Source organism: Trachurus japonicus, chromosome 24, assembly GCF_045865225.1.
Source record: "Trachurus japonicus isolate A0001 chromosome 24, Traja_1.0".
In the NCBI taxonomy this organism is placed as follows: Eukaryota; Metazoa; Chordata; class Actinopteri; order Carangiformes; family Carangidae; genus Trachurus; species Trachurus japonicus.
Window position 1 is genome coordinate 18,633,199 of NC_140930.1, and position 70,039 is coordinate 18,703,237.

The window sequence follows — 70,039 nt, forward strand, 5'->3', positions numbered from 1 at the left end:
TAAGAACCAATTTGCATGATACCTTATTTGATTAAAGGTATGTTTGTTTGTTTTTTGAAAGTCATCATCTTTATTAACAACTCCTTTATATTGCATCAGCTCCACTTTGAATATTAAGTGACTCCCAGTGAATAGACCTCCAAATATACTCACCTGAAAGGTCAGCTGTCTGCTTCCATTCAAACCAAGTCTTTAATTAAGGCTCAATAAATCTAGGCCAAGCAGCCACCCAGGGCCATGGACCTCACACTGAATAGATCCAACCAGATTTGAAATTCAGAGATAAAAGATACTGAATATAGAGAGACTGAAAGCGAGTCAATGTTCCTTTATATTTGGCTGACATGTTTGAAGTAACATAGACAGTACCCACAAAGGGTATTTTGTCTATGACGCATAAGAATTCAAAGGGCTTTGAGAAGTCATTTGGTCCACCTCCTCCATCCTCTACACATGTATGACATTCATGAACAGTTACAAAAGCAGCAAAAAGCACACAATCATACCACAGAGAAAAGGTTACTGACAATATAAAAATGCAGGGTGTAAGAACACCAAGGTTCGGCATTACATAAAGACATTAATCATCATGTCAAACATTCATATGAGCAATCTAGGGCAGGCAGATCGTCCCACACTGAGCACACACAGTCACATATTTCCACTCCAAATGAGTGATTACCTGCATGACGCCCTATATATAAGTGACAACATGTTCAGTATTTTGTTCCCTGGTGTCAGTTGAGAGCTGTTAGGTAACTAAAGGAGAGGCAGCATCGGGTACGTTGGCCTACAACACTCATGACCTCTCACTCTGCTGCCTACTTATACCACTGTCCTTCAGCTGGAGAGCTGCGTACATGAATAAACACTAAGCAAACATGTTGATGTAGATATGACAACCTGAGCAATTCTGACAAAGCCCTCTGGATTTTTTTTCTTTTCTTTTTTTGCTTCAAAATGTCACGTTAATTTGGTCCCTGTGGAGAAATCAACGGGGCATTTAAAGGACAACTGGTTGGGAATCAGCTTCCTGCTTAAGGACACTAAAGCTTCACTGTACGGTAGATTCTGATATGAAGGATTTCTCTCAACCCAGTTACATGCTGCAAATATTCAATAACAATTTCTCACTCAATGCAAATCCATGACCTTGCTCACACTAATTGGCAACACAACAGCAAATCAACGTATTATAGTCAGTGAAAGACTTTCAAAATGGTCTAAGCATTTCATGAACCTTTTTGTTATCCCTCTTCTATTTCCGTGAGCTCTGTATCAACAAACGCCCTCATGCAAACATCTAATACTTCCATGCTGACCTGGTTTCTCTATATTGTTTACTCTGTGCTGGTTTGACCCATTCTTTTGTGTCCTCTCAGAAACCTGTCTGCATTAGTTACATGATGCTCTGCAAACTTCTCTTATGGCAACAGCTTAGTGTGGACACATCCTCTGCACTGGAAATTAGCAAACAGGGCTGCAGACGAACAGCCTGTGCTCAGTGCAGAGACGAACAGAAGGTCATTCTTCCTCAGTAGTTCATTAGCGTTGATGACAAAGGTGGATGCGATAGCATGCCCGAGCTGCACCACAACTCAGTTTAATCTCTTCAGAGCTTCCTGCACTTGTTCCTGTATTATGGTACGGAGAGAATGAGCTACTAACTAGCTCTTCCTAAATGGGTGTGGAGGATTCCCGACGGCAAAATACTTGAAAGATAATGAGCGGGGAACCACTTCAAGATAGAGGAACTATTTATTCAAGCATGAATCATTGCTGCCTTAGGACTCGAAATGCAATTCCTAAAAATGTGTTTGGATTCTGTGGCCATAGTTAGACAATAGGCAACACATTTTCCTCTCTGGGATGCCTGGATCACTAACATCCTTTTGATCTTCTGCTAATTTTTCTAAATTATTTTGTGAAGCCCAAATCTGCCATAACTATTCCCCTAATGAGGATTTTCAGGTACAACCCTGCAGCTTCCACCTAGTTTTCTCCTCAGCTGTAGGCTAGTCTTGTCTATAATAAAACATTTTCTCATCAAAATGTCACTTTGCCATCCAGAGTGCGAGAGTGGTTTGGCATCATTTCAAAAGCAATAACACACCTGCAATAGTAGCTACTGCAAACTATTTTTGCACCGTGCCCCATTTTACATCAAATAATATCATCAAAACTTTGCTCCTTACTGTTTGTCCACACATTTGGCACAGGATATATATACACAGGACTGACTGCCTTTTTTGTTTTTAATTAAAGAGCCAAAGTCCTGCCCTCCTATTTTTTTTTAGCTGTTAGGGGCTAGGGGCTTCCCATTAGTCTTTGGCACACACGCACCGTCAAACCTGCCAGTGTAGTTATTGAATGCTGAAAAATAATCCTGGTAATACCTAAGCTAAAAATAACAATTTCATTGGGTTGGGAGGAGGGGGGAGTCCACTGTGTACTGTGATGTATTTTCATAATAAGGGTGACTTCACTGTGATTGTCTGCCAAGAGGTAAAAAAAAAAAAGAGTTTGGTTCTCTATTACAGAATTAGTGGACAAATATACGGCCCAGATGGCGTGAGACATGACACTGTGACTGATATATAATCAGGATAAACGCATCATTCACTCAGTTTGTCAGGGAAAATAGATCTAGGACATCGTGTTCTGGCAAATTACAGAGGCGATGTTGTTCGCTACCAAGTCAGCCTTCTAGTCAAAATGTTAAATTACCATGACAAAACTTCTCACCAACAAAAGTGAGTCACGATTCCGGAGCAAAGCAAAAAGATATAATAAATGTGTAAGTAGAAGTTTGCTTTATTATTAGAATTGAACAAATAAAGTATAAAGTTTTCAAGTTTCAGTTTTGTGATGGCTGATATTCACCCGGTGCCAAATGTAGGTAGATTTCCAGTTTGGCAACAAGGTATCTGAAGACCTTTTCCACACTGCCAGGTAAATGTACCAAAATAAAACACCATCCTGAGAGTCTACTGCATAGACACGCCCTGTCTGTCCCTCTGTGTCAGTTTGACATACATACACACTCACACACATTCTGTTTGTCCCTAACCCTGCCACGGATTTTCACTTGAGTTGGGGCAGGACATCTTCACAGTCTGTTGTATGTTACCTTCATGATCTAGTCACAAATCTCTCTATGTGAGTAAATTAAGAATAATGTACAGAATCCCGAGGTTACAGATACAGTAAGTAGGTTTCAGTTGCTGATGATTTAGAAGCAAAAGAGTAAGTATGCAATTCAATAAAAATGTTTAAATCTAATGCTTTTTGTGAACGCAGGTTTCCATTTCCAGCATATAACTTCTGTCATAAGACCCGTTGTTCTCTGCATAATCAAACACATAGGATTTTTAAAAACAGCAGCGGCAACCTGTGCAAACAAAATGTTAAACATTTGTTCCTGACTCATGCTCTCACCCATGCGTGTTATGTCTACATTTCACTCTGCTGTGTGTGTGGCTCCAGCTTTAGTTGTCATTTTTATCTTCTCACATTGGTAAAAATATACTGTAAATATACTGCACATGGCAGAGACTGACGTGGCCCTCTGTATCCAAGTAACTCTCTCTCTCACCCTCCAAACACTCTCAGTATACATGGGGTTTTCTTGGCTGAGTTTGCTTAACCTGCTTGAACTGCAGCATTTTCTCAGGACTCAGCTTCATCTCAGGGCTTATCTACCACAAAACCCCGGCTGCACACTGTGGAAAATTCCCTGAACCCAAATGTGTCAGAAGGCCCTGAGAGACAGGGGAGAGAAGGAAAAAAAAAAGGTGTAGTAGTGAGAGAGGGAAACGGCTAGTGGTGAGAAAGGACAAGCTTACTGTGTGTGACACATGACATTCAAAGAGAGAGGCAGAGAGAGAGTTTGGGTGGGGGTGGGGGGCAGAGGCAGTTTAAAAAGACAAATACCATAGGACAAAGGAATGAGATAAGATTGGAAACCACTGATTGCTGGTTTTGTATTTAATGTTTTATAGAATAAGTGACTCAGTGAACAAAATCACAGCCCTGTGATATGAACTGACTTCAGATGTCACGGTGATTCAAGCAATAATTGTCACGCGGAGAATGTAAACAAAGCTATCAATGTGGAGAATCTGGGACACAAGGAAACACCGATTCCCCATCAGGGCTGGACCTTGCTCGTGATCTCTGTCTGTTTTTCTTTCTTCCTCTTATCTGTGTCTATATTGCTCTCATACCTTACAGACCACTTAAAAAAACAAGCTTTCAAATGTTCCTGTGTTTATATTTATATTTAAAACACATAAGATCATTTTTCACAGAGCTACTGCACTGGGTTTTAGCCAAACAGAACAGAGAGAACGGCTGTTGGCTATGACTGTTCTCTCCAAATACATATCAATGAGAACACCCTCTGCAGCGGGCCTATCACATCAGTGCAGGCAGCATGAAAACAGATTTTTATATACTCCAGTTTCCTAATGGATACAAAATGGAAGGATGCTCTATTTTAATTCCTCCCTGTGCCCGATAAGTGAGGTGAAAGTTAAATGCTTGGTTTGGCTGAAGCCGCCGGCAGTGTCCTCAGAGTCACGTACAACGGGGTGAGACCTGCTTCAATGAGCCTTTTCCTTCTCAATGAAACATCCACAAGAGGGGGAGATGAAAGATAAGTCAAGAAAAAGGGCGGAAACGGAGGAAAATGAAATAATTGCTGACTTACTTTGTTCCCACTTTGTTTCTAAGATTATGACTTGGTAGGTGTGTGTGTGTGTGTGTGTGTGTGAGGGGGGGGTACAACCAACACGTCTCTTCAGACCTCCTAACCTGACTTCTGGGTGGTATCCATTTCATCACACGCTATGTTCGAGTGCACGTGTGTGTATGCAATCATGCAGCTTGACACAGCACAATACCCATTCCCTAGCCAAAACATAGAGGGTGGGACCCACACACACTGGCTTCTGTGGTAAACGCAGCATAAAGCACAGCTCACCAGGGGACGTGATTTTACACACTCACTTGACGGATGGGGCACTTCCCCCCGGGTACCCTCCTTTCCTAAACTGGCACGGCGGCACCGACGAGGCGGAGGGGCAACATGCACACGTGCTCATCTGAACGGACGATCCACCTCACGTCAGTCTCAGTTCACACTGCATTAAGTTATGATCAGACGTTTAGCAAGGAGGGGAGACACGTTTCATAGGGGAAAGAGGAGGGGAGGGGTACTGTGCGGAAACATGCATGAAAAATAGGGCCAGGAGAAGAAGCAGCAAACTACTAGGGTAACTTTGGTGGAATCATTTCAATGTGAAAAGATTTAAATTGATTCACTATTCAACAAGATATCAAGTCAATGAAATCTTATTCTAACAAGTTTACTTTAGATTCTTCCATCAGTCTCCACTTTGGTCCAAGCTAAAATATACCAACAAATGATTTGTTATGAAGCACAGACATTCATGGGCACCAAAGGATGGAGGACCCAATGACTTTCTCTTTAGCACCACCAGTGGCTGTTAAATCTCATGATTTTACTCAAGACTTTGTGGAGACAAACATGGTTTGATTTTGATTAACTAATATATATATATACACACACTACAGTATATACTTTTCACATGTGTAATAAAACATTGTTTTTTCATGCACTGATCAACTTTGAGATTTAGGGCTATTTTGCTTCATTAACATGTCTTCATTCAGACTAGAGGAAAGAAATTGTAGAAAATACACATTAAAGTTGTTATTTTACTTCATTTTTGTCTCTTTCGTCTGTAGATTTCTCCTTAGCATGCTGCTGTGATATACTGTGCTGTGCCTGTTGTCTCACCCATGTAATGGCAGGTATTGCTCTCTCTCTTGTGCACAATGACGTAGGCTCTAAAAATTGTAATTTCCTTTGTACTAGCAACAAATCATAAAAGTACAACTGACAATAACAATTTATGGAATTTTACAATACAAATCTTTAAAGGCTGATTTCTCAAAATGAGTTTTTCCATATACTCTGAGCTACAAATCTCCACTTCAGCAGCACCTATACACAAAAGCATCCAGTTCTATTCCTTTCTATATCCTTAAAGTTTTTACAGAAGGATTTGTTGATACATTATTCACAGCTTGATTTATACAACATTTTATTCCTAAAACCACGGCAAAATTAGATTTTTGGGGGCTGGTGACAGTACTTTCTGATTTGTGGTTAAAAAAAAAGAGAAAAGAACTTCTGACTCTAAAATGTCAACAAAATAAAACAAGAATTTTGAGAGTAGCTTTATCCAGTGTTCAGACTTCTGTTCTGGAAATGTATGCAAATAAGAGCATATTTAATTAGATACTGCCTCATTTACATATTTAAACATAAAATTTGACAAAACTTGTAACACAAATAAATATTGTCTTAATGTGCGTACCTTGGTTTATGGTGATACCTGTTTATATTTGGGTTAAAATGTCGAACACTTTGTTTTACCACCAAATGCATTCAAAAAGGCTTAGTGGTAATGCAGCTACTCTAGAAAATGAGTATGCTTGAACTGGTTGAACAGTAATGTGTTAGTTTTGTCATTGTTTGTGTTCATTCCCTCACTTGAAAGCTAGACAGTTAAAGACTCAGGTATTTTCACAGCAGATGTTTTCAGACAGTCATCCAGTTCACTCAGCTTTCTCACATTCTCACGTCTCTCGGGACGTTTTGACATTTACTTGGCTTTCTTGCGTCAATGGGTCAAACATTAAAAAAAAAACAAACAGCCAGAAACTCAATTTAAACCTTTTATGTTTGACCACACGCTGTAAAGTTTGTGTGTGACGTCAAAATGAAAAACATAACAGAGCAGACTTTGACCTGTTGTACAACGGCAATGGGCCATGAGACACGACAAGCACAATGTGTTTTGAGGAACACGTCAATCTTCACTTTCAAAGTGAAAACTAATCCATCAGCAGGCCTATTTTCTTGTTACATCTATCTTTCACTGACACTGTGTCAGGACAACATCAGGAGTCTTTGCATTCCACAGCTGTCAGTCAGTGACATAACCCAGACTTAACCCAGTAAACAAAAAACACATGTGTGATTTATATAAAGTGTTTTAATTTAGCTCAACACACGTATGTGTTACAAAACACTTGGTATGAAAAGCAGCTGCAATTATTTTGTTCTCGGGTTGGGTTCTGGAATCGCATCATAGCTTTCTTTGTGTTAACCTGCTTCATGACTAATTTGTCCTTCCTATTAATATCATTACTTTTTCTTCTTTGTCAGAATTGCCATGTCACGCCTTGACCTAGACATGAACCTGCTGCATAAACTTTGAAAGGACTGTTGGATTAAGTTTTTGTTTCTTTAAATTCATGAATTGTGGTTTTGACATATTTTCTTGAAATTGGCTGAAAATAAGGTTTCACTTCAAATGAAAAATGTTTTTTGGTATAATTTTCTAATGTTTAACATATCAACAAACCTTTTGGATCTCTGCTAGGTCACTGATCTGTATTGTTGCAATGTGATTTTCTCTGACATTTGTATTTTACAAATGTTACTTAATTACAGGCTTCACTAATCCAAGAGAGCGTGGGAAGAGTTTGGGTTGCTGACGTAGGCCGATGAATGGCATGATAAACTGCAAAACTTTCCCCAGATCCCTGTACCGGCCTCTTATGGGAAAGTGTTCCTCCGATCAAGACTTGCAACTCTCTTTCCTTAGTGTTTGATCGTGATACTCTTCACCTCTGTGAAGAAGTGGTAGGAATCTTTGCCCCCTTCCCTCCCCACGCCAGATTTCTTCATCCCTCCGAAGGGCAGGTTCAGATCTCTCACCAGCCAGCAGTTGGTCCAGACTAAACCTGCCTGTAACCGCTTGGCCACCCTGTGAATCTTCCCCACATCTCTGGACCACACGGTCGCCGCAAGGCCGTACCGCACGCCGTTACCTTTGGAAACAGCTTCATCCTCCGTGTCAAAGGGGCTGACGCAGGTGACGGGGCCGAAGATCTCCTCCTGCATGACACGGGAGCTGTCAGATATGCCTGAGATAATGGTGGCTGGCATGAAGTAGCCGGAGGCGTTTTGCGCAGGCAGGTCCAGCTGGTCAACCCCCTCACCACAGTGGATAATGCCACCTTCAGATTTGGCGAGTGCTACAAAGCTTCGAACCTGGGAATCAAAACAAAGAGGGATTTCAATTCAAAGCATATGAGTATTTAAAACGAGCCTTTTTCAAATGAGAAACGGTTTCCGTAACCACCTTTTCCAAATGCTCTTTGCTGATGAGAGCGCCATTGTTGTTGCTGGGGTCAGAGGGTACACCAGTCTTCCACTTCCTAGCTGCAGCCACAAACTTGTCCAGGAACTCAGAGTAGATACTTCTCTCTACATAAATCCTGCTGGTGCACAAACAGATTTCTCCCTGGAAGCAGAAAACATGAAATGAAGATGATGCTGCTGAGAGATGCCCCTCATGAAAAGATGGGCTTTGAGCTCCCCCGTGTGGACACAAGATGTCACTGCGTGTGAACAGTTAAAGATATTAGCCTACATTTTTACTGACAAGAGTAATCTGAATAAAAACAATATTTGTTTATGTAGCACTTTCAAAAATAAGTTTAGAAAGTGTCTGATAATGTTATTATGTAACAGACAGATCAAATAGCTACCATGTTTCTGTGTTTCCTGTGTGTGAGAAATATGGAACACACAACACATAAGGACCCTAACCCTAAAGCACAAAACAAAACAGTAGCTTTATGTTCACCACGGAGGCAGTATAAATCGTCTCATTTATCAAGGTGAGAAAATGCATTGCATTCTAGTGTATAATGTGAAAATCATTAAAAATATTTGAATAATAATAATCATGGTGAGAAAATATGGAAACCAAAAACTTATAATCAAAGTACAACATACCAGTTTTTTAATACTAGCAACAGGATTATTATATAGGTCGGACTCGGAGAAATAAGTCTTGATTATCGGAATGTAATACTCTTTTCTCACCTGATTGGAGAAGCTGGAGCGAACCGTGGTCTCAATGCACTGATCCAGGTCTGCATCAGCAAAGATAACGGCAGGGTTTTTACCCCCCAGCTCCAGTGAGAGCTTCTTACAGTAGGGGGCGCTCCGTTCTGTGATGCGCTGGGCAGTTGCTGTGGAGCCAGTGAAGGAGATCAATGGGATGTCAGGATGGCCAACAAGGGCGTCGCCTGCCTTTGGACCAGTACCAAATATAATGTTGACTACTCCTGGTGGAACACCTGCAGAGACAAAGGCAGATAGGTATGTATTATTAATTTCATATAACATGTTAACAGAGGTAATAGTATAGAAATAAAAGTATTTAAAACTCTAAAATGAGTTTTGATAGTATGCGAAGACTGAATTATGATTTTTTTATGATTATATGAAGAAATGAACCATATAATCTCAGTAACTTCTGTATATGTGAATCCATTGCTGTTGCATTGTGGGTGTTGTAGTCCTACCAGCCTGCTGCATCAACTTGCACATCATCCAGGCTGTCACAGAGGTCATCTCACTGGGTTTGGCCACCACCGTGTTCCCTGTAGCGATTGCAGGTGCAATCTTCCACGTCAGCAGGTACAGGGGGAGATTCCAGGGGCTGATCAGACCGGCTGCACACAAACCACAACAACACAATTCAAAAACACACAAAACACAAATATGACATTTGCAGGTTGTAAACAATGTGAATGCCCTGAGCTCTCACCCACTCCCACTGGACAGCGGATGGTGTAGTTGATGCAGCCCATGTGGTCCATCTGGCTGCAGTCAGTGGTGTGGTGGAGAATCGATGACGCAAAGAAGCGGAAGTTGTACGCCGATCGGGGAATGTCCACAGTCCGTGCAAATGTCACCGTTTTACCTGCAACACACGCCAAGAATGTCAAAGTGATGTACAGCAAAGAAAAATCAAGAACTTGCTTACATATTAGTGGAAAGAAAAACAACATATCAGAAACAAAAACAGTGAGCAAAAACTGTTTGTTATTCTACAACCAGCATCAGTTCAAAATGTTCTTTTTACCCAGACTTGTCATGATGAAAATATCTACAAAATTGAATGTATTACAGAATGATTCCCTAATGTTGCTCAGAAACTCTTAACCCTCATCTTGTGTCAGCAAAAGGCCATGAATACCAACAGTCCAAAACACCATGAAATTGAATGAGCAGTCATGTTCCCCAGGGTATGATCCCTTTATATTTTGGATGATGACTCTGCTTCCCTCAGGTCAAAGGTCAGTTTAGCAGACAAGACTGAGCATAAATCTGATACACAGACAACTGTGAACTTTGCTTAGCCCTTTCACCCAATGTCATGACCCCATTCCCTCCAGCTCCAGCCCCAGAGCAACACTTTCTCCTCAGTATTAGTTCAGCAAGGGCCTAGAAATATAAAAATTAAGAGTATATTGTGTTCTTGCTTCTGTGTTGTGGCCTGTCATTGGTGAATACTGCACTCCAAAAGAAACTACATCCACTGTTTTCTAGATGCTAGGCCTACTTGATATCAGCTTGCTGAAACTGAAAACATGCCAGTTATGACCCACTTTCTTAATTCCACCTGATTGATTATCTGACTGACTCCATAACGCACCTTGGTCTCTGGACTCGGCTTGGGCGAACTCGTCCAGGTTGGCTTCGATCAGGTCGGCCAGCTTGTTGAGGACCTGCGCTCGCTCCTGCGGGCTGCGGGCCGACCAGTCAGGGAAGGCCTCAGTAGCTGCTGCCACCGCTGCATCCACCTGCAGGGAGTCATGCACAGGTAGATTAGTATTACTGGATGGTGTGTGTGTTGCATTACACTACACAACTAGTTCCCAATATTGGGGGGTTATATACTCCAAGGGCCCAAACCTGGGATTAAGGAAAAAGCTTTCTAATGATAAAAGCTGACAGGACACCTCGACTTTATGGATCTTTGAAACACCTGATGAAACAATACACAAACAAACTATTTGCGCAAACTCACATCTAACCTGTGCTCAAGACTTACAGAGACATTAAATATACTGCAGGAATAGGTATGTAAATCACATTGGCTGAAACCTTTGACAAAGTACAGCAATAACACTGCTTATTACATATTTACTCTATAATCTTAACACAGTAAAGTAAACGTGAAGGTAGAGTGTGTGTTTAATGATTACTAGACTGTTGACTCTGTAAAGAGCAAAGGTGCTTCTGTCTGAAATTGTTTCAAAAGTTGCACCTATATTCAGCAAGGATATTGTGCAAGTTAATTTCCTTTAGAACGTTTCAACAACTTCTTCATTCAAAGGCTGATTTAAATAAGAGCTTGCTGAATGTGCATGTGCACACAATAGGATTGAAACCCTACACTTTTAATGGTTATTTGAAAGAGTTAACAAAATCAAAGGAACACAAGTTGCAACTTTAAAAAGCTGCACATGTGAGTTATACTTGATTTAAAAATTGTAGAATAAATAACCACTAATATTGCACAATATTTCAGTGTCAGTTTAACTGCTATCAGTGAAGGACAGTAACATGGCTGGAAGTTCAATGCACTCCTGAAAAAACACAAATGCATGGTGCAGGACACTAGAAACAATATAATATCTGTGTGAGGATGTCTCACCTCCTGTTTGCCACTGTCAGGCACTTTGCAGTAGACCTCTCCAGTGGACGGGTTGTGGGAGTCAATGTGATTCCGACAGGGGATGAATTTTCCTCCAATGTAGTTCTCCAGAACCAGGTAGGAACGCTGCCCCGAGACTTTGGCCATGTCTGTCTGCTAACACGCTCCCAAACACTAACAACTGACCGAGAGGTGCGAGGTGAAAGCGGGCCGGTGCAGGCTGTGTCTCACACACGCAGGAATCCAAGCGCAAAGAGAGGTGAGCCTGGCCTTGCACTGATCCTCCCACTGTGGGCTACGTTTCACAATAAAAGACACTGCTGCGTTGTGTAGCAGTTACAGCAATCAGTGCAGTAAACGTGAGAATCAGGTCTGATGTCTTGTTTTGATGGCATTAATCTATAAAAATTAAGTTGCTACATGTATCCTGGTTATGGTCTGCACATGTTATGTGTATTTATTTCCACAAATTTGGATAAAGACCTAATAACAGTTTTATGAAAACTGCATACACTGTAAACACCTTGTCTGGTTTCTGAACTATCACATGATGACATAATGAGAAATCTAGATACATTTTAAATGTGTACACATCACATCTCCACTAATCAATAAGAGAATGAAGGTCCAAAGCAAAATAATAATGGAGGTCTCTAGAAACAGATGAGGGCTCCTTTACAACTACTTTCCTGATGAAGATCGTATGTCATAATCAAAAGTTACTAAATGGACCTTGAGATGACATTTTTAACAGGAAACACTGAGGCCTTTCAAGCGTTAATGAGCAACGCACCCTCTGCCTAGCAAAAGGTCTCTGGGCTTAAAGGCTTTTTAAATGTTTACTCTTTAACATTTCAATATTTCCTATTGAAATGTTAAAGATTAAACATTTTAGTGGTCTATAAGGAAGCTGGACCCTGTGTGCAGCCAATGGACTTCACAAGTACTCCCCCTCATGTTTTATGTTACGCAATCCTGTTAGAGCAAAAAGACAGACGCACAAGGCCACAGTGGAGGAGCAGGGCAAGCGCTCACCTCTCAGTATCATGGGAACATGAAGTTCTCAACAGTAAGTCACACACAGCTCTCCATGAGACATACTGAAAGGTTCACGATCCTCAAGTGTGTGTGTTTTTTTTTTCTTTTTGGGTTTGTGTACACAAGGGTGACAACCGTGTGTCAGTTTTAGCGAGTACTGATTCAGAAAGTGCAGTTTCTGACTACGAAGCCACAGCATTACTCATCCGTTTACAGAGAAAGCGATTCATCATTATGCTACACGCTGCCAGACTCGCAGTACTAACAGTTCTTATTGCCATCCCGCTCCTGGCTCTGCTGGATCCGTTTCAAGGACTCTCAGGGAGTCTGTATAGGCCCATAGACTTTCACACTTTGCGGTTCTAACGTATCCCAAAGTGACAGACACAGACTCAGAGCTGTACATATTGTCTGTGTGAAGGGTGTGTGTGTGGTGTCATTTTCACATCTGCTGAACACTGCCATCCTGTGGCAGCTGCATCCGCCTGTCTGTGTGATGGAAATTCTACATCATGAGACCTTCGCCTTTTGCAGCATCACACACAGCTCTGTGGTGTTTGTGACGGATGGTTTAAGCAGCATGTTGCACAAGTGAGTCATATTAAGATGAATATTTATCTGTGGTATTGTGTCAGTGATAAGTGAACATCACGAGGGAACAGATAGCCCGTGGTTGGATTGTGGTGCATCGAGTCACGAACCATGTCACATCAGGTAACACAGGAAAGATTATTTCAATCGACGTGAGACAGTTTCAAAAAAACAAAAACAAAAAACAGACTAAAATATAAACAGACTAACCAGATCTGTGCATATTGTAAGGTGTTACCATACTGTATATTTCTGTCCATTCTCTCCCAAACAAACCTGTGGCCAGCTTTCATGCACACACACACAGAAACTTTTCCGTGTTTGCACACAAACTTCTAAAGAGGTTGCTCATTCTTAATCAGAGACATCATCTCAAAGCACCTTCGTCAAACATTGTTTCTAGCTGACAGCCACAGAAATGTTATCTGAGAAAAGAGGAAACTAATTTGTCTGTTAATCTATTGATTCACTCATTTTTACCACTTTGTTCTTTTCTCTTTTGTCTGTGTTGTCAAATAAAGGCTAAATGTGTGTACGCTGGGATTCATTAGTTTCATTTTTCATTAAACTTCAAACTTTGATGTTTCCCGTCTTTCTCACACAACTTTTCATTGAGAAAAATTTCCTTGGCTACCATGGTGCTTTCCGCTCCAGCGGGAGTGACCCCAGCACTGTCGCTCTTAAACTTGACGGTAAAGCGATCAGGTCTAGATTCTCGCTTCCTACGTACTTTCACATGCGTATTTCCACATTGAAAACCCCAGTGTAACCCTGTCATAGAGCCTTTGGGGCGGATTTTCACAGAGTGGACACTTCAAACTATTGAAATCAAAACTCAAACCACAGATTGCTGATGTCATGTTCATTTCGCATCATCTAACTTCACACCTTCTTTGAACACATGGAGAAACAGAAATACAGCTCCATCAACCTCCCACCTCCATTCAGCTGAGTCTTTCATTGTCAGAAATTTAAAAAAAAAAAAAAAAAAAAAAAGCCCTTCAAAAAGCATTTTGCTGCTTTACTAAACATCTCCTTTGTAGAAGTATTTCAAGTATTTCTCTATGAATGAGAATTCTGCCTTTTCTCCAAATGGAAGTGGAAATTAACTTTCCCTTTTTTGTTCAAGAGCTACTCTACCTTGATTAGAGTAAACATTTAAATGTCCTCATAGCTACATAATTTGAGATGCAGACATATTAATGGTTTAAAAAAAAAAACATTTTGCCCTCAACTCCCACATGACATAACATCATCTTTCTCTTGTAAATTTACAATTAGTCATTTTAATTCAGCAGTTTTGATAAGGAGAGCCTTATTATGGATAAAAGATGTGCTGTAACCTGGATCCAGAATCGTCTGTCCTTATATTAGCGTTAACATTAACTAAAGATGAAATGTGAGCTTGTTCTTTCACTCCTTAAATACAGTAGAAGTCAAATGCTGTGCCAATACCACGGTTGATCTGCACCCGGTTGCATTATCTTTAAGACTGAATTCATGACCAGCCTGGGCTCCTTCAAGGAGAGACCGGTGAAATCAATCACCGTTGAAATCTCGGCGTGGTAGCGTCGTCTTCCAGAGTCTGATTATATTATTGATTTGGCTTGATCAAACAGGAGATGTGAGAGCAAGAAGGCTTTACTGACAGGCGATCGGTCACAAAGGGAGGAAATGAGAAGTGGGGGGTAAGCATCACTGTGTCAGGATATCAGTTGGTATCTGTGCAGGTAGTGTTGCCGGGAGCAGTCAGGTGAAGCAGCTACCGCGCTGGTCGGAGTGATGGATGGAGGGTTGTGATGCTCTGGGTCCATGGGTGACATCTCTTTGAAGAATTGCACTTTTTGTCTCTGGCTGCATGCAGTCTCCAGAGCGAGGCCTGACCGGCTCTGCTTTGATGGAAATATGTCTTTCATTCTTTGATCTGTGGTGAGGAAAAACAAAACTACAGTTGATGTCATCGAGTCTCACTTCTTCCACTGGGTTTAACACGCCTAAATGCTTTTGCTCAATTTTTTTTTAAAGTACAGTACGTCAAAACAAAGACACATCTTTGTGCAGTAACACAGTCTTTACGTTGTTTTGACTCTTATTTGTACTTTACCTCAGTGACGACCCCAGCAGCAATGGTGGAGCCCACGTATCGCAGCATGAAGCGGCCCAGCTCCTTGTAGTCCTTGTACAGCTCTAATGACACCGGCCTCTGGGTCTGGATCTCCACGATGGCGTTCATACCCTTAGTCAAACACCTGCACAGGAACAACAGATTGGATTCTTCTTATGTATGAAATTCAAATGATGTGAAAGACTTCTTAGAAAAAGTGCTTTCAGCTGTTCTATGTGGTTTGATGACAGCGATTATTAGGCAGAGAAAACTACAGCACCGCACACATGGTGACTTATTGCACTGTGAAGCAGCATTTCAGCAATTTTAAGTTGTTCGGTAACTTAATTCTTTTACTTTATTCCTCACAGCTCCTACAGCGCTTTTTCATTAGCTGGGAAAGAAAACCTTAACCTCAGCTCCAACAAGGGGGATTCCGATGTGTGAATTTATATGCAAACTCACTTTGGTTTCTTCTTGAGGACTTCACCGCTGCTTTTGTGTAGGACGCTAACCAGTTTCTTAATGGTGGCGGGCTCACTGACTGTCTGGTAATGCAACAATACCTGCACAGAAAAGGCAAACAGAGAAACAATATCACAGTGAATAAACATATAAATACAACAAACCAGACAGCCTGAAGCTATAATGAAAAGCTCTTAGCGGTAGCAAGTGTCCAGAGTGTGTGTGCTTGTACTTACTGGGAAGCCTTGTGTGATTGGGACCTCGATGTTGAAGAGGAGAATTCGTGCTCTGAATCGAGTACAGACTCGAATGGGCTCCTTAGGATCACAGAACACACAGCCCACACTGGAAGGAAACAGGTGTCACAAAGTATATACCCAGATATACAGTATATAATAACACATCACCAGAAAAGGGTATTGGGAGCAAAGCAGGCCTTACTGCTTTCTATAAAAGGTTTATAAATGTGCATTATATAGTGATCTAATGGTGGTAGGTTTGAGAGAGACATTAACTGCTGTTGTTTTCAATTAATATCCAGACAAGCAGCCATGTAAACCGTAGCACATCAAAGAGAATCATCATGATTTAATACTTATGTCGTGTTTCGCTTATTTACTTGATCTTGATGATGTCCATGCCGGTGACTGTCAGGCTCACATGGTCTCCTGCTGCCGCCCAGTCCAGAGCCTCGTCGTGAAGAGTAATTCCTGCAGTGCAGACAGAGTGTAAGTTTTCTGCTCACCACTGGATGGCAGTGTTTACCTCTCACTTGGTAGTTTCACTGTACTCGGATGCAGGTGTTTCTTAACCTGACAAGATGTGACTTTTACTTCAGCATGGCTTGGTCTTAGTTTAGTGTCTGTGTTTATGATTTTGGGGCATTTTGTATTTGTTTCGTCTTTCTTTCTGCACAAGTTGAACTTCTTTGAAGAGATGCCGAGGAGTCTGCTTTTGGTTATAAAAGAGTCTCATATTAATGTGGATGAATCTACGTTACCCACTTGTTAATGGGTCCATTTTCGATAAATATATTGTTTTGTCTTTAAAGTTATTTTGATATTATTATTTAGTGGTCGACTCGCCCAGCATTTCCTAGTTTCGGTTTCGGTTTCCCGGACGCTGCCCGGCGGGTCATGGGAATAACGCCACCGGATCGCTAGTTGCCGTCGTTTATGGTCGGAACTACGGCGGTATCTGATCATCTTCGAACCTCCGACTTTCATTCTTGTTTAATGAAAACATTTTTGGCAAATGCTTTTGCTTTCGTCCGTCTTGCGCTGGTCCAAGAATCTCAACGTACGCGTGAAGGCTCATGGGAAATGTAGTGTTAAAACACTTCGCTTTCCGAAACTCCTCGTAGTCCCTTTAAAGCCAAGTGGCATTCTTGTCAGCTTTTTAATTAATATACGTATGACGTTCAGAGGAACAAACTTCGTGCTCTGTTGTTGCGGAGTGACTGTCCTTGTGATTAAAAATGAAAAATTGTAGCTTATGAACCTTTACTGCCATGAATGAAGAAAATTCACCGCAGGCCGAATTAAAATTGAAACGGAGGTACCAAAGTCAGACAGAATACCAGAGTGGCAGCAGAGACGCACCAGTGCATACCTTTGACAGTGCAGGTTTCATTGGGAGGCATAGCAAGTATCCTGTCCCCAGTCTGAATGTAACCTGCCTCGATCTTCCCTGTAACACAGAATCCTGAACCCTGGTCTGAGAGGAGAAAACACAATCTCTTTAACACGAAAACGAGAAATTAAACTGGCCATAATAATTAAAATCTTCCACTGAATTTAAGTCTACGTCGTTGACTTTACCTTTGAACACATCTGAGACGCACAGTCTGAAAGGTTTGTCTACAGACCTCTGAGGAGACTTGAAGGCATCTTTAGAGAGGAAGACACAAAAGAGGAAGAAAAAAAGGAAAGGTTAGTAAATATCACAAGGAGCCTGGTGAATCATTTTCACTGTTACTGGATGAATAACACTATTTTGTCGCCTTACTGGATGCAAGTCTAGCATCTAGCAAGTCAGCAGTTTACTAGCAGTGACGGGCATTATGAACTATAAATGAACTGTAAATAAAATGTAATTCACTTTTTTCCACTCAAAATCTGTGTTTTGAGTATCAAAATGTATTTTGAAAATTAAGTTACTAATGCTCAACAGATCTGATTCAGCTAGAATAATCGTTGGCAGATTTTAACCTCAACCTCTTTTTAAACAAGTGGTTAGCCAAGCTATATGCTATAGGTTCCTGAAAGACAGTCAAGCTTTTTACGGGTATGATTTCATTCTATTTTTCAAATCAAACAAGCACTGTAATATTAAACTCCAGTCCAGACGTCTAAAGATAAACATCGACAAAAACCTACGTTCACAAATTTGTTCACACATTTGTAAGAGACCATCGATGAAAAATGGCAGAAATGCAGCTTGAACTTTATATATTATTTTTTCCACAAGTGTTAAAAGGGAGTAAACGCTTCGGGCAGGTCGATGCATGCCAGTGTGCATTACCAATCTGCTCCAGCAGGCTGAGGCCAGAGTACCAGGAGGTGAGCTCTGTAACCAAACTCCTGGTGGCGAGGTTTTCTCCTGACAGGCCGCTGGTGGGGATGTAGTAAACATCAGACTCCTGCAGAAACAGATAAAAAAAACGGTTTCAGACTCAGAGGAAATACTTCCTCTTAGCCAAATAAGACCTCTGGAACCATTCATATGAAACAACAGTTTAAAACATTGAGATAAATGAGGAGTTACAGTTTTTCTCTATTGGTTTGGCTCAATTCTTGAAACAGAAATTACATTCTCAAAATAGCATGGACAAATCTCCAAACCACCTTGCAAATGTTCACAACAGAATGGCATTTCTCATTGATTTCATCAAATTGCAAATGTCTTAGTACATGTCTCAAGTGTCTTAGTGCATCTTTGCAAATGGTTATGTACAAGTACCCTAGAGTTAGCACAATGAGCATACATTTAGCACATTTTCCAAATGAATAGATCTTGTTGATCTAAGCTGATTAGTTGATTCTCAGTCTAATGGTTGCTCTCTCCAAAACATGTCAGCATGATTTAACTGTGTAAATCATCATATGCACAATAGTCTGTTCAACTGTCAAAATTAGTCAACATACTGTAGGCTAATACCATGAAAACCATATGAATTTCTTGCAGCATTTCATAAATTCATGACAGTAATTGACAGTCAGGTGAAATTAGAACTTGACTAACGAAGGAGGAGTTCCTACATCTCAGATGACCAATCAATCAGCTGTTTAGCTACCTGACTGGTGCTGACTATGATTGTGAATGCTGCCAAACGCGTATATATAGAGCTTGGCTAGGGCTAGGGCCTGCATCGCGAGGGAAAATATCCGCTGTGATGTTGATGAAAATATGTGGCCAATCAGAGCGCAGCGTATGGATGGTCAGGAGGATGGAGATGGTGGCCAGGAGACAGAGGGTGATGACAGTGATGACCAGTGAAAATGTCTCTACTCGTGAAACTTTGTTTACTGCACTATAGGCTTGGTATATTTTTTCTGTTTTTTTGTGTGTTCATATTTCATACATGTACAGAGAACTGTAGGCCTATACATTTTGTTTTTACAGTACATAATCTTGAGTTACTTTATCTAGGCTATATGTGAATAAAAATGGTTACAATTTCCTTGGCAATATGAGTGCAGTGTGTGTGATGTCAAATTTTGGAGGCTGCTCTTACTGTAAAGTCCTTTTCTTAGGTTTCATACGTCTCTGCCATAGTGACAAAACATCTAAGCATTTTGACTTGCAGTGCTCACAGAATGCCACAGGGATGATGCATTTTGGGGGCACTGACTACTTACATGAGAAAGAAGTTTGGTTTTGACACATAAGTAAACTGTTTTGGGAGAGATATGAGGTTCTGCAGCTCATCCATGGTGTTATGCTGAACCATCCCGTTTATTTTTGGTAAAAGCACTAAGTGAATGCAAATGAGCCAAAAGCAATTGAGAAAGATCTTTGCCATTTTGATGGTACTGACACTTTACATGGTAAAGGAATCTAGTTTTGAAGCATGTGTGAACAGTTTTGGGAGAGATATGCGCTTTTGCTAGTGAGCTGTAATGTTGTGCAGAACTGTAAGACTGTTTGGCCAAATGGTCTTATAGTTTTAAGAATGTAATTTCTGTTTCAAGAAATGAGCCAAACCAACAGAGAAAAACTGTAAGACGTCAAGATGTCGATTGAGCTTGTGCCACCTCACCTTGAATCCTGCCTGCTTGAGAAAGTGGCCAAGTTTGGAGATGATTTCTCGGAAACGGTCTTGTTGCCAGTTTACCTGATTCACAAACACACATAAAGGAAAAAGGAAAAATACACAGACATAAAGTTTCCCCTTAAGCACAGCTTTGAAAAGGAAATGTGTCAGCAGTATGCCAGTGATTATAGGAAACAAGCAAATCAAAAATACAATCGCACACATCTCCCTAAGGTTGCCTTCTCTCCTGACAGAGAAAATATTAAATACAGTACAGAGTATATATAGAAGTGTATGACTTGTCAAAGGGGAATTCTGGTACTTAATGAGAGTTTAGTAGTGAATTCCTGTGTTCTTCATGCTCTGAACTTTCACTTTCCACAACGCTGTTTGAAAAAGATTAAAAAGATTTCTGAAAAGTAAAAAGCAACTTTTAAATGATTTTTAATTCTACGTCATCTACATGGATTCTGAATTCATGTGTCATCTGTGAAAATGAAAAACTCTTCGCCGTTTTGTGAGAGAAATATTTTTTGTATCTGCTGCAGTGATGTGCATCAAGTCTGACCTGGTCCATCTTGTTGACAGCCACAGCCAGCTGAGTGACACCCAGCGAACGCACCAGCAGGGCATGCTCTCTGGTCTGACCCCCCGCCTCGAAGCCCGCCTCAAACTCTCCTCTGCTGGCATCCACCACAAGCACAGCCACGTCGGCCTGGAGACGGAAACCAGAGGAAAGATCAGGAAAACAATGCGTCCACTTGAGCTCACAATGAATCCTGATGGTTGATAATATTAGAAAGCATGAACTAAAATCAAGACCGACCCTGCACACACCACTGCAACTGTTCATGTTTCAGTAGAATTAAAAATTTTATTGGAGCAATCATTTAATCTGTGGGCAATTTTATGTATTTGAGAAACAAATACTTTTAAATGCAGTTATGTAGAAATACTGAATTCAGTTGTTTTAAAATTAATTCATTAAACACTTCACTGGCTCATTTCAGGCTCATAAACATCCTCCTGACCTCCAGAGTACGTGTCTGACTGACACCTCGCTTTGCTTACAACAGAAACCCCTTAGTCACTACACGAAGAGGCTGAACGTGAGGACAGTCATATGGTAAAAAGAGAAATCACATTAGAGCCCCAAAAAAGGAGGCAGACAAGCACGCCCATGCCGGCAAGTGCACCTTCTGACACCAACACCCAAAACCACATAAGTTATTTCAAATCACGCTGACGGGTGTGGCAGGGCGATGGTATAGTGAGGGAGGAAAAGCATTTTGATCAGAGGGGGAGATTTGCAAAGTTTGAGGGGAGCTTCATGTCACGTTGAGGAGCAGTTAAAATCTGATGGTGGTTAAGCCACAAATGAGCTATTGAAACAGTCTTAAGATTTTTTGTAGATAATATTGTCTAATCAGTACCAAAAAACATGTGTAAATGCTGTATTATCAAATTACAAAAGCTGTAATATAATATAATAGAGGATTTTATCCATAATCACCACCTATTATATTAAAGATGTGTTTCACCTCTGATATTAAATACTAATCATTACCTTGCTAGATTTTAATTTTATTTTCAAATGTATTTAATTCTGTATTACTTTTCTCCTATATAGTATCTATAACTTTCTTGTGTTGCTGCAAAACTTTTTAAACAAAAAGGAAAATGCTGAGCCTTCTAAATCCCTCAAACACTCTTAATGCCTCTTAATTTTCATGAATTAGTTTAAATTTGTGATTAGTGTATGTTTCAACTTTTACAAAGTCTACCTGTGCAGCTCCTGTGATCATGTTGGGGATGAAGTCTTTGTGTCCAGGCGCATCCATTAGGGTCACCACCTTAGTGTTTGTCTCAAACTTGGTCATGCCAACATCCATCGTCACACCTCTGTAGAAAACACAAATAATTAGCGTATTCTGGCCCAAGTATGTGACAAAGTTGAAAACAATTGTCTCTATCATGTGCAGTAAAAGCAAAACTAAGGGGGAAAACAAGTGTCTGGAGTGTCTGGACCGCCCATCAGAAGGATGCTGATTTAAAATCTCAGTCCATTGCAGTTCAAGAACAACGTTTTCTGGTGGGCGAGGCTCTCAGTCTCTCACTGTATTACGCATTGGCTTCAGAAGTTACTGATAAGTGAATATGGATTCCCACCCGAATCACTTTCTGTTTCTGGCATATTTCGCTTCCGTTTCGCTCTGGTGACGACAACAGAAAGGGGGCAAACGCAGACACATTTTCAACAATAACATGTATTTCTTTGTCAAAAAGCAAAACATGTCCCAGCCAGTGCAGGAGACGTTTAGTCATTTCAATGAGAAAGCCGTTGATGACAGATCACATCCTGGTCTAGATTAGGTTGACTCTAACAATACCTGCAACTGGTCAAATTTTGACTCAAATTTCTTGGTTTATCATCCTGAAGAGGACAGCAGGAGGAGACAGTTTCGTAAGCATCGTAACTGCACTTCATGAGTGTCTTTATTTATCCAACCTGTGCTTTTAATGTGGAGGGGGGGATTGTCTTGCTGCCCATGCATATTTTGTAGCTTCAAGTTCAAAATGTTACCTGTCCCTCTCCTCGCCAGTTTCATCCAGAACCCAAGCGTAAGCGAAGGAGGCTTTGCCCGCCTTCTTTGACTCCTGCTCGTACTTGTGCATGGTACGTTTGTTGACGTTGCCCAGCAGGTAAAGCAGGTGGCCCATCAGCGTACTTTTACCTGCATCCACATGACCTGCAGAGAGAGAGACAAATGTAATAATACCAAAGGTTTAGTTCTGTCAAAAGACAGGAAGTGATCGAATACAGAGGCTTCGGGGGGTGGAGAAGATAGCAGGGAGAGATGAAGACAGACTGGCTTAGACAGGAAGACTGTCGTAAGAGAGATAAGGCAGGTAGGGGGAGAGAGAACATTAGATATGGTGAAGGGAAGCCACAGATGGGAGAAGGAAAGAAACAGAATTGCACAAGTGGAGGGAGGTAGACAGAAATGGGAACAAGGATAAAGGGTGAGAGGGGGGGAAGGGAGAGGGCCGTGGTAAAACGAAAGGTTTCATAGGCTGTGGGAAACTAGAATCATCTGCACTTCTGAAACTACATAGTCACCTTTTCTAACTGAGAACGAGCAAAATATGATCAAGCAACTGCTCCAGTCTGCAGTTCCAACTTTCTCTCTCAGTGCTGCTAAGCTAAGACACACTCGCACCAAAGAGGGAAATCAAACATTGCATTTACATACAGTATCAGACAGTTAATTGCTGCTCTTGTGTAATCAGCACATAGTGTACATTCGCGAAATAAAGGATATGGGGCGGAGGCCGATTTCCTTTTTTTTTTTTTTTTTCTCCCCACCTCACACCAGCACATGTTGCAATGTTTCCCCCTCATGCACACTGTTTGCAAAATAAGAAAAGTGACTTTTGGAGGGAAAATGGAACTCCCTAAGTACAATACAATTACAAATTTTGTTGCTTTATTATTATGCAAAACCCCCAAAAAACAAAATGCTTAAGTTGTGTAACAAAAGCAAGCAGTACTTCCTCTGTGTTTTGTGTGCTGTATGGAGGGAGTAAGAATATCTTTTTCTTTGGCATGTATTAAAGTTCCATGTTGCAAGTGGTTTCTGTGGTGGTGGTGCTGTGCTGCTTCTTCCTACCTATAACCACTAGATTTAACAGAGGTTTGCCCCCCTGTCTCTTCTCCAGCTCAGCCTTGATATTGATCGCCTGCCGGGACTTGCGGCCCGGGGTGGGAACTGTGGAGGGCTCGTCCCCATTCGACCCTTTAGATGGGGTCTCGGGACGTTTGGTGGGCGTCTCTGTGGCAGGTGCGGTGTTTGCGTTTTCGGGACTGCAGCCGCGGCGAACCGAAGCGGCGGGGCTGCCGTTCTCCGCCGTGCTGAGGAGAGAAACGTGGGCGAGTATTAATCATGATGAAACTCAACTCTCTCTCTCCTCTGCAACAGATGTGAATCATGCCAGCGTACAGCTTCCAAAAATCATTAGCAGCAGAGGTGTTTTCAGATACCTGGGAACATCGAAGCCCATGGTCTGCTTCTTGCCAGACACGGTCATGCGAGCCACTTTGGGAACCACTTCGGCGTCCACTTTATTGTGAGAAGCATCTCTGCTTTTAGCTGAGAAAAAGAGAGGAACAAAATAAACACTTGCTTATAAACAATGGCAGTCATGACTCATCGTGGTCTCTGACAACAGGAGCATATTAAAATTTTCCTACAGTGCATAACAAGACCTATCAGTGATAATCAGCAAAGATAAATGTTCTATACATATTAGTTCACACTCTCCACATTTATAATGTACTGTACTTTACTGTATAAAGATCATGTTGATGTAAATTCACGCAATCAATTTGGACTTGACAGTAAGTGGAGAAGCAGACTGAGCATGAGTCTTAAACATGAGGTTTTAGATTTTCCATTTAAATTTACCAACTTGAGCACATGTTGTGACATTTCCTACATCTTCTAATAATAAAATAAAAGTGTGGGAAAGCTTATTCAGCAATGTACCGCTCAGTGTGGTGTTAGGACATCCAGAGGATATTACCACAATGTGCTTGTGACTGCTTTCCTGGTCACAGTTGCCACTTACCGGCATAAAACATACATATATTCTTAAGTATGGGCATGTGATGCAATTGGTTGCACTCTCATATTCTGCAGCAGCGAGACTTGTTGATATCAGTGCTTTGTCATCCCAGTCCCAAATGGCCACCGGTCCCAGTCATATCAACCTGCTACTGATTCATTTAGACTGCCGAGCCTAGTGCACACCGTGTGCATGTGTGGCAGCGTCATCCTGGTTCAGAAAGGGTTAATTTCAGAAGTGGCCGTTGCCTCCCGTCTCCACGTAAATAGAGCAGTGTGACACAGCGTTTCGCAGAATGAATCTTGTGAAAAGGTGTCACATCAGCAGAGTGCAGGGCTGGAGGTAAATGTGTGCTTCGTCACATTATGTGATACAGATATGTGTATAATACATGTATATTAACTCTACACCGCTTCTACAAGGCACACACAACACACACGTAACCAAAACTGATGAGGCAACGTTAAAGAGTGATGTTGTTGATCATATATTGTAATTTTCCTTTTATGCTTTTGGTTCATGTGAAAGCAGAAAAAGCTCATAATTGATATAATTTCAATACTTCGACCTTTACGAGCAAGAAACTGCTGCTCCCCTTTTAGATAGATTCACCTACTCTTCATCTAAGATTTAAGGTTCGCTAACAAACCTTCTTTATCTTAAAGCTTTGACTTGTATTTTATGCATTGTACTAATCATTTGTGTGTGAGCTTCGTGCAGTTTATTCATCATAAAAAAAGCACCCTGAGGGAAAATGAGAGGAAAGGAGGTGTCATTCACCAGTATTATTAATGGACTTTCTCTAACCAGCTTTCTCTGAATGACTGGCTCTGCATTACAGAAAAAGTCCCTCTCATTCTGAAACACTGATATATGAAGCAGGCAGTTCATTGCACTCTGAGGAGGCTTTTTTCTCTATAAAGCACAGGCTTTTGCACACCATTTAATCCACATTGTGATCAATATTAGTTTAAAAGGTTTAAAAGGCAACAACAACTCATTTGAAAAAAGGGGTCATTCAAAGCTTAAATACACCTCTAATCTATTTCTCCAGAGAATGTTCTGAAAACCTCTCATGCTTGTAAAAGCAGGGCCTCAAACAGTTACAGATCTCCAACACCATCTTCATCACCGAGCCTCTGTGTCATCTGATGGTGCTCTGTCGTGCAGGATGCAGCAACATGAGATAGAAGAACAACTCTGGGGAATTTGGGTTCTTCCTGCAGCTGGAGGCTTTTCTTGTCCCGACTACAGTGACGTGTTGGTTTCTACCACCTGTGTCAAACAGGAGACCGGACGACAGCTTGCAGTCCACTCACATGGAGCACAAGCTGAGACATGTGGTCTCTTTAGATGATAAAATCGTATGGATCAGCAAAATCTTTCTTTTAACCTGGGGTGAAACAGACAGGTGCACCCTACAACACTCCCCTAAGGTCTGAAGCAATAAACAGCCCCTTTTTTTAACTACTGAACATGTTGCTCTGTCAAAACACTGTAATGCCTTCGCAAACAACTGACTTGCCAGATAATTTTTTTTTTTTTTTTTGGCTAGCCTGGGGGCAGCACTAACAGTGGGGCGGCCTGAGAACTATAGAGCACAATCAGGTTGGGAGGCTCAGAGCAGTATCTCTTTTACACTGTTTAGACTGGCAGGTAAACAGTTGGCCCCCTTCCATCCAGGATTTCTCTTGATAGAGGACCCTTGCAGTGACTAACAGTGAGTGACTCATTTGTACTACTTGGCCTGAGGGCCCAACTGAGCACAGGATAAGAGGAATCCGCCCAGGATATGCAAATATCAACCCTCTCCCCCCCTTGTCCAAATACACACTGTCATCTAAAAGTCTCCGTCTGTGTTTGACAGCATCACGAACACATACACTGAATATTCAGGAAAGCGCAAAACTTTCTCAAATCATTGGTTACAAAAGAAAAATCGAGCACTATGTGAACTATTGGTCACCACCATTAAAAATATTAATTCTGATGAAAAAATGTGGATTTTGAAGCTCCCCACCACTTGAGGCCGCTAAAGGCTGTGAAAGTCAAGAATTGGGTTTGACTTGGCTCATATCGTCTTAGTCCCATCGAAGGGGAAAACAAGGGGAAAAACATTCACTGATTCAACTATTGTATCTGAGTCTGAGCCAATATGACTGTGTCAAAGTTACCTCTCTTTCAGTTTAGTTTCATCTTGCTCGGGCTGCTAAAAAAAAAAAGTTCAGATACAGTGTAGAAAACCATGTGTGATGTGACTAATAGTGCAAATAGCATGAAAATTTAAATTCCTGCACAAGAGATTCCCACCAGAGGGGACAAAGTAAAACCATCTGCAGCAGTGTATATCATGCTACATTTCGGCACTCCATTGCACATTGTAGCCTGTTTTTGCTCCAAATTAACAGCTGTAGCTGTGAACCAAAAATAGATGTTAGACTCTCCATTCACATTTGTAAATTTGATAAAGACATGAATGAAAAACAACTATAAAGGAAGGAAATGAGAGTGTTGGTTGAGGGAAAAGCTCTGAGACCCACCTGACCACTTTCACAATGAGTTGCACTCCGACACACATATATATACGGTGTCGGTACCACCTCAACCCTTCTTCAGATACATATCCTCATCCTCTACAAATACCTACTCAGCAGTCGGCTTGAGTCATACCAACTACCTGAGAACTCTCACCTACTGTGTCTGTAAACACACCGGTATTTCAAAACAGAACTATGGTGAGATTAATGTCTCATCCTCAGCACAATAAAAAGTCATGTCGAAGCACGTTTCGGATTTATATTGTTCGCCAAAATAATTTAACAAATATGTCGTTCATATTTTAAGTGAAGTCTGTGGCGCACCCTCTACTCTGACTCCAGCTGATTTTTTTTTTTTTGAGTGACAGACACAACTACGCATTTTCCAAAGACGAACCAAGGCATAAGGCCAAAGATTCTGCCATAATGCATTCATTAACATTTGTGTGAATCACCAAACACCTGCAAATGGTAATGAATAGCACAGTCGCATGATTAGTCGTATTAAAATCTTAATATTGAGTCACACCTCTAGGTAATTGCATTCCCACATGACAATGACTCAGCTCCAAACATGAGAAAATCCCTGCAGCCAAGAAGAGCTTACCATTTGGAGTTTAGAGGAGAACAATGGACAGCATCATCCGCCTTTGTTTTCTGAACAAGGCTTCAATATCTTGTGTACTAGGCCTACATTTATAAAGCAGTTCGATATTAACTTGCACAGTTAATGTTGCACTGTGTGTTGGATTAGGGATGCCACGATTACTTGTTTTCACAATTCATCGTGGTATTAAACGCCACGATTATTTAATCGTAAAGGTTCCTAAATACCGTCACTTTCCAAAAAAGATTATGTCGGAACGATCGGAACCAGATCAGCGCAACGGGCACGGAATGAAAACAAAGTTACACAACAACCGCGTGTGTAACTTTGTTTACAGACAGAGATGCTCGCGAGTGGTAAAGCTTGGCAGAGGAAGACTGATTCTCTCATAGCAGCAGACATATTAAGTTGATAACGGCTCGCCAGCCTGTCAAACATCCTGCAATGAAACAGCAGCCAAAGGAGGAAATACGTCTGATATTAACCATCACGTGCGCCAAAGTAAAGGTAAATACACAGTAACTGGGTTAAATTACGTTAATGGGATAGTTCAGCGTTTTTGAAGTGGGGTTGTATGAGGTACAAATGGCCATTAGGTATAAAATCTGCCGTAGAGGGGCAGTGTTTAGCTCAGTTGATAGAGCACCCGCCCTGTGTGTTGAGGCTATAGTCCTCACTGCAGGCGGCCCCGGTTCAAAGCCTGCGTCGAACAGCCCTATCCTGCGTGTCATTCCCCCCTCTCTGTCTCCCATTCCTATCTCTCCATCTCAACTGTCCTGTCCATTAAAGGTGAAAAAAGCCCCCAAAAAATATACTTAAAAAGAAAATTTAAAAAAATCTGCAGTAGAAAGGTAAGAAAACACCGGCGCAACGCGCTGCACCGAGACACACGAGAAGTCCCGTCTCAAAATAATACACCAGTTGAAGAGTATGAGCTAAAGTAAAAATGTACCATGCATCGGCTTCTCGGAAAAAAAGTTTGTTTATCTGGAACTAACTTCAAACCTTTATTCTCGAAAAGGACATTGAGGTTTTGCCCTCATTTGCAATGTTGTCGAGATCACAGCAGTATTCAAGTCAACCAACTCACTCCACACACAGTAACGTAACACTGAATAGATAGGAATTTAAATGTTAGCACGTCATTTGTAAGAAAAAAAAAGATTAAAAAAAAAAAAAAACTTCAAACAGTTGAATACTTCAAACATTAATAATTGGTCCTATATGAATAGATACTTCGTAATAATCGTGATATTCGTGATTATTTCTCTGACAACCAAGAAAATCTATAATCGTGACATCCTTAGTTGGAATCATATTATTGGTCTTGACATAGAGAATGTAGAATGTAATATATGTCTATAATAAAAAGTGTCAGAGGGAAATGTGATAAAAATATATAAGGTTTGACAAATATCGTACATAACTAAGTTACTAACAACTACTACATATTCAGTTTTTACTAAAAGAGTGAACTGGAAAGGTATATAAGAGTTTACTAACATCCTTCAGCAAATTGGCTCACAGTTGAGTACTGTAGGCCCCTCAATAAGTTGGTGCGATTTCTTTTATCATTCTGCAGAAAAGAATCATTAACGTCAGAGACCAAGCTATAACAGCACAACAAGCAAACAATAAATGAACCAAGAAGAAGGCAGTGTGCATGCCAGCTGCAAACTTCTTGTAATATAAAGTTTTTCCATTTAGATAAAGACTTGTGTGTTACTTTTAGTCTTTCTTCCTGCGAACATACCACACCACAACAAAGCATAGTAAAGCTGTCTATGTCCATAAGCACTGGCTTTCTTTTGACCACTTGCTGTGTCTAAAAAGGTATTTTCCAGTGCTGGCACCTCATCACAACAAAACAATGTTTGTGCAACAAGTACGCCTTTGCAGAAATGCAGAGAGTCTGTAAAGACACAAAATGATTTGATCTGACAAAGCCTCTTACAAAGCTGTGAAAGTCGAGAGACATGATCAGATTTTCCTACGTAGGTGGTGTAAAAGAGACAGAGAGTAAGATGATCGGCTGTGTCGAGTCGATGTGTGCTTGGGGTGACATTTTCTCCTTGACTGCAGCTTCCTGCTCAAAACCCACACACTGGCTCGCCTTTAGAGAAAAGGACAAAACAGTTCATGGACAAACCCACTTGTTAATAGGTTATGTGATCTTTTGAAGACTGTCTCAGTGCAAAAGCTAAAAATACTGTGCATCATATCTTGACTCTCAAAGCAGACCACAGCATCCCTAATACACCTAACTGTTTCCAAACATAATCCTCCCAGGACTACACTGACAGAAACCTGTTTAACTTCTAATGTTTGACTTGTCATTATTTCCACTATGTGCCCTTTATTGCCTATCATTTCCCTCAGGCTCCCCAGTCTATGTTTGACACCCCGAGGGTCCACTTCACTCACCTTTCTGCACCTGTATAAAGTTTACACATGTCAAACCTAAAGCCTTCCTCCCAACTCAAAAAAATACTCAACACACCAGGCAGAGTGAGAATATGACTCAATCATGGTGAAATTATTACTCTTTGCTCTTCTTCTGGCTCATAGCTACAGTGCAAACAAGTGTCCTAAGGACAACACTTAACCAGTTTTTAGGGTTTGCCAGACAACATGCGCACAACAGGACACCTTACAGTTGTTGCTGTTGGTGCAAGATGTTATCTGCCCTTGCCTTCAAGCAGTCCTTGTTCATTCTTAAGTTGTAAAAATTCACTTCTTTAAGGGGAGAGATTCACCATTCAAACCAATACCAATGACTCACACTCAAAATGCAAGATGACTTAAAAAAACTTTGGCCTAGCCTGAACAGTGCAAACACTGCACCAGATACATAATGTAGTTTTCTTTCCCAATCAATCATTTCACCCAGAAAATAATCGCACCCTCTACTCAACCCTTAAATGACTTCACATTGATGCCATCTACTCCACCCTTTTGACTGTTTCTGAATGAACAGGTGTCATACCCAACTTGTAATAAGTGAGGAAACTACTGTACTGATTTTACTGTAGAATCCATTAGAGAGAGAGAAAAAAAAAGTATCTTTTTAGACCCAGACAAACAGACGCACACCCACAGACGACCAGAAGGACACGCCCAGACACAGGCGCACTCAGAGTACATAAATTTAGTCATCTTTATTTCAAAATTAACAACTTAACCTCTGGCAACTTGTGATGACACACCCAGTGTAAATCAAACCCATCTGTACATGGTCATATTAAAAGCTCATAAAAGCAAGGAAAGAAAAAAAACTTTACCTCAGGTGTGAAGGAATTCATTTTGATGTATTCAGTACACTCTTTATTCACAGTGCTTGCATTCGTAACTCATTTAATCAATGTCAAAGAATAAAAAACGTGTGTGTGTGTCTGTGTGTGTATTCTCCTCTTGCTCTCTCATGGGAAAATCTCCAGGTGTCCTCTAAACCAAAAAGTCAACCCCATGATCTCAAACACAGGCAGCAGTAAACCAGTACAATGGTTAACTGATCCATATTCCAATAGCTGCAGCACACCTGCAAACAAAATCAACCTCTTTTTCTCTTTTGAGGCTTCATGCAGCTCAGAGCTAGAAAAAAAAGAGAAGAGAAAAAAAAAGGGGGCCATGCCATGAGAGACACTTTAGTTTTCCCTGGCTAAGATTACACTACTTGCACTACACTGTCATACAAAAATTAAAAAGCCAATGGCTATCAAAGCATACAAAAATACGACTCAAAATTTAAAATGTATACCTACAGTAACGACAATTTTTTTCTAAAAGTTTTTAAAATCCTTTGATATATCCTTTAAATATTAGCTGCAATTTGTTTCGAGCTGCCCAGGTGGTTCTGAGTAGTTCATTCTTTGTCGTGTTTGACTTAAAAAAGAATATTGTTCTGTATACAATAGCAACATAAGATTTGTCTCTTTGCCTTAATAAAAATAATGCATGGCATGCCGGCCCGTGATAATACTGTTTATAGAGTTTTTAGCAGTGTTCTGCAGTGGGTATGTCATTGTGTTCATCTGTTGGTCCCAAACGTTTCCTCACTCCACATGACTGGTTGTGGGTCACAGCAGTTAGTTAGAAAGACTCAGAGGTAATAATGACCCTGAGAGCTGCATCACTTTTAAATTCAGTCCAGTTTGGTGGAGCAGAGGGCACCGCACCACAAAGATCTGAGGATCTCGAGTGAGTCAATTTAGCACCAATTTGGATGCAACCGCAGTAAGCGCTTTTCTTTCTTCCTCTCTCGTCTACCTGGTGAAGGCTTTTTGCTGATTAGCGCGGACAATGTCGTCAGGTGACGGTGTGTCAAAGCAGAATGGTACAATTGGTGAAAGTGGGGTAAGCTGTTCTTTACATTTGTCCTGCCATTTACAGAGGAAGGGCTGGTAACCACTTCCTGTCTTCTGACTTCTTATTTTTCTCTTCAATGCATATCTCGTCCTCCTCTGTTGTCTGCGGCTCTGTGTCGACAAGGTCATGGCAAATACTGAGGGTGTTGCAAAAACTGACGAATCCAACCTCAAGGCGACTGAAGCCGGACGGGAGAGTGAGGAGAGGTCATTGTCGAAGTGACGAGGGCCCGCCCCATGTAACTGTGACATGAGTGTGCTCAAATCAATAGTCTGGCCTGGATTAGGTTGCCTGGAGTTTTGGTGGTTCGGTTTGTGGTCGAGCTCACACTTGACGCCGCCATCTGAAGTGCTTTTTGCCAACACGCCCGCCTTCTCTGGTTTTGCTGGTGAAAGGAGCGAGGCGAGGGAGTACTGCGACCCATATGAGGTGGTTGAGGTTTCGCCTTTGTGTTCAGAAGTCAAATGTGACAAAGAGAGCAGCTCAGAGAGGCCAGGTGGTTGTTTTAGTGCATTTGCAGTAGATTCAGTGCTGACGGGTTGAGGAGAGGCTGAGGAACTCTTGGTTTGATGCTGCAGGGCTAGTTGTGACAGTGAGACGGCCCCACCCTGGCACCTTGGAGTAATGTTGGTTGGTTCAGAAGCAGTAAGTGCGTCTGCTAGTCGTTCAGTGCCCTGTGATTGAGACTGAATGTGTGAGCTCCTGTTTTGATGCTGTGAAGCTAGCTCAGACAATGAGAAAGTTTGTGCAGTTGCAGCAGTGCCCTGGCACTTCACAGCAATACCACTAAGGGAAGTAGGAAAAGAGTTGCTGATAGTCGGGCTGTGGTTTGAGTGCTCCTGGATTAAATCAGCCAGCGATGGGCTCCCCTTGGGATCAGCCTTTGTGGTTTTACCAGCAGTTCCAACTCCCACTAAAAGCGGATTGCTCTGGAGAGAAGAATTGAGATTCCCAAACCCAGGAGGAGCAGCCAGAGAAGAGCCTGCAGTTGTTAGTTTAGGCTTGTTGAGTGACAGACTACTCAGTGAAGCTGAGAGGAGGGATGGAGTGGAGCTGTTTGATGCTGAGGACATGTTTAAAGAAGCCAGTGTCCCCAACGAAAGGCTATTTGGGTTAGACATAATGGACGGTGGTGAATTCGGTCCTATGGCGAGAGCACTTAGTGAGGGAACACACAAACCTCGTCCTGCATCAACTGCTGCCGTCTCCTTACTTTTCTGCTGATGCTGAGACATGAGCTGTGCTAGACTGACACCTGAACCAACATTTTGACGGATAACATTTTGATTTTCAGAGCTGCTAACCACGAGGTCAACCTTATGTTCAGACAAGGGGTTTGGTGTACATGGCTGTGAATGTTTGCACCCATCAGATTTTGGGTTATGTGCCTCAGATGTAATGTCTGTGTGAGAAGCAGACAAGCAGGCTCCTTACCTTACGAAAGCCAATTGCAGGTGTCGAAGAGGAGAGACAGCAGGCCAGATGAATCATACCATAGATGTAAGGGGGAGGGGAAGGGGACAGAAAGAAGGCATTTTGTTAAACATTTGCATGATAAAATGTGTCATCCCACGCATTGTGTGAAACTGTTGCTGTTATGCTTTTATGTGCAGAACACTAGTTAATAGTATTTGAAATTTCATTTTTTCCAAGTATTTTCTGGAGAACGTTGACAGAATGTATTCTGTCAACATATCGTGATCCAGTTTTAAATATAAAGTATTATTTCCATTGTTTATTAATCTCTTGAACTACAATCATGTTCTTCCATTTCTGTGCATCCTCTCTGATATTAATCCCTTATTTGACTCATCACAATCTAAAACACCCACTGTGCAGGCAATACTTATTTTTTTAACGCTTCCTCTTTTGTATTTCCAGTGCTCTTAACTGGCAAGCTTACAGATTTGCACCAGACTCCCCAAGTCACAACTATGTATAACCTTACATATACTCCTTTTAAATTATATATCATTAAAGCCAGTGGGGAATGGGGAATGTTCAGAATATTTTTGGCTTGAAATCAACATCTATAAATAAATGGTATTGATTCTTGAACAAGTGGTACACATACACAAGGCCTTGTTTTTGCAGTATGTACAAATAAAATCAGCTTCTGCTGAATTATTGACTCGAATTAACTCAGATCTAACTCAAATAGCAACATCACAAGAAAAGCACTCACAATGACTCATTCACTTTGTGCATTGGATATAAACATTCTCAATTATATAACAACTGTAGGCCAATCAACAACAATGTCTGTCCAACAAATTCATCAAATTTGATCAGCTCTAGGTGTACCTTTCTCAGCCGCAGGCTCTCGTTTGGTTCTTTGCGGAAGCGGTGCTTTCTCCTGGACGGGTCTTGCTAATGAAGCTGTCTCCGAATCAGCACTTTTAACTGGTGCTGTTTTAGTGTCTTCGGACAGGACTGCATCCAGGGCCTTCTGTGGGTCAAATCCACACCTTACGGCTGCCTGGCTCAGGACTGAATCTGGCATTGCATCTCCTAGCACTGCCCGCATATGATCCAGACAAGAATACAGCTTGGCTACAAAACAGAACACACAGATTCATCACAGCAATTGTATTTGTGATCCAGAAACAGAGAACACATTAAACACTGAATGATACTTGTAGAAAAGGTAGAATAAAAATGCAACAGGACCTTAGAGCCACTCTCATTTGTCACTTGTATAACTTTATAAAGTTACCTTGATCAAGAGGGTCAAGGTTGTGGCTGGTGGTAGGGGACATGGGAACATCTTCATCTGCATATTCTTCCTCTTCTAAAGGTTCCTCTTTTAGTGCTTGCCTGTCTTGACGTGAGTAGATGAACTGATTCGCTGAATAAATCAAAAACATGTATATTTATTGGCCAATCTGTGGAATAAGATGTCAATTTAAAACTGTGTGATGTACATTTGATCTCATCAACCAAGATACCAACCTGTTGCTGGTGATATACAGCAGTAGTCATCATCCACTGACTGTCCATATATGTCATCATCATCAAAGTCTAGAAAAAAAAATCAGATGTCAATCAGATCATGAATCCAGAGAATCAAATGTGTCCTTTCCTGTGCTTGGTAAAAAACATTCACGTGTACTCAAAGGGGCTGTAGTAAAGAGAAAGAGTCCTTTGTGACAGGTGTCACTTTGCCTCGTCAGCAAATTCACAGAAGGCATAACAAACAATAAACTGGAAGCCAGGTGATTTTCTACCGTGACTTAACCGCAGGTTTGATAAAATTGGAAGCTAATAGGTAATAATACCAGGAAGTGTCTTTATGCCACATTCAGCTTTGAATTAGAGGCTTGTAATAGTCCTACCAAAAACACTGGAAAGTTAGCTAGCTGGCTAGGTAGCTGTCATTAACTTTAGTAAACAAAACATTAGCTAACGTACAACACTGAGTTGCTATAGAGATAACGTTACCACCATTACGGTTAATAATCATAACTTTATATTCAACAATGCAACTTTATTCTGATATTATATCACCACTGTGCCAGGTGCCAAGTAACACGACAGCAACATTATCTTGCCAGGCAAACTAGCTACTGTTAGCCGCTAGCGCTAGGCTACCATCAGTCACAGTGAATTGTAGCTTAGCAGCTAACGAGTTTAGCGGTTTGAGGCCTCGCAGTGACGTTTAAACCGTGACCAACACTGAGCTAAGGTTATCTACCTTCATCGTAGTTGTAACCTCGAACATTTCTGTGCCGAGACATTTTGCTTATGTGTCGTCTCTCGGCCCCAGCGAAAATGTTTTTCGGCTCACAGACTGTTGTAGCATGTGTCTCAGTGCCTCGCTGCCATTGCTGTGACTGTCGCTGCTGCTGCTGCTGCGTGAAGTTACGCCCGCAGGGACGTCAAATTAAATTCTACACCCTCAAATGCATCAAAAAAATAAATATTTTTAAGTCTTTAAATTTATTGTATTTATGCGGGGGGTTTTTCTTGGTGGCCAACACTGTAGACATTTAAAAAAAGATTTAAAAGACTTTCTTTAGAGATAAATTTTTCGCTGACGTAACTTCCGGTTGCAGTTCCTCCAACGCGGCTTGGGATCAGATCTCCCCATAGATAATGAGATCTCCCAAGCAAGCCGGTCAGTGGGGCAGCTTGCATGACACAGAGAAAAACTGATTCCTAGTCGGTGTTTCTTGGGTTGATAATAATCAACTGTAATAATAAACACTGTTTATCGGAATGAGTAGGAGGGACATAAAACGTAGATGCAAATATTAATCATTAATCACCACACGGCCTCACAAGAACCTATTTAAACTTTGTTTCAACTGTAAGGGACCGGAAAGGGGATAACACTTGAATCATAACTTCTGTTCTTGAAAACGCAATGAATCTCATGGTAATAAAAAATTATGGCTGATTTGATGATGATGACTGCAGTGAATGACGTTTCAAATTAAATGTAGCCTATATCTGCTTACACACAAACACTTCTTTTTAATTTAAAATATATATTAATGACCATAAGAGAGAGAATCACAGAGGAGCAGTGGCAAAGTGATGAACAGCTTTTTTCCCCCCTCTCCACATTTGACAACATAATTGTCACACACACAATGAGTCTGCCTGCATGAAACACACAGGCTACAAGCTTTCAATCCCACCTATGGTCTCGGGTGTGAATGTCTAACCCATTTTTTGTCAAAGGTTATGCCCTATGGTTAGAGACCAGCCCATGTTAGCCCACACTCAACACCTCGCACAAACACACGCAACCAAAGAGTGACATAATTTTTTCCTACTAATTTTGTACCACAAGAAACATAGCCTATCTACCACAGAGGGGAAAGAAATAAGATGCAAGTGCTTGTGTTATTGCATTTGCAAGCTTTTGCACTTGTTTTTCTGTAAATAAGTCTTCATACTCATTAATGTGTGCAGGTGTGTGCAAGTGTGGTTTCTAATACGCTGTGTTGTCCTGATCTCATCTATTGTAGCCCATGTGTCAGTGAAAGAGAAGAAGATGAAAATGTCAGACAATAATGTGATACCAGTGATGCAGGTGAAGTACACTTGCACATCTGCATGGTGAAATGAAATATGAGGTTTGGCGTGTCTCCCCAACCTAAAAATAGAGCAGAATAAAGAAAGACATCTGCTTAGGTAATTGAAAAGACCTTTTCACAATGAATGGCTCATATTGCAACCGGCAGTTTGACGAAGAGCAGACTGACAGAGTTTAGTAAGAACGAGAGGGGGATCATTCATATCAGGAGCGGACGTTAGTCAAGGTGTTTGTTATTTATTGTGGCCATAGTTTTACCTCTGGTTAGGGTTAGAGTGTGCGCGTCTGCGCGTGCATGTGTGTTTCTAAGTGGGTGGAGGTTTCCCCTCTAAAATTCCACTTCCTGCGTTTTGAAGTCTTAGTTGCAGATCTACATGTCAAAATAAACAACTGTGCACATGCACACATGGAACACACATACAAATAAACACACATAAACATGCTCTTTTTACAGGGTCACACAGGTGACACAGAGGGAACTCTTCCTTTCCATCACTGAAATGTTTCTAGGACATTTTAAAACCAAAGGTAGCAAACAGCACCTGATCTGTGATGAAAATGGAACATATTGCCTAAGTGTAAGGTAGACACAGTCTCAACAATTACCTTATATAACATAACCTACATAACCAAAGGCATTTAAAAAAAGATCTTGCTAAACACAACAATGATTTAACTTTATTCATGTCTTAAGCACATGATATACATATATTCCCTTTTGTGCTTCATTTGTTCTTATTGTTTACTGAGTCTCTCTTCTTTCTTTGCGCAGTCAGAGGTGAATTCAATATGTGTGTATTGTGTGCCGAAGGGAGGCTGAGGTGTGATTTTCACACCTCTACACACTAGCTGAACATTTATTTCCTTTGAATGTCTTCTAAGCACTCCGGTCAAATCTGTGCTGCCGACGTGGCCGCAGAGTTCATGGAAAGTCTGATCAGTGAATCAGCGGCGGGAGAGAAGGGTTTCTGAGAGAATTAATGTTGGACTGATTAGATGGATTAAACAGATGGACGGACAGATTGCTAGAAGAATGGGCGAATCAGTGGTTGGGTGCTTTGTTTAAATGATGTATAAATTATATTACTGAATGATTAATAAACTTTGTGGTTTGTATCCATCATAGTTCATTTGTAATTGAATTATAGAGATGTCACAAAATTGTTTTTTACAGGTGAATGACAATGGTGTCTTTGGAGTCCAGTGAAAGCAAAAGGTTGTAAATCTGTCAAAAACAACATGTAAATCTGAAAGCAGATTAACCCTGGTGTAATTGTAGAGGACAAAGCCTTTGTATAAGTGGGTGAGGGGTGAAGTCCATCCCAAAAAAGTTGGCAATGGGTATGAGGTAATGCTTTACATAATTTGCCAAAGGCACAAGGCACAAGAGGAACTCACCCCTGGGGAAAATGCAAAACTTGCACCCTTGGCAGTCTTTGACAGGTGGTCCAAACAACTACAGTCAATAAAGAAACACGTGTTGGGTCCTCAAAATGGCATGTTGTGAATTAAAAGTAAAAAGAAACTAAATTCTGAGACTAAAACAAAAGGAATAGTTATTTGGTCAAACAGGTTTGATATTTGATTGACAATTTCAATGTTAAGGATTTGTGTATGATTTAATTGCTAGTTTTGTGTATAGAAATGTAGGCTACTGTTCAACAACAATAATACAGAAATCTGAGGCATGTTTTGTAAATTACCAGGTATTTGCAATTACTCAACATGTGGGTTTATTTAACCACATAACCATACAGGATCACATTCACTGGCTGTTTGATTTGGGATCAGCCTTTTCCAAACGCGGGCCTTTACATACACATTGACATAGTCACACACAGACAATTAACAATACACATTTGGCCTTCCCAGCTCTGGATTTGAAAGCCTGGTGGGATGATATCTCAAGCCCAGGGGCCATCATTAAAAATCATTCAAATGAACCAACCTGTGCACACAAAGCTTTGCAAAGGGGGCAGCCATCACAATACCTGCCCTTAACCTGTCCAATCGCGCCCATGCAAATGACCTCAGCTAAGAGTCAATGGGTCCCAGGCTTCCTGCTCAACCTAGTATAAGAGTATTTGCATACCCTGACTCCCTTCCTTGAATTTGGTTTCAGATAACAAGATGTAGTTTTTAATATTACCCTCGAGGGAAAAAAAAACACATGGGGCTTGTGTAGAAAACAGCTGAAGACCCCTACAGAAAGTTTTCAAATGAAGAAAGATTTACGTTGTCTCATCTTACTACTATAGGTGCCTTTATTTCCCATTGTTAAAACTGAATAAAACTGATGTTTTAGTGATTACTTTTTGTACTATATCTCATCTATACTGGCCTATGTGGGTCATGTTATGTTGCAATCTTGCACAATAGCTATGAGGTTGATTTGAAAAGATTAGTAGTACCACCTCCTCCAAGCAAAAATGGCTGGAACAATGTGTACACAGGTGTGTATAGGATTTGAATCCTACAGGTGATTGCAGCCACGCAACCATGCAATTATATTGCAGGCCTGTGGTTATCTGTGATGGCATTTAAAAATTAAGAGCAACATTTTTCATGTTTTAAAATGTGCAGCCATATGAATAATAAAACTAAGAAAAAATATATATCTTCAGTGTTTGTAATTTAACCCATGCATGCCCAGTCCTGGAAGTTTTCATTATTCTTTCCAAGTGCTTCACTTCAGTGAGCACTCTGTCCACGCTGTTGCATCAAATAGTGAAATTTGCACTCCATGACCATGTGTGTGTGTGTGTGTGTGTGTGTGTGTCTGTGTGTGTGTCCCTTTATAAGGCACTATAATGATGACTACCCGAGGACAATAGGCTGGTCTGGAGAGATGATAATTACAAGTGACCAGGACAATACGGTCGCGTATGGAGGAACTAATACAATGAGAAGACACATTTATACAAATAAAGTATTAACCCCACTCCTCCCTGCAATGAATGGTTCAGTGACTACAGTCTGGGCCTGGGGAGGATGGACAACTCAACCAAAACAAAATAATCATAATACATGGTGGTCAGTTCCCTCAATATAGAAAAATGCAGAAGTTATGCAATACAACCCAGACAGGAGAATTGTTATTATTACTCATGTATAAAAAGAGGGTGAGAAAAACAGGCTCTTCTTGTTTCTGATTTATGAATTTTTCTGAATAAACTCCTTACTCATCAGCAAGCTGCTCAAAATGAAACTTGAGGAACTCGGATTTATTGCACGTAGCCTACACTAAAACTCAGCGTGCCCTTTGAGTTATGTGCAATAAATCCACAAAAAGTAGAAGTGCCACTGCATTTCTGCATTTAACTGTCTTTGTCTAGACCGGCACAAAGGCTTATCGCTATACGATAAGAGAAGGTCTTGCGTGTTTTTTATCACTGAGAAACATCTGTATCTGTAACACCAGCAGGCACTACACAAACAGGTAGCCGAACACACTGAGCGCTGTTACTTCGCATTTCCTTTCATGCACACAACCCATTCCGCAATTGTTTACTTCGTCCAGATGCCTTGGTTTCCTTCTCCTTTTTCAGTAGAAGAGAAGTAGGCTAACCCACGAAAATTGTTGACAATAAGAGTTTAGCGCGGACAGCCAGGCAAAACGCGCCTTCTACGAGTCTAAGCTGCAGTAACCTGGTGCCTTCACGGACGCCTCGGAAATCTTAGCACTCTCCATTGACACGCACTATATGTGCAATGAAGTCCTAAAATAATCACAAAAAATGGGAATTGATCTCTTTTCATTTGTAACATATTATTCAACCATCTTTTCATCATGATAGTTATATCGTGGAATTTTGTTGGTGTAGCTATTGTGTAGTTATTTGCTTGGTAGTAGATGTAGGATTAGATAGCCTAATGCACTTTTTTCACAACGTTAGAGCATAATATAATAGAATGTATTTAACTATAGCAAATATGCATTATCATTGTATCGCTTTCTGGGATATGAACTAAAATCATGACTTTACTCATGTTTGTTCAAAGCATGAAGGCAAAACGTCGGATTACAGTGAAGGGGGCCTATTTTAGTTGCGCATGCGCAATGGGCCGCACACATTCACTAGCGCCAAATTTACCGGGATGAGAGTGGAGGGAGGAGCAGTAGTGGCTGCTCGTAGTTTAAATTAATGTCATCCTTCCTCCTCGCCGGCAGAACAAACTCAGTGCAGATAGCGAAAGTACGTGCTCAGCGCAACCTGCGAGCCGCTCCACACACTTCAACATGGCTCGGCGGCCGAGAAACAGGTAAGCTCCAGCAGCTCTTTAACATTACAACTTATTATTTATTCTCCATGTGCGTCTCATACGCAATTGCTTGTTTATTGCCGTTTACTCGTTTCGGCCACTACTGCTGGATACGGCGTGAGGTTGAGGGGTCAGTGGTGCATCTCATTGACAGAATTTATGATTTTATTCTCCTTTTTCAACGTGTTTTTTTATGCTTTTGTTGCTGTTTCTGGTGTTTGTGAGCCGTTTTGTTGAAGCTGAGCAGTGGTTTGGGTATCTCGCTCGCGCGCTCATGACAGGTGGTGGTCATCTGGCATGTGCGCTCCTCGCGCTGCTGTCAGTGGAGAGAGAGAGGGAGCGCGAGAGAAAGGATCCTCTCTATCTCTCACACACACACACACGCGCGCGAGCGCACATACACACATTAATAACATTCGGCGGGTGGACAGGCGCGTGTCATGCTGTGCACTACACGGTGCGTGGCCATTGGTTTTAATAGGAGCCTATAATAAACACAATGCACCATTACGTCTCAATGTATTTTTGTCTGAACGCCCTCAGACACTTTAAAATGTGTTTTGCAACAATTTCACAACCCAAATTTAGTTCGAGATAGCTTTGAAATCATTTATATTTCACGAGGCTTTGTTTTTTTTCTGCTGACCATCACTCCACTCAGACACAGGTTTTCACTTTCATGTTTGTTTAACTCGCGGACTGGACCTTACGCCTGTATCTAGCAGGTATAAAGGTCATTTTAAAGTCTCTTTGATGAAATATACCCCGATTGCTGCCGCAGCATCTCTGAAAGCGAATGGCGCTTACTGTTATTTTGGACACTGTGCTTTCACTGCGTCCTCTGCGCTCACTTGACCCGAGAGGAGGCTACTTTTTTTTGGATATCTTTTGTTTTGACACGCGCACCGCTTCATATGATCTCGCTCACTAACATAGGCTACTCTCTTGAAGGGCATCGATAGGTACATCTTTTTTTCCCTGAAAGGCATCTGGTTAGGCTGCTTGAATTTAAGCGTGCATGTCAAGTGCGGGCTGTTCTCATGGTCTGACACAGATAAACTGATAGAAAATGTGACGAGAGTTGACTTAACACAAAACCACCCGGGCGATTGAAACGAGAGCAGTGGTCATCATTAAACAGCTTCATGCTGCAGTTTTCGGTTGATTCATCACTCTTACTATGACTTGGATGTGTTGTACTCACACGGTCCTTTGTTTGCTTGTTTTTGCACAAAGTGCTGACTTTTTTTGTGATTGATAATTGCTTTTTATTTTGTTCTGAAATGAGTGTTAGTTGGTTGCAGGTTAAAATGTGAAACGTTTGTAATTTGAATTTCTTTATTGTAAAGATAAAAGTTAAATGTCAGCTGTTTGTCAGTTTTTCCATATGGCCATAACTGTTAATCAAGAAACACAGGCACATTGGAGTAAACTGTAAAAATAAAAATAAAAAAGGAAGTAAATAGTAAATATCCTTTTACATAGGTGCATGCACACCTCAGGGTTCACAGGTTCCTGTTCACCTGTTACTGTATTACACCAGAGTACCCAACCTAGCCTCCTATGTTCATGGTCTACATCCTGATTGGTTAACAAAAACAAGGTGTGTGTGCATGTGTGTATGTGTGTGCATGGTGCATGGTGCACAATGCCACTGCAGGTCCCAACACGCCGGAGTCATGAAATTATGATCGCATGTGCCAATCCCAGTATCTGTGGAAACTAAAAACATTGGAACCTGTTCATCCATACCCCCTCCCTCCCTCTGCTCTCTCTCTCTCTCTCTCTCTCTGTCTCTCCCCTTGTGGGTGTCTTGGCTAAAAGCCTGCACCCAAACCTTCAAGAATGACTGGTTCTGTCTGTGTTGACACCTGATGAGTTAAAGAGTGGGCTGAGTTCTTTATGCACTCTCTAAAGAGATGATTAGGGAGTAGTGTGGAAATAGACTAAGTACTTATTGTGCTATTATTTACCTTTATTCTTTTTCACACAGCCACCACCTCTTTTTTAAAAATGCTTTGTCTCTCTCTCTTTCTTGCTGTCCGCAGTGTTTACAGTAGTGAAGAGGATGAGGAGGAGACCGAGATGTATGAACATGATTATGATGGATCACTGGCCAAGACGGGGAAACGCCACCTCGGCAAAACACGCTGGACGCGAGAAGAGGTAGAAGCACAGACACCTGCCAAAACAATAAAATATATTCAAATGTTAAATGGAAATTCCCTCAGGAAAGATAATTACCCAGAAACCTGGGAGCCTTTTCTTAATTGTTTGGTCTTACTAAACACACACACACACACACACACCAATGCCCTCATTTTAAAATGAATTGCAATTTTCTCTTTCCAGGATGAGAAGTTGAAGAAACTTGTTGAGCTTCATGGATCAGAAGACTGGAAACTCATTGCAAGCTTATTAACTGTAAGTAATATGTCTGTTTGGTTCACACATGCATGCACACTGAGACAAACAGAGCATGCTTGTGGCAAAGTGATGTCAAAACAAAGCCTTTTTTTGTTTTATTCCTTTTCTCCGTGATTGCAAAGTTTACTTCTAAATTATATCTACCGGTTTATTTGCATATAATCTCCCACAATGTGAGAAAAGTGATAATTAATGCCCTTGTTCCATGACCTTTTCCAGAATCGTACAGATGTGCAGTGTCAGCACAGATGGCAGAAGGTGCTGAACCCAGAACTCATCAAAGGGCCCTGGACGAAAGAGGAGGACCAGAGGGTAAGGAAATACAATGCAGATAACTTGATTAAAGCCTTTATAGTATTATATTATCAACATGAAGGCGCTCTCCAGAGAGCCATCAGTGGTGACCTTTAACACCTACCGAGGTTTCTTATATTAGGCAATTTGGAGAAACATAGTACTCACAGGAAAGAGGCAATCAGTGTCATCCAGGGTGAAAAAAGAATCTAAAAACTATTTCTTTATGTTCCTGTGTGATTAAAGCAACTACTCTGTAGCAACTGCTTGGCTGCTGTTGCACATTAAGTTACCTAAAAAAGTGGCCATTACTCAACACAGAACGTGTTTAGTCTCTTCCAACCTACAAAGTGTTTATTGAACTCGTCCAAAGGAGTTATATTTCCACCCAGATGCCACTGTAATGATTAGCAGAGGGGCTAACGTTCCACTGGAAACTCCCTCGGTGCTCACCAGCAGGTGTTCTCGATCACCTCTTCAAAGTTGAAAGATAAAGAAAGAGGGAAGGAGGGAAGATTGGAAAGAAGGAGAAGGGAAGTGTTTAGTGATACAATGCATGGGTGTCTTAGTTTTTCTTTAATGGATAACTAACAAGGTTGTATTTTCTTTTTCTCTCTTGTCCTATCGTACCCCCCCCCCCCCCTCCCTCCATATACCTTTTACTTCTTTCCCTTGTTGTTTTTCTTTCTCTGAACCCCTCTACTTCTCCCTCTCCTCCCTGTTATTGCGCTTTCCTTCCTCTTTCCTCATGCCCCGTCCACTACCATTCACTTCTCTTCCCTTTTAACACTCTTCCTCCTCCCCTCTTGGCTTTCCTCTTTCTCTTTCTCACCTACCCCCCCTCCCACACACACACACAAACATGTCCACCCCAGGTGATTGAGCTGGTCCAGAAGTATGGAGCCAAGCGCTGGTCGGTGATCGCCAAGCACCTGAAGGGGCGGATTGGCAAGCAGTGCCGCGAGCGCTGGCACAACCACCTGAACCCGGAGGTGAAGAAGACATCGTGGACCGAGGAGGAGGACAGAATCATCTACCAGGCGCACGAGAAGCTGGGCAACCGCTGGGCCGAAATCGCGAAGCTGCTCCCCGGCAGGTGAGGCAGAGATTGAAGAAAAGAGAAAGGTGGATGGGAAGAAGAAGAAAAAAAAAGAGAAGCTAGATGAATCACTGAACCCTTGTTGGTTGGCTGCGCAATGTTGTGGTTGAGAGAGTGAAATGGTGGGGAGGACGCTGAAGGAGGAATAAAAAGAGAAGAATCAAATGATGAAGAGAAACACACAGAAAATTAAAGAAGATGGATGTTTGAATACAGAAAGTTTTCCCTTTTGTCTGAAAAGACAGGATTGGATAGAGTTACAGCATGAATGGGAAGAGAAAAAAGTCACACGGAGAAATTCCTACAATCAAATGATAGAGACAAAGAGAATAAGTGAAAAAAGATACTGTAGTTTAGACACGATTGTAATTGCTCTGTGCTGATAACCTTATCAGTTTGAGTGTGTGTACATAAGTGTGTGTAACTGAGACTTTATCTGTGTCAGCCTGTGTGTTTGCCTGTAATGATAACACTATCAAGAGGTTGGCTGGAGAATAGATCTTCCCATTTTGCATAGTTAACGGGTGTGTGGATGTGTTTTATAATAATTGACCCTGTGAGCTAATTAAGTGTCATTCACAACTCTCAGGACTGACAACGCTATAAAGAACCACTGGAACTCCACCATGAGGCGAAAGGTGGAACAGGAGGGCTACCTGCAGAGCGCGTCGAAGGCCGGCAACGCTTCGCTCTCCATCGCCCACGGCTACGTCAAGACCAGCGGCCACATCATGGGTTACCCCGGCCACTCGCTCAATCAAGCACAGCTGCCTCCATTGTCGCCAAATTACACCTACATGAACACACACAGAGTGAGTGGGCTTTACGCTACAGTACATTTGAAATGTGGGATGGATGCTGGCGGGAGAAACTGTGCAGCTGGAGGAGTTTCATTCATTTGACCCACGTGTGTTTCTCAACAGGTGCCCTTCTCCATGGCCGTCAACTTGAACCTCCTGAACATTCCCCAGCCTGGAACCGCTGCTATACAGGTACGAAAGGAAAAAAGCAAGGAAATGCAATATGATTTATCACTAGTGAGGGAATAGGATGCCGATGCTAAAATCCGCCTTCTGCTCTTGTCCCCCCCTCAGAGACACTATAACGAAGAGGACCCCGAGAAGGAGCAGAGGGTGAAAGAGATCGAACTGCTGCTCATGTCGACAGAAAATGAGCTGAGAGGACAGCCATCACTACCAGTGAGTCATGTGTGTGTGTGTGTGCGAGTTCTGGGTGTGGGTGAGCGTTGAAATGTGAAAATGTGACAGCTCAATTTATGTGCATGTGTATTTGACCCTGGCTTTAAGGACAGTGGTTGGGTCTGTGTGAATAAGGAGGAGGAAACATCTGGGGGGTCTGTTTCTGCAAAAGTGATGAAACAGGACCTCATAACCATTTTGGTGTGCATGACCCCTTGTGCAACTCTACTTAACACATCTGTCGGCATTTACATTAAAGTTCCCTTTCTCCTTCTCTTTTTCTCATTCGTTCAATTCGCACACCTCTTCCCTAATTATCAGCCTTGCATTTTTTTTTCTCTTGTGCTATTTTGACACTTTAATATTTTCAGATATATTTATGTATTTTCAGCTCCTCAATCTTTGCGTCTCTTTTTTTTCCCCCTGCAGATGAGTTCGCCCTACCAGAGCTGGGTCAGCCAGAGTTCTTTGTCCAACAGCTCAGAGGGTGTGGCCATGTCTCTACATCATCACCTGGCAGCCGCCCCTGCCCTGCCTCTCGACCAGAGCTGCCTACCGGAGGAGAGCGCCTCGGCAACACGTGCCCACAGCAACAACAATAACAACAACAACAGCAACAGTCACCACAGTAGCCCGGCGTTCTCGAATACCATGCCGGGTCGTGAGTTCATGGAATCCGTCATTGATTCAGTAAGTGTCTTCAGTCTGTATTGACAATATGTTTTGTTTCTCCTTGAAGTTGATTTTTATTCATTTTTTTGTCTGCTATGACCAATTATGTCTAGATTGGAAAAAGATAGCTTAGCAATTAGTGGTGTAGATCATTCCCAGTAGTGGGCCTTGACCCCTATTTTCCCCCACCCTTTTCCCAGAGCCCCTCCTCAGTGGGTGAGGCCCCTACCAGTGGGCTCGTGGATAAGAGAGTACTCAAAACAGACAGGGTCTTACCCAATCAGGGGTCAAGAACTACCAGTTCACCAGTCAGAAATCTACCCTTTTCGCCCTCACAGGTAGTTAAAAGCAGCTGCATGAGATCAGAATCCATCCAATCACTAAACTGCCATCTCATGACATCCAAAACCAATCACCCAGAATTAGTGGATTAGTCTTTCTGCTCTCCATCCTTTTTAAAATTTTACTTCACTCATTCCTACTCTTGAAACACCAGTCCTGTTCACTCTATCCCTGTTCATCTCTGTAGTTAAAGTGTGCTGCTGTGATCTAAAACATTGTTAGTGTGAAAACTCAGCCTTGTCAAACCTCCTTAAGTGATTTTCTCTCCGTTTGTCCCACAGTTTCTCACTCAGTCGATGAGCCCAGATCACTCCGACAGCGACAGCTTACCGATGCACTCACCCGTGGACACCAAGCCTCTGATCGACCACTCTCTCAGGCCTCAGAAAGAGAATGAAATGTGAGTAGCTCTGTCTCTGATCTACGGGACTGTGAATATTTGTTGTTGTTGTTGGTGAAGCTTTACTAACAGCAGCATCTCTCCTCTCTCAGGTTCAGAACTCCAAACATTTGTCGTACGATCCTGGACTCAACGCCTCGCACACCCACACCTTTCAGGTCAGCTCTGGCCCTGCAGGAAGCCAAGTTTGGATCCCTCCCCCTCAAACTAATGGTAAGAAACACTCTAAAAAATTGTGTATTTAACCACTTTTGTTGCTCCTATCGTGTGTGTGAGACTCACTGAGGGATTTGTGTCTTTTCCAGAACAACCCTCTGGAGCAGCAGATGGTCAACTCCATTAAGCAGGAGCCGATGGAGTGTGCGATCGAGCCACCTCTGAAGAAGATAAAACAAGAGGTACTTTCCACTCAGTGTAACCACTTCATATAAAGAAACCATGCAGAGCAGCAATGCAACACACAAGAAGTTTTAGTTTTTATTTGTAGAGAAGGCAAAGTGTGTGAAAAATTGAACGTACTTTCTGTTTGCGGTTGTGGTACTGTAGCAAATGTAGGGGAATGATTTGGGGTTTTTTATGTTTTGTTTTGTTATTTTTTCAATTTTGCAACACATTGTCGATCTGCTTTAGGAATAACTGGAAGTAGCTGTGGTCAAGGAAGCCAAGTTTTGCATGACTCATGATAATAATGAACATTACATGATGTATGATGTGTTTTGCATCTCAGGTGGAGTCCCCATGTGAAAGGAGCCCGTGCATGCAGTGGGAGGCACAAGACCTACATACACAACTCTTCTCCCCCAGTGGTCCTGCACAAGAAGTACCTGTAAGTTTCCATTTGAACTTTTCACACCACATCCCATGCACCTCCTCCTCCTGGAGTAGAGTATTTGATGTAATATAGGTTGTTGTACATTACTTTAACATATTTTTTTGTCATTTTCATTCAGGACCTCCTTACAAGCTCATTATTGAATGAAGACAGGCACAAAACCTACCACCTCCCTCGCAGAGGCATGGGCAGCCCACTACAGGTGTGTATGTTTGTATATGTGTATGTATTGATGTGGATTTATAGATTCGTAGCTGTTGTATTTGAACCACAATAACTCATTCACTTTATCTTTGGTTTACAGCAGCTCAGTACCTGGGAGCAGGCGACCTGTGGGAAAACAGAGGAACACGTTCTGGCCTCGGAGCAGAGCCACAAGTACATCAACACTTACCCTACAAGGACACTGGTCATGTAGACAGAGACACATGTTGATCTGGAAACGTCAACATTCCCTGCGCTGGACGCAGCGCAGCGGGTTTCATATTTGTTGTGGTACAACAGTTGGGAGAGGCTCTATGCCACCAGTGTTTTTACACTCACACTTGTTGGATTGGACCAACCAAAGACTATTACTTTTTTGTTGTTTTTTTTTATATCTTTTACATAGAATTTGCTTCGGGTTTTTATAAATGTTTGTTCTATTACTTTTTGTCTTGTGTTATTATCAGTGTTGTATTATAAATGGGATAGGGTGGCTATATAATTTGCGTTGGGCTGTATTATTCATTCCGAATTTTGATATTAATATAAAGAACAAGTTGATTAATTTATTTCTTTTGTTTTAATATTACTTTGTTATTGTTTTTTTTGTTTTTACAATTGGCCAATGGAGCAGTGTTGTAAGTAAAGTATTTAAGCCCTCTTAGCATTATCATATATCTAAAGGCATATTAATGAATTCAAAACTGACCTCTGAAACTTTTCTGTTGCTTTCTTTAATAGCATATATTGGGTCTACTGAGAATTTCAAGTGTTTGGTCTATGCCACCGCATGTAAACACTTAACTACAAACTACTGAATGAGAACAGCTACGTCTGTTCTTGCATTATTAACCTATCTTTACCATAAGTCATAATGCTTTTCTCAGCAGAAGGGGCCAGTTCTCTTAGTATTACCTGATTACCACATTGGCACCTTTTATTTCATAAAAAAACTGAACTGAAAAAATTGAAATTTCATTTCAACTTTCCATTTGTCTCTGGCTGTCAAATTATCATGTATGAGGAAATATTCAATGAACAAACAGTTATATTTGTTAAAATTTAAGTATATAGATATACACACACACATATATATATAATATAATTATACATGTTAAACTATTGAATGATCTTACTTGTTTGAAACCATGAGCTTTCACCCAGTAAGACTGAGACAAATCTGCACTTGAATTTTATATTCTCCATAAAAAAGTGAGAGTACTAAACACTGATATTTTATATTATGCTACAAACAAAAGCCCAGTTGAAACTTTTGTATGGTTGTTGTTTCTTAACATTTCTTTGAATAGTTTGTATTGTTTTATAATGCATATTCAGTCAGCAATTTGTTGTCATACTAAAACTGCAGTAGCCCATGTCAAACACTTAGCAGACAATCTTTTTATACATTTTAATGCATTGTTTTTATACTAGCTTTTAAATGATTTTTATAAAAGCATTTATACATGCCAAGTTTTGATGTTTTTTATACTTTTTTCTATACTGCCTAGAAAATAAAGTGTGTTGTTTTATTACAGCCTTGTGTTCAGTGTCATTTTCAAAGTATTTTTTCTATTTGAACAATTCCTTGAGTGGGAGCTTCAAAAGAAATTAAACAGCTATTCTCTTTAAGACAATAAGCAATATTTAATTGTAAATATGTTTTTTATTACTCATAACAAATAACCTGCAGTGGTTACAAGTGTAAATAGCACTGTGAGGCCACACTATTGTCAAGAGCAATTCCTCTGTTTGAAGTGAATGAACTGTTTGCTCTCTTGGCAGAAGTGTATCCTATCAGTAGTATTCAAATTTTTGTGACGACTGTAGTATTCAAAGCACCCCACCATCGCCACTACTACCACACACACAAAGCTGCAGATACAAAGGTTTGTGTGTACAGTATTGTGCAGACCATATCATAAAACTTTTCCTCCATCTGCCAATTACTAAGTGTGCATAACTTTATCAGCCACTGAAAGGTAATAAGCAAATGTCCCCAACCGTTCCTTTTTTTCTGGGATAAGGGGGATTACGGGTTTCACAAATATCCTGGTGAAGGTGGTGCCGTTCAAGTCCTTTACGCAGAGCTTGACACTCAACTGTGAGCACATGTGGAAGTGACAAAGTGCACAGTTACTCTGTTATACACTCACTCCTCATTGTTCTCCACAAACACATCATGCACACACGTGTATGAGCTCCACATTGAGTCTCTTGAGGAGACTTGTTTTCCTGTGAGACCATGAAAGCCAAGGGGCCCAGAGACTCAAAAACCAGGAGCTATATTTATGACCCCACCCCCTTTGCCCTCCCTCACATTGATCCACCACAGTGCCCTCAAACATAGATTCCCATCTCAAGTAGTGGTCTCAGAGGGACACATAAACAGAAATGACATTCATCATGACAGACACAGCGGCGCAGATATCAGGAACTGTGACATTTGAGGCAAGGCCGAACAGAAATAGTCTCCTCAGGGGTGCATGTGTGTGCCTGCTGCTACTTTTAGTGACACATACAGTATGGAATCATATCCATATGTCTAAAAGTTTTGATTGTAACTATAGTAACAATGAAGACAGCAGAGAGACGAGTATGAATGAAATGAGTAAAATTCCCTGTCAGCAACTGTATTGTGTGTGTGGTTTTACGTGACTGTGTGTGTGGTTGTCTTGTGGAAAGAGGCCAGAGCAAGCAGCAGACTTTCACACTGGGAATTTCACCATCTTCTACAACACCCAAAAGAAAAGAAAAAAAAGAGACTCAAAACCCCAAACCCCACGAGAGTCACACACACACACACCTGCTTCCACTGAGTGAGAAGGCAGCTGCCTGTGTGTGTGTGTGTGTGTGTGTGTGTGGTTTATTGGCAAAAACAATATAGACGGATTAATATTGTGCTGTATTTTATTGACAAAACATCCTGTAGTGATGAGAAGGATGGATCAGTTTCAGGGCACGTTTGAGACCAACAGGAAAAAAAAAACTGATCATCTTAGACCCTGACATCGCTTGACCAATCAGCACATGACTGTAGAAAACAAGTCATCACCCACTTCAGTGTTTGCTCATTTGATCAAGTGTGAAATTGCAGAGGAATGTGACTAAGTTATCATTGACAGTGCAGCAATCATTTCAGAGAGGCAACAGGACAGTGATACTGCACACCATAATCAAAACATTGACTAACAGTGAATTCAAGCTGTTTTTTTATGCTCAGTTCCATTTGAAAAGCAACTTAAAGTACAAGTAGCAAACAAAAGTAGCTACCCTTATTCAATCATGTTTTGCTGCCCTGTGTCCAAAAGTACTATTGTATGAAATTGTTATAAACTGCTGTGCTAAAGTTTAACAGGCACTCAACACCACCCTGTAATGAATAGATGATGATGAGATTCAGAATCAATAAGGGTGACAATGACAAAGATGAAATGTGCTCTTTTTATATTCACTCTAACAGAAAACAAGATTAAACAGAAAAAATAATCATATGCCACTCAGACGAATAATGTGCGCTCAAAAGAGTTTCTCCTTTAGTGAGATGTTGCATCCTTCTTCAGTTGGGATTCTGGTTGGGCCTTGATGCCATGGCAACAACTTTATGAAGACTTTGCTGTGCAATACGACAGGTGAAGAGAGGCATTAGCTGGATAAAGGGTGTGACTAGTAAACAACTTTTTGAATACAAGCAGGAGCTTTAGATTCAATTTTCTCATTCAGACTTTATGAGACTATGTCAACATCTAGACACAACCCTGCAAAGGGTGAATATTTGTACAGGAGATTGTTGATTTTTTTTTTTAATTGTAGATTTTTTGTGAAAAAGTCAGCTCGAAGTGTCACTCTCACTACTCCTTTCCCTTTTCAAATCAAACATGTCTGTCGCAAGCAGATTGGCTCATAAATTCAGTTTGACGTGTCACAATAGATTTATAGCCGGATGTTGCAGAAGTGGCGGGCTTCTGAAAACGCGCGTGCATACTCACCAAACACACACACTCTGCACATGCACAAGTTGGCCAGCGTGCCCTGGGCCTGCATAGATTACTCTAGCCTAATTTCCTCATTCCCTGGGCGCTGTTGTGGTCGGAGATAGAACTCAGGCAAGAGCAGCCGCTCCCTGCTGGCAGCGGTCAGGTAGGAGGGCTGGGCTGGGCTGTCCGGGCCTGATAACTACCCTACCCATCCTTGAGGAGAGGAGCTGGGGGCAATTGAAGAATAGAATAAAAGTGATGAAGAGACAGGGAGAGAAAAACAAGGGACCTCTACAAATCTATAAATGTCTGTCTTTTTAAAAATATTTTATCCTATAAGAAAAAGAAAACCAGAAACAAAGTATTTGAAAGAAGAAATATTAAGCCAAAGGATTGAAAAGGTGGCTTCGGTGTTAGATCTAATACTGGATTAATTAGATAAATTTAATTCTGCCATGTCTGTGTGTGAGGTATGGGTGGGTGTTCACTTAGTTTAGCTTAGTTGAAAGATGCCAAGTACTGAGAAAGAGCTAGTCTGCCACTGTCTAAGTCTAAATGATTAGTATCACCCATAAAACTCATTTTAAAGGGGAACTATGCAAGTCCGGTCCCTTTTGCTAACTCTCCATGTGCATTTGTTTTCAACGAAGCTGGCGAGAAAGCAATCCATGGAGCAGTGGATAACGTTATATATCATACACGTGTTACGATGTGTATATTCGCGCCTTATCTGTCATAAACAAGAGATTTTGGGTTATGGGCCACATTTCTGTCACAGTTCCGCCGCAAGGAGAGCTGGGACACCGGGTCGGCTGCACTGATCTTGCAAAGTTGGTTTTCAGCTGAGAGACGCTACGTGGAAGGCAGAGAGCCTCCATTCCCCCTCTATAACAAGTTACAAGTCATTTATTTAACCATCACAGTTACTCCAAAGCTATTTTAATTGAGGTAAAAAATATGGCATAGTTAAGGTAAATATCCTGCATAGTTACTCTTTAACACATTGATTTAGTGTATACTATAGTAGTTACAGCAGGAGGCAAAGTAAAACTTCTGGCACAACATAAGTCCAGGTCCTTGGCCCGAGTCTGGCCCATGAACCGCACATCTGGGCGGACTCTAACTGTTATCCTTCTTGGTTGTTTATGTAAATGTACTAAAAAAAATCAAATTAAAATGAGAAAAGAAGAAGAAACACAGTAGCCTATGTGCTACCTTGCAAACAACAGGTGGCTGCATGGTGCAGATTGTCATTGCTCTAGCTGTGCTTGTGTACAAACTCAAATTCCAGTGTTGCTGGTCCATTTACATTTTCTTATTTACTATATAAATTAATCAACTTGTTCTTAAGACTCATCTATGACAAGTCTTTAAACCAAGCCAGGATGAGTGCTCCATATCTCTAGCTTTGTTGTTGCTGCAGGAGGTATATGGGTTGTATTGATTACCTCACTCTTGGCAAGTCAGCTGACGCTTCATACAAGGAACTAAGCCATCATTAACTTTCTTATATATGCAGGTCTTCTCTTTCTCCTGTGACATGTCAAAATGTTCTCTGTGAAAAGGGCCAACAGGTTGGGTGAGTGTGAACGACTTTAGTGTGTCACCTATAAGTGATATTGTGCCATTAAAGTCTGAAAGGAAGAGGAAATTAAATAATTTAAAAGGTTAAAAAACATTCAACAGAACTTTCCCAAGCTTCAGGATGGATGGAAAGAAAGAAAGAAAGAAAGAAAGAAAGAAAGAAAGAAAGAAAGAAAGAAAGAAAGAAAGAAAGAAAGAAAGATCTACAACAAAACTGTGGTTCAATAAGTCGCTGTTAAAGGTGTATGAGTTAAAAACTGTGGCCAGTTATCTCTGCCATCATATATAAATATCTATGTGGAAACACAATATGAGCTTTATCTTGTTTCTTCCAAAACTGTGGTCTGTGTGTATAAAGTGTTATAAATGAACCAAATGGGAGCAGCCTGCCTTCAGTGACCTGAATCAGACACACAGATGGGATGGTGTAACCTATATGTGACAGAACACCAGCAGGCTCAGGCTTGTTTAGCATCGTGACGTCATTCAAACAAATTATTTCATCGCCTACGTTGAAACAATAATTGCAAATGCTGATGTGACAGAAGTGTGCGTGTTTATATGTATAGGGTGTGTGTTCGAGAGTTAGAACATATAGGTTTTTAACAGTTTTCTTTGTTTTCAGTTGTCCGTTTGCAGATAGAGGTAAAGGTACGGGACCCCTGCCCAACACGTCCAAGTTCGACTGCGGCCACGTGAGGACCACAACACACGGGCATGCATTGCTTCACAATCACAAAACGCACATACATGCATTTACTCACACACAACCAGAACACACAGATTGAGCAGATAGACCCCCTGCAATGTGGAAAGAGAGACTGAGGGTGGAGAGATAAGGGGGTAAGAGGGGTGAAGACTGAGAGAGGGAGAAGAAGAGAGGGAGAGAGAGTGCAATAGAGAGCTCCAGTGAGAGAGAGAGAGGGGCTGTTGGAGCTGCTGCTGAGGTGATTAGACTCGTCTGTAACAGTTACTGTCTTCCCAGATTTGGCTGCCATTCGTTTGGCCGTTTTGTTGTTTTTCAGGTCCCCCAAAAATGTATAGACCAAATGTGCCTGATGCAGATAGCCCAAAACAATAACTGTAAACATTTCAAAAGTGGGTCAGTACTGCCAAAGATCAAGAAAACAAAAAAACAAACGTTTGATCATTTGATAAATAACTGACAAAGAGGGGAATAAACAACAAGAGAAAAAAAAATAAGGGAGGTGATCTGAAAGCAAGAGAAATAGATAATGATGTGTTCATGAAGAACAATCCTGACATACAGGACGTCTACCATTTGTTTCCACGACAGCTTAACACAATAATATTTGTTTTTTGGTTGAATATTGAAATTATACCAAATAAGGGCATCTGATATCCAGACCACCTTGTGAAAATCAAGACAATAATCGAAATAAAACCAATCAGAGTGTAAATAATGATTGATGAATTATGATTTAATCCGATGATTTGGATTGCTTTGATTAATCATTCAACAATTTGTCTGAAACAAATGTTAGAAAATAATATACACAACTTTAAATTCAGTCCAGAATTTAAAGATGTTTAATTACTATTAAAAAAAATCAGCTAATGTTAATTTTTTTTTTTTTTGCTTTAGAAATTACATTTTACCTGGACTTTTGATTAATTGATTTATAAGCGGCTACAGATACATTAACTTAAGAATGTGTATCTGGTGCTTCGTGTTTTTTTTTTTTTGCTGTGGAACTAATGTGGAAATCGTGTTGTAAATTAGAAATGAATAACATATGTATTCATATAAATAAAATAATTGTGTTAACTAAAGGGCTATGTTGATTTGAGAATTACGTTATGTAATACTTCATTAAGGGCTTCATATAATTTAGTTGAACTGCACAAATTATCTGAACATAATTTCAATGAAATGCTCCCAGAACCAAAAACATTTACATGTCTCCTCTGATTGTCATGGCAACTGGGCCTCAGGTGTCACGAGTCGTCTGACACCTGTTTGGGTTGTACAAATCCTAGTTAGATCACACCTTTATTCATATAACTGTTGTACTGTGGACGGGAGAGGATGTGTTTAGTGTATGTTCTTACGGATATAGATACATATACATATACATACATGTGAGCCTTTTCATACCACAATGACAAAGACACAAATAACAGGACGGCTTCAAGCGTGACTAGAAAACAAGAAGGAGAAAAAAAAAGAAGATTCATCCAAGCTGAAAATAAATCTAATTCATTGAAGCAGGTGTCATGAGTTAAAGAGGATCTTTATAAATAACCACAAACACACACATACACAGAAATGGACACGCACATGCAGACATCCTCCACAGCCTTCTGGTGCTGAGTGTGTGGTCAGGTTTGTCACCCAGTTTCCTGACTTGCTGAGGCAAAGGGCCTTTTCCCATGCAGCACCCCATAAACACACACACACCACACATACACACACACACACGCACACCCGACAGACACTTCAACCAAGACCTCTTTTTGTCTACTTTCACACTGGCTGTGTTTAGGTTTCCTTCATTACGCGCCTGAAAACAGAAAGATAAAGAAAGAGAGGAAGACAGGGGAGAAGACACTTAAAAGTAGTTTTATGCTACTATGAATCCAAAACATGTCTGGGAATTTCTGATGTGTGTTTGTTCCCGTATGTGTGTCAGTGTGTGTGTGCTTGTGCGCACAAATGTTTGTGTCTATTTAAATTCAGGGTTGAAAGTGGGGGGTGGGGTTGTAGGGTCATGTGGCTAACTTTTTGTCTTGAGAACTTGTGCTTATATACAGTCACAAGTACCCACCCCACACTCTCTCTCTCACACACACACACACACACACACACACACACACACACACACTTGCACAGTAGAAAATGACATGTTTTCCCGCTCAGGCTTGGTCCAGCTTCCCTATTCACCTGGGTAAATAGAGCAGAAGGAAGGGCCTTTCAGTGAAGCCCAACACACACACTCACATTGCGCACACACACACACACAATCACCATAACCCCACCCCTCCTGCCACCGCCTCACAACACCAGCATTACGACTGCACACAAATACTCACATTTCAATTCTCCCTCTATCTAACATCAAATAACACACACACTTATTAGTCTCGTAAAAGCACCGCTCTCCTCTTCTTGTCTCCTCTCCTCTCATTCGTCCACTCCATTGTTGTCACTAAGTGATCCTGACAAGTCGATTCACATGGCACGATCACGCCTGACCGCCCCGATTTAGGACACTTGTCACCAGGGTCCTCCAGCCGTCGATAAATGTGCCCTCCGTCCACCCTCCACCCCCCTCCAAAACACACTCACACACCCCCTTCAGATACACCCCCTACTGCCCTTGAACTCATTTTGGAGAGTGGGTGTGGCTGGAGGTAATGGGGTGAAAGTTGTGTGTGAGTGAGTGGAGTATAATGCACCAATGAGATAACAATACTCAGACCTCAGGCTTGTTTGTGGTCTGCAGTCCAAAACACAGACTGGCTGAAAAGGCAAACACACTCATATTCACACACACACACACACACACACACACACACACACACACATGGATAGGCGCGCACACTTGCTCTTTGTATGTATGACACCTGTTATGAAATAAACGGGTGAATAGAGCGATGACTGTCACGTCCTGACATCATCGTTGTTCCAAGTTAGACAGCTGAGGCAAGCAAATGTTCCTCTGTTGAGGAGACATATGGGAGGAAAGTGTGTAATGAGGGAAACAAACAATACAGGAAAAAAACAGTACAGCTGGCAGAGGACAGTGAATGCATCACGTAGCTTTTATAGGACAGTACAGCAGTGTTCTGCAAATTGTCATTATGGATAGACGCTACAAAGAGAGAGGGAGACGAATAGTGAAGCCAAGTGAGCCCAAAATTGCAGCATATGCATGATACACTTGTAAAGTCTCCAGTGAGAAGCAGCTATAGTTGCACAGTTTTTACTGTAAAGAGTTTTTAAAGGAATAGTTCACCAAAAAATGAAATTCAGGCATTTTGACTCACCCTCATGAGATGAATTCTCCAGAGTATTTTTTTTTTATATATCAAACTGCATCTGGAGACCCTGGAGTATTGTTCGTAGTCCATCAAAATCCTTATATGAGAGTCAATAGCGCCCGGCACAAAAAGGTCCATAAAACTACACAAAAACCTTGTAATATTCCTCCATACTGCTCGTCCACTGCAATCCAAGTGTCCTGAAGGGATATAGTCCAGAGTTTACTCGAATTGACGTCATTTAGGACGTGTTCACGCAATGCATCGTGTGTGTGTGATTTCAGCAGACGAGCAGTATGGAGTATTTTGTGTAGTTTTATGGATCTTTTTCTGTCAGGCGTTATTGACTCTCATATAAGGATTACGTTGGACTACAAACCCCCCTCCCGGGTCTCCAGATTCACTTTGAGGAATAAAGAACTACTCCACAGTATTCATCAGCATGAGGGTGAGTCAATAATGACTGAATTTTATATTTTGGTGAACTATTCCTTTAAGGTGAAGCCACACTATACACTGTCGTGTCACTGTATTCTCAGTGAGAGCGACACAATACTCTGCGATTTAGTCGTGTATAGTGTGGCTTCACCTTTAAAGTGCAGAGTGTGTAGGCTAAATGTGTCAGTCAAGTTGTCCCATTGCCTCAAATGCAGAATTTGTCCATCTCACATCATCTGGGTTCCTCAGCCTGGTTCTGGCCTCGGGGCTTCCTGCCTGAGGCAAACAGTCCGTTGGCAGGATGGTGGCACCCAAAGATGCAGGAGGCCTTTATTTACACCTGCTGTGCCACTGATGGTGGGTAGGCTGCTGCTATGGTGATCCCACTGCAGTGCCTGTCTGTCTGTCTGTCTGTCTGTCTGTGTGTCTGCAGCAGAGCAGTTGCTGTACCACGCAGTGATGCAGGAAGTGAGGGTGAGGGTGCTCTCCACCACACACCTGTAAGAAGGAAATGAGCGCTGACGTGCCAAGGCCAGTGCACTTTAAGAAGCCTATTTAAGCAGCAGAGGTGTTGGTGTTGCTGCTTCAGGTGTGGGTTTTTCAGAGATTTCAGAGGCAGCTCTCATAAAGTTCACCTTCTTCTTTCTTCATTTATAGAGAGGCTTTTTATTTTATTTTCCAAAGGCCTCAAGTTTTTCCACTTCTAACCTGTAGCCAGGTAATGTTCCATCATGACAATGTCTGCCATCTGCAAACTTCACAATATGATTGCTCAGATGTGAGGCTGGGCAGTCAAAGATCAACACTCTATGTATTTGAAGAAGTGACCCTGGATTTTGACAGCATCAGCGTCTATAGACCTCGTAACACAGAGATGCATCACCAGACACTGAATGAGGAGTCATTCTCCTGAGTCATATGGAATTGTTTTAATCTAAGAGTGTATGGGATACAGCAGTTGTTATGCCACAAAGATCTGCCTGGCGTAGGTGATGTTTTTCCTCTTTGCATAAGGGATGTCTAAAACAACTGAAGAAAACAAACTGACTTACCGGACTCATCTGCTCCATGACTTCCAAGTGTCCTGCTTCTGGATGCTTATTTCAGCAAAACAGTAAACTGAGATGTTACTGCCCTGAATCATGCATCCTGAGCTGACTACATTGGCAATTCTTGACTAATTTCATCTCACCATGAATGCTGATGTAATTTAGTTTCTTTCCTCTCATTTCTTCTATGGAAAGACACAGGAAGAGGAGCAAATGCTGACAAAGTGCAAACTAACCCAAAGAACTCTCAGTGGGAATCTGAGAGTTCAAGTTCAGTGGTTACAAATCAAACTGGTTTAAACAAATACGACACTAGTAGAAATACACATGTTTTTTCGTATTTAAATATTGATAGATTCTCCAGTAGGTTGATTTCAGCTGTAAATGATTCACTACTGTGTTCTGGGCTGTGGCTCAAGTTTAGAGGACAAAACACAGCAACAATGACAAAAGCTGCAAAGAGCCAGTTCAACAACAGATAAATGTCAATATTACTACATCTAAAGTTCCCTTTGTTGGTTGTCCATAAGACTTCGTTGGCTGTAGAGCTATTATGTTATCAGTGGCGGGAAATTCTGAGCAAACAGTTCTGTGTGTGAATTTGTGTGTGTGTATGTGTGGGTGTCTGGGTGTGTGTGTGTGTGTGGGGGGGGGCTATATGTGATTAATGTACTGAGTAATTCAGACGGCAGGTTTTGAGACACCTGTCCCCTTAAAGATAAGATAAGTAGATACCAGAGAGGTGGGAAGGTGTGATTCACATGTCGTATCTGAGCTGATGTATCTTCAGAGTCGGGCGGCATGGTACTGACACACATGTGTACACACAACACACAATAAAGATTATGCAATATCTATCTATATCTATATCTATATCTATATCTATATCTATATCTTTATCTACATATGCGTGTGCGTGTGTGTGTGTGTGTGTGTGTGTATACAAATGGGGGGAAAAAAACTGCTTGTCATTTTTGAAAGAACATGACTAGGGGAGAGTGGGGCAATGTGAGACACCGGGTAATGTGAGACACCCCATATATCTAGAAAACGGAACACATTTATGGTCATCTGACCATTATGTTTTCAAGCCCCTTCCATTTCCCCATGGCTATGAAGGAGAGGAACTCATGATGCTGTGTAAAACATGTTTTTTTCACAAAAATATGATTTTTGCATGTAAAAGTAAATTTTCTTGCTGTCAACTTAATCAACTGTTGTGCCAAAGCAAATTGATTCAGGTAGAAAAACTTATATGATACATGATGATAAACTACCAACACATAAAACCATGTGATGATGCTGGCTGAAAATTAGCCTGAATTTCTAAGAGAGGTCGTTTTTTCTAAAATGGGGGTGTTGGGGTAAAGTGAGACAAATGCTGCGGGGTAAAGTGAGACCATGGATGTATTATAATAAATCCAAGAGTGAGACACTGTGAGCACCACACACAAAGATTCACACTAGAATCTCGTCCCCCAAGCCAGAAATCTTGCGTGATCAATGATCTGTAGCCACACTGCTTTGTTATGCTATGTGCTCTCAGTCAGCTTGTTTATTTATTGGTTAATTAACTCAATTTTAGTCATATTCCACTTTGTCGGCTCCCCCCCACACACAAGAGGACTTTTGATCAAAATGGTCACCATTGTCGGGGCCTACAATCTGACCCCCAGACTATCTAATTGGTTCTATCTGTCATTTGAATGTTAATTAAAACATTTTGTGTTGTATTTGATTTTGGTTTTGAGTCACTGTGCGTTGAGAAAACAAAAGTGCTTAATTGACCAATCCCCTTGATTCTGTTACTAGTCCGACATTAGTTTTGGGAAGTCTGGTTGTCAAGCTAGCTGTCAGGACTCTAACTGTTACAACATGTGTTGTTATGGTAGTTTCAGAGTGGAAAAAGTAAGTGGATCAGTTTACCCCATTGATTTTTCTAGTTTGTCTCAGTTTACCCCTGACCTGGGGTAAAGTGAGACACGAGACCACTTTTTTTTGAACAATCATATTTTCACTGTCCTTCATCCTAAATACATTCTGATAATTTCCATTGCTAGGCAACATCCTGAATTAATGGGAAATGTGTAAATTTTACTGATAAATCATTTTAGCTCGCTTAGAGGGGAGCAAATGTAAAAAGTGTCTCACTTTACCCCACTCTCCCCTATGAGTTAAAAACACTATTGAAACTGACATATACTGTACACATACACACACGCCCACAATGAATGGGGAAAAATATGCGATCTCAGTGACTGTGATTGTTGGTGCTAGGCGGACGATTTGACTATTTGTGAAACCAATGATCCCCTGGGTTTTTCGTGCGCAATACTCTAGAGTTTACTCAAAATGGGGCAAAAACACTAAAACCATCCAGTGAGCAGCAGCAGCAGCAGCAGCAGCAGCAGCAGCAGCAGCAGCAGGGGCTCTGTAGATAGAAACTGTCTTGTTAGAGTGATAAGGTGTGACAACCAGTGAATCATGGTTTGAGGGATTCAGCCTGAGTGTTGTAGCTGAACTTATACATCCCTTTATGATGGAGCAAATGTCATCTCAAACTGGTTTTGTGAACATGACAGTCAGTTTAGTGAACGGGTGACTAGTTGTAGCACAAGTGTGCAGGGATTATGTGATTTGTGATCATGTTTACAGCTCATAGTGGGATCGATGCCACATGGACCTGAGGCTGTTTTGGGAGTGTAGTACTAAGACATTCCTTATAAAGTGCTCAGTGAGTGTATAGTATTCTTCAACAAATTCACTTTTTCCTGCTTTTTGTTTTATTTATAAAACCCATTATGATGATCAAAAGATCTGATCTGAAGTCAGTGCTCTGTTCTGATGAAAGAAAACAATTTAAAGTATCAGAAATGTTTCATATACAGTATATATTATACTGTACTAATGAGATCTCTGCCATCAGCCACATGTCAAACAAAGACACAGTGTCCAGTGATGACCAAAAATGAATATATATGTAATGCAATGTATGGAGAAGTTGTTGTGTAAACATGTCCTGTCTTAAAATTGTGCGTTGCATCACAGAACTTCATAGATGTGCAGTGTCGGCATGCATGCTGGTTCACAAACATACAAACATGGATATAAGAGTGTAGAACCGTGCAGCACATCATTTGTTGACCTAATCTATTTTCTTTTCTTTTCTTTTCTTTTTTGTCTTTTCTTATGAATTATTGATTATGTAATTATTACTATAACTGGCTGTGTTATCATTCTTCCTCTTTCTAGATAATCAGCTTCTTCCATCTCTCCCACAGAACAACTACAGTCGATACTCTGTTACCTGAACCACTACTCTGATGAAATTCATTTTTATACAAAGCAGATTATAGAAGATTTAATATAAAGCTTAAGTTCGTTATTGTTACACAATAGATATAGAGATAGTGAGAGTGTTTCTGAGTTATCATGCAGGCCTCTTTATGTGTTTTATTGTGCAAGGAAAAACACAACAACGTTTTATATTCATTTTAGTTTATTCTTGTCTTAAACTAACAGCATCTTGAAATTAGGGTAATTACTGTATTATACACATCTTGAGAATTGGTTCACACGCACACACACACACCAACACACACACACACACGCACACCCAAAACCACAGGCTGCACAGTGTAGTTATCTGGATGCAACATTGGGGTAATGTGACCAAGCAGAGGCGCCTTGGCTCATCAGCAGAATAAGAGGGGTTTTAGGTGTATGTGAATGTGTATGTGTGTGTGTGTGTGTGTGTGTGTGTGTGTGTGTGTGTGTGTGTGTGTGTGTGTGTAGGGAGGGGGGGTCTGAGGATGGGGGGTGGGGGGGCAGGATTCAGGGGTGGTAGGAACACAGCCGTGCAGAGAGATAAGAAGTTGTGGGATTGTCGAGTCGAGAGAGGGGGAAAAAAAGCAGAAACAACAGATGGATGTAGAGACCGTGTGCATGTGTAAGTGTATGAAAGACAGAGAATGAGTGTGTGTGTATGTGTGTGTGTGTGTGCATGTTTGTGCTTGTGTGTGTGTTTATACCACAACTGTGCAGCTCCATTGCAGCCATGACAAAAAGCTCATCAAAGTATTAACCAACTTTCCTTCAAAACAGTTTCTGTTGAACATAGTCCAACACATAAGAACATTTAATGGTTGAGGTGTTGCTTTTATAAACAAAACAAAAAAACATGTTTATAGTCAACATGAAGTTCAGAAATTATTTTTGTTGCATCAACAGAGGGACATCATCTTCTACCGGTTAGTGAGAACAAACAGCAATTCATCATTACTATGAGCAAAGTAATAAGTATAAAGTTTAACTTTATGCTCAAAACAAGAATTCATGCTGCTCTAATAAATGTTTAAAGCCTCTTTTATTCTGGAGGACATGAGTTAATAATGTACATCTGTCATGTTCAGCCCTTATCCACTCACCACGTACCATCTGCTGGGTGCAGCACTCTACCTTTCTTTTATCAATGGAGCCGTTTGCAGGGGGGTTCCCAATTCCTCCCAGAGTCTTACTCCTGTGATTTGAGGATGAGAAGTCCAGTAAACGGAGAGAGAAACCTGCAGGTAAAAGGTTGTTGTTGTTGGACAATATTCCTCAAAGAGACAGAGAGTGTTACAGAGAGCACAACCAGAATCTGAATGCTGCTCCTCACTGACACTGATATCCAAATAACTACTGAGGGATCATGGTCCAGGTATAGCGCATGCGTGTTCGGCACCGCTGCTGCAAAAACATGGAAGCACATGCATGTCGGGAAGCACGCAACAAGAGCACCGTACCTGCCGTACATCCTGCACATGTGCACTGCGACACACACACATACGAGAAGGCAGCTCAGTCTCGCACCTGCCTTTCATGTACAGTTTAAAGTGTTGCTATAAAACAAAAAAAAAGGTGAGAAACAAACACAGAGAAAGCTGTTACATTACTTTCACACACATCGTCTTCATGCAGCCATTCGCTTGTTCTCACCAAAACAGACCCGCAGCACGGCTAAGCTGAGGTAAGCAAATCTAGTCTTTGCTGTTAAAACCAGGCTTCGGTCATTCCTCGCACAGTAGCTCACAGCCCTCATCAAACACACACACACACATACAAAGAGAGAGAGAGAGAGTACCTGTCATTTCCTGTCTTCCAGAGGATAAGCCGGACTTGGAAGGACGTCCACGTGCCTGCACAGTGGACATCAGGGCAGAGGAAGCCAAGGGAAGCGAGATGCGAGAGTGCACAAGGAAAAGAGAAGCAGGAGTTATGCAAAAACAATCACACGGCTCGACTTCGTCACACAATCAGCATGTCATTATCTGGATGAGTAAAAAAAAAAAAGTGCTCAGCAAAAGCGCTGCTTGATGATGAGTTTGTATGGTGGAGGAGAAGATCATATAAATGTGCATTTGCGCAAAAGGGAAAATAAATGATGTGCTCGTCTTTGAATATGTGTGTGCACGCGCATCACACGCCGTGAAGGTACATTCGGTTTAAGTCTTATTCTGAGAACCCGTGGGCCCACATCAGATACTTGTGCCGAAGGTATTAAACGCACACACACACACACACACACACACAAACACACACACGCACCCTGTCATAAACAAAGGGTCCTGTGGGAGGAAGTGTGAGGGAGGGAAAGTACCTCATCAAGACAACAACAACAGCAGAGGTGCAGGGAGTGACAGCTGCTCACTGAGAGAGGCATGAGGGATCACCTCTGTACCATAACAACAAACACACACACACACACACACACACATTGCACAGTGTGACTGCTACCACACCGGCTGACAGGTGGGGGAGCAGACTGACGGACACATCTGATGTGTCCACATGAGTCGAGTCTCTTTCACGCAATGCACATCACAGTTCAGTCGGTTCAGGGGTTTACACACTCTCCTCTAACACCACTGCTTTTAAAAAAAATCCGTATCTCCTCTACTGTGCCAGGTTATATTTACAAAAAAGTCTTCAACCTGCTTTTATGATGCTTTTCTTCAGCCTTTCAAATCTGCACTTATGAATCCCAGCCGTGTTGAACTCACATCAGCAGCTACATGTTTCCTGATAAAAATGCAACCTCCCACATACTTCAGAGTTCACATTTGTTTTCGCCATCAGAAGCAGTCACGCACAGGCTAAAAATGGGGGCATTATTACTGTCATTATCCTGATTTGTGAAATAGTTTGTGGTCACTCTGCTCTGTTGACACAGAATTTTAGCATTTTTGGGAAGGAAAGAAAACAGGCTCAACATTTTTTGGAACATTTTGAAAATTGGGTTCTCATGTTTTAGTGTGGATGGAGAGTCTTTGGAAAACCAGTTGGGTAGGAAATGTCCTACTTTGCCTTAGGCTACGCTGATCATGCAGCATGGCCACTGTCCAAATATACCACTTGAATTTACATTTATTCTGTTGGACAACTTTCATCATCTAAATTGTGTGTTAAAACAGCTGAGATTCAGCAATGCATCTTTGTTGAGTGCCCCACTGTTGACCTGTAGGGTTAGGGTCAGTTACTGTGTACAGTTTTATTGACTCAGGTATTTATTTGTAGACATTTGTATGTTACACATTAAAAAAGAAAAAGTCTATCCATATCTTCAAATAATGGTCCATGGGTACAATGATTGCTATATTCTTGTTTGTGTTGTCTCTTCAACTAAACAAAAGGGATACTCTTTAAACACTACATGTGCTTTTATAGTTGTATTTTCTACTTGGGGGTTATCCGTAGACCTCAAATGTTTCCACTTCAAGGACCTCTACACTGACACAAATTACATGTAGACCACGGACCTTTATTCGATTTGTCCCACTGTTCCCCATCAGACAAGATTTTTGGTATAGGATGTTTTCTTTCAGGTAGCCAAAATAGTCATACATGTACATTCTGTGAGTACTCACAGATGTAGCTACTGTAATTTCGGTAAAAACAAACAAATTCCCTTTTTGCTGGGAACAACCAGGAAACCCCAAGGAATCCTGACCCTGAAGAGTGCAGTTTTGTTTTCACAGAGATGTAGACTACAGACTCTTGGTCAGACACCAGAGGCCTTAACAAACAAGTTGTGCCTGATTCGTGGCTCTGACCTGGAAACCCCTTTGGCCTTTCTCCTACAGTCTTTCTGCAGGAAATGCCTATGGCAAACAATTTTTACACTTTCTGTGACATTACGTTGCTGACTTGACCTTTATCACTTTTATTTCTGAGTAAAAAGGGCCCCAGCCTTTTGTGGGTATGATAGGAGCAAAAAGCCCTGCCCGACTCCACCCATCCTGAGCACAAACCACACACGCACACACACACACACAAACACACACATATACACACGCACATAGTATCTGACTACAGTAGGTGCATCTCTTGACCACAATTGACTACAATCAAACCAATCCTGAGCAAAAACCAAGGCCACACCTATAGGGCACGTGCTGGTCCAGCCCTACTATTATGTAAGACAGAGATGATGCAAATTTCATAGTGAAATTCATTTCACCCAGACACCGAGGGTGGTGTTTATTGTTATGTTGGGAATCCTTGAATTGATGTTTGGGATATATTAACAATATGACTGACATAATCATTTTGCCATTTAACAATGTGATGGATTGATTAGCGGAAGTTGTGAATTATTGAACTCAGGGGAAGTCCTGGCTGCGGAGTCACTCTCATACATTCACACATGTGTAAACAGGTACACACCTGCCTCAGGGGGGGAAACCACCTCAATGGGCATGGTCTTAGATAAATCGATTAGTCATTATAATAAACAAAATGGCAGCAATAAATATGGACAGGAAACCCCCGCAGTTATGTGTAACAGAGGCAGCACATGGAGGTATTTGGCCTGACTCAGTTGTCATCAGTGTCATTGTCTGGCACGTTAGTCAGATGAGTTGTAAAGTACAGGTGCACAGCCTTCTGGACAGATAACTGCAGGGGGAGGAAGAGTTTTTCATATGCAAACACACACGTACGCATGCGCACACACACATGCACAGGTGTATCCAATTAGATAGCCTGGTGTCGTGCAATTTTATCACCTAGGTGGATGTCTCAAGTTCTCCAATAACTACTCCCAACACCCACACTGCCAAACACTTTTCGTGCCAATTCACACTTATTTGACTAAAGAAAAGAACAGTCCAGACAACTGGACAAGACTATTTGTCTTTGAAGACGTTTCGCTCCTTATTCAAGTGGCTTCATCAGTTTGTGTAGACCAGACTATCTAGTCAAATTAAGTCTAATTAAAGGACCTTTGTTCTTTCATTTCAAGTCAAACTTGACTTGACTAGCCAGTCTGGTCTACACAAACTGATGAAGCCACTTGGATGAGGGGCGTAACCTCTTCAAAGGCAAAAAACTAAGTCCAGTTGACTTGATTCAGTTGGCTAGAGTTGCCTTTGACCTAGAAAACTGAGAATTTGCACAGAAAATAACAGTGAATACTCTCACCAATCAATTAAAGGTTCAGACAGTATATGGTTCAGACAGAACAAAGAGCCACCACTGGACTACACCAAATGCTATGGCTAGCTCGTAAACAGAGACTGTGTAGGCCTATGTGTGGTCAAACTACAGACCTACTACATGTGACCAATTTAAAAACTAACTTAACTTTCGATTTCATTCTACACAACAATGCAAAAGAAACACTTTATGCTCGAGACGACCAAATGGTGACAACTGAACCAATCAGCTAGGCTATTTTCTCTGCCACAGAATGTGGTTTCTTCCAGAAATGGTTATAATGCACCCTCTGACCAATGCTACATCTACACTACCAGTGACGGTGAATCGTTATCAAAAGGTAACGAGCTGGGCCAGGGCTAGCTTGTTACCGTGAGCCTCAGTAGAAGAAAAGTTGTGATGGAAACAAGTTGACTGTGGTGTTTCCATTGGTGGAGACAGTTGTTGGTGAGGGAAGGAATGAAGTTTGATGCTGAACCCAATGTATCTTCTAAACTTTTAAGTAAACACAGGTTCAAGCTAAGTTGTTAAAGGTTAGCAATAGCAACCCTTACATATAGCCTCTTAAGTTGTTGAAACTAAATGAAAAAGTGAACTGGAAACAACAGTTTTTATTTATTTTATTTTATTGATTGATTTATTTATTTATTTATTTATTTATTTTTCTTTTTACAAACCTTTGTTGTCAACAAGAGCAGAATTAGCTTGCTAACCTCTGATCAAATAAAAACAGTGTCAGTTCAACTGGCACAAATCTGTTTTTTTAGAAGCATTTTTTTTTTTCTACCTGTGTATGAAACTAGAGTTTCATTACTTCATAAATTACTTAAAGTTATCTGTAAAGAGAAAGTTCAGATGGTGTTTCCACCACATCTGAAATGTGTTTGTCAACCTGTTGTAACAGCTTATTCCATAAATTTGTATTTATTGCAGCTGAAAAACAAGTTTGACGTGAATGAAAGAACAGATCCAAATCCAAATCCCTTTGTCTTCTGTCAGGAAAGAGTTGCCTGCAAGCATTGATCAGAACTCCTTGATGTGAAAAGGTCCATGATGTGTCTCAGGTCTGAATGCCCTCTGAGGGGGTAGAAAACATGCTGCTCCTGATGTAGCCAGAGGCAGACGTTTTCTGGGAGGGCACGGTGAGGATTACAAAACAGGAAACACAGGGCCTTGATAACTTACTCACACACACACACACACACACACACACACACACACACACACACACATTCAGGGCACTTGCACATACAAAGTGTGTGTGTGGATGTTGCATAGGGCATATTTGGAAATAGGTTAAAGTGAAAAAGAAAGAGTGAGAGTATGTGCCACAGTGACAGGGCCCCGTCTGATGCTCTTCTCTACACACCTCAGTAAGTACAGGATGTTGCTGTGTTAGTGTGTGTGTGTGCGTGTGTGTATGAGAAGCTGTGAAGCCAAAGATGCATTTAAAGCTTACTGTGCATGTGCCAAAATAGTCACACGGTGTAATTGATGGCATGGAGGCCATCAGTCGTTCTTCAGGATAA

The 70,039-nt window shown here is 41.2% G+C and overlaps 3 protein-coding genes across 7 annotated transcripts; 1 reads left to right on the forward strand and 2 right to left on the reverse strand.

Annotated features, from left to right (window-relative positions):
* Positions 1-7,070: 7,070 nt before the first annotated feature.
* Positions 7,071-11,866, reverse strand: aldh8a1 (aldehyde dehydrogenase 8 family, member A1). The gene is made up of 7 exons (XM_085770829.1): positions 11,619-11,866; positions 10,614-10,761; positions 9,723-9,878; positions 9,478-9,627; positions 8,993-9,249; positions 8,244-8,405; positions 7,071-8,152 (listed from the first exon to the last, which is right to left on the reverse strand). The coding sequence occupies exons 1-7, from the start codon at positions 11,763-11,765 to the stop codon at positions 7,700-7,702; spliced, it is 1,473 nt and encodes a 490-aa protein (XP_085626955.1). The 5' UTR covers positions 11,766-11,866; the 3' UTR covers positions 7,071-7,699.
* A 2,228-nt stretch (positions 11,867-14,094) lies between these two features.
* hbs1l (HBS1-like translational GTPase) lies at positions 14,095-36,055 on the reverse strand. Of its 2 annotated transcripts, XM_085770820.1 has the most exons (18): positions 35,901-36,055; positions 35,159-35,227; positions 34,923-35,054; positions 34,511-34,759; positions 24,114-24,222; positions 23,743-23,984; positions 22,656-22,821; positions 21,856-21,973; positions 20,640-20,786; positions 20,078-20,152; positions 18,340-18,457; positions 17,637-17,705; positions 17,428-17,532; positions 16,436-16,526; positions 16,053-16,161; positions 15,817-15,917; positions 15,352-15,496; positions 14,095-15,171 (listed from the first exon to the last, which is right to left on the reverse strand). In XM_085770820.1, exons 1-18 carry the CDS (start codon positions 35,941-35,943, stop codon positions 15,160-15,162), a joined length of 2,100 nt encoding a protein of 699 aa, XP_085626946.1. In that variant the 5' UTR covers positions 35,944-36,055; the 3' UTR covers positions 14,095-15,159. The 2 variants fall into 2 exon arrangements, with proteins under 2 accessions (XP_085626946.1, XP_085626947.1); XM_085770821.1 differs by lacking the exons at positions 14,095-15,171; positions 15,352-15,496; positions 15,817-15,917; ... (9 more) ...; positions 23,743-23,984; positions 24,114-24,222 and adding an exon at positions 30,985-33,635.
* Positions 36,056-41,318: 5,263 nt separating this feature from the next.
* On the forward strand, positions 41,319-50,519 carry myb (MYB proto-oncogene, transcription factor). Of its 4 annotated transcripts, none has more exons than XM_085770844.1 (16): positions 41,464-41,513; positions 43,562-43,679; positions 43,866-43,937; positions 44,160-44,252; positions 45,110-45,330; positions 45,923-46,145; positions 46,257-46,325; positions 46,428-46,532; positions 46,962-47,222; positions 47,405-47,542; positions 47,828-47,946; positions 48,039-48,159; positions 48,252-48,344; positions 48,674-48,772; positions 48,897-48,980; positions 49,083-49,484. In XM_085770844.1, the coding sequence occupies exons 1-16, from the start codon at positions 41,491-41,493 to the stop codon at positions 49,194-49,196; spliced, it is 1,953 nt and encodes a 650-aa protein (XP_085626970.1). In that variant the 5' UTR covers positions 41,464-41,490; the 3' UTR covers positions 49,197-49,484. The 4 variants fall into 4 exon arrangements, with proteins under 4 accessions (XP_085626967.1, XP_085626966.1, XP_085626970.1 ...); XM_085770843.1 differs by having other exon boundaries at positions 41,466-41,513; positions 49,086-49,435; XM_085770841.1 differs by lacking the exon at positions 47,405-47,542 and having other exon boundaries at positions 41,319-41,513; positions 49,086-50,519.
* The last annotated feature ends 19,520 nt before the right edge of the window (positions 50,520-70,039 follow it).

What these genes read in the sequence shown, in the direction of transcription:
- hbs1l (XM_085770820.1), bottom strand. Translation starts at nt 35,943, where the DNA reads ATGTCTCGGCACAGAAATGTTCGAGGTTACAACTACGATGAAG. An exon ending in CGTCTCAGATGTGTTCAAAG is followed by an intron (nt 17,533 to 17,636) that starts GTAAAGTCAACG and finishes TTCTCCTCTCAG; the next exon opens with ACCAGGGTTCAGGATTCTGT. An exon ending in GTCCTCAAGAAGAAACCAAA is followed by an intron (nt 15,497 to 15,816) that starts GTGAGTTTGCAT and finishes GTTCCTGTGCAG; the next exon opens with GTGTTTGACTAAGGGTATGA.
- myb (XM_085770844.1), top strand. Translation starts at nt 41,491, where the DNA reads ATGGCTCGGCGGCCGAGAAACAG. An exon ending in TGGAATCCGTCATTGATTCA is followed by an intron (nt 47,223 to 47,404) that starts GTAAGTGTCTTC and finishes CCCTTTTCCCAG; the next exon opens with AGCCCCTCCTCAGTGGGTGA. An exon ending in CCTCAGAAAGAGAATGAAAT is followed by an intron (nt 47,947 to 48,038) that starts GTGAGTAGCTCT and finishes CTCCTCTCTCAG; the next exon opens with GTTCAGAACTCCAAACATTT.
- aldh8a1 (XM_085770829.1), bottom strand. Translation starts at nt 11,765, where the DNA reads ATGGCCAAAGTCTCGGGGCAGCGTTCCTACCTGGTTCTGGAGAACTAC. An exon ending in CCGCTGTCCAGTGGGAGTGG is followed by an intron (nt 9,628 to 9,722) that starts GTGAGAGCTCAG and finishes GTTTGTGTGCAG; the next exon opens with CCGGTCTGATCAGCCCCTGG. An exon ending in GCTCCAGCTTCTCCAATCAG is followed by an intron (nt 8,406 to 8,992) that starts GTGAGAAAAGAG and finishes TTCTGCTTCCAG; the next exon opens with GGAGAAATCTGTTTGTGCAC.